This window comes from Leptonotus elevatus, chromosome 9 (assembly GCF_054856555.1).
Source record: "Leptonotus elevatus isolate MCC_2025b chromosome 9, RoL_Lele_1.0, whole genome shotgun sequence".
Classification (NCBI taxonomy): Eukaryota; Metazoa; Chordata; class Actinopteri; order Syngnathiformes; family Syngnathidae; genus Leptonotus; species Leptonotus elevatus.
In genome coordinates, this window is record NC_141247.1 from 18442078 (window position 1) to 18514166 (window position 72089).

A 72089-nucleotide genomic window follows, 5' to 3' on the forward strand; every position below is an offset into this window, starting at 1 on the left:
AGTAAAAAAAAACTAAAAAAAACAGCTGTCATTCTGTTAAACGGTGTCTTTGGCATCTGCTGAAAGTAATTAATAAAGTAACTAATTAAGTAACTGTAATCTAATTATTACTTTTTAAATCACGTAATCAATAAGTTACTTTTAAAATCAAGTTGAAAGATAAATTAAGTAAAAATGACAAAGTATTAATTGTAGTTGAAAGATAAATGAATAAAAAGAACACTTGAACTGCAATCTGTCTAAGGTGGGATTCGAACCATCGCCTCCTGTATACCGGTCAAAGCTCCGCTGCACTAACTGAAGAGTTGCCCAAGTGGGGTTTTGATAATAATAAGTATAATAATAATGAAGGTTAGAAACAAGTGAGGAAGTTATGTAACTAAGTTACCTTTTCAAGTTACTTGTGGCGACACTGCTAAGCACATTAAAGTGATTTAACAAAAAAATATATTTTAAGAATAAACAAAAGATGCCAAAAATCATTTCCTTAACAGCCATATGCCGCCTGCAGGATTGTAAATACTGTTAAACTGTGGGATGCAAGAAAGACATTCGGAGGACTCCATGGATTAAAACCTCCCGCGCAGCATATGTAATTTTATATAACAATAGCAATTCAAATGACCGCAGAGTGCAATTTTATGGAAAAAGCTATTCATACACCGGTGAAAAATAAGCCGCAGTGTTAGTAGTGTGTGTCTAATACAGTGAAGTGAACAGCTGACACACACAAAACAGAAGTCCTCCCAAACAGGAGCTCCGCCGGCCACAAAGGCATCATAAATTCACCGAGAACAATCACAGGTGTGACAAGATCTCCCTCGACAGGCTCGTCTCTATTTGTTGCGCATGTACACTGTATATTGGGAGATTGTCAATAAAAAGATATGACCGGAAGAGAAAAAAAAAAAAAAGACTATGGGTATTGAACAAATAATGCAGGTCGTAACCCTGATAAAAATCAAGGCAATGTTTACAAATGCAGTCGGAGCAGATTGCAACTAAATATATGGAATAATTTCTCACATAGGAAAACTTTGAAACGCAAGTCGGCTCTTGTCATCAGGACAAAAACTGTACGTGCAATATGCCTGAACCATGAAAGATATGAAATACAATTCTGATTCTTTGTAAATTGAGTTGCTCCTTTTGAACAAACAAACTTTTAACTCATTCACTGCCATTGAAGACTAGACGTCAAACATTCATGTGAATTTTTCTATTAGTAACTTTTTTTCATTTCATTAAATTTTTTATGAAAACCTTTTTATTGTACATTTATAACAGATATAAAATGTGCGATTAATCACGAGTCAACTATTAAGTCATGCGATTAATTGCGAATACAAATTTTAATCGTCTGACGCCCCTTATTTTTAATAAATGTTTTAATTATCAGGCGATAATTTTTTTATTTTTTTGGTAATTAATCACATGACTTCACTAGTTAACTAACGATTAATCACACATTTTATATCTGTTCTGAATGTACAATAAAAAAAAATCTAGGTTTTCATACTCTTGTTAGCAAAAGTGGAAAAAAAAATTCAACTAATAGAAATAGTTCAAATTAATTTTTAACGTCTATAGCCGTCAATGGCAGTGAATAAGTTAATCAACTTGTATATGACTTTTGGTGTGTCATATTTGATACATTCGGTCACAATGCTTTAAATTTGTACATTTATAACTGTCAAAAATATAATATAACATTTCCCCAAATTAATAAGTATCCGTGTCTCGATCTTGCAAAGTCGCTGGAAAAGCCATCAGCTGGCTGATAAAGGATTATCCATGTAATGCATATGTCAGAGTTTTAATGGGAAAAAAATATTATACTCATGAAATAGAGGGCTCAAAATGTCTTGTAATTAATACGATAGGAATTGGCGTTATAGAGTTAAGTAAGAGTTTCGTATTCTTTACTAACTGCCACATAAGCGCAAATAACCACTGTAAACCATTAAGTAAATAAAAATAATAATTCAAAAATTAAAACAAACCTACTCTAAAAACTAACGAAATAAAAACTAACTATAATGAAAAATCCAAAACTCCTACCGTGGTCCTCGGATTACGACAAAGGGTGCAAAGAAAAAAAAAATCTGTGCGACGCTTCTATTTCAAATCACAATGGATATTACTCTAGAAATGTATCTCCTATGTGGACACTCATTAGGAACAAGTAGACGCATTACATTTTAAATCAAGCAAATGAATACGAGTGGGATTAAATGGACCATTTTGGGAATCTAGTCCTGCACATTAATGCGAGCTACAAGCTGAAATAGCACTCCGACATGCACACAGCATGCTAATTAAGTCCGCCTTAACGCCAACACATACTGATTCTCTTCATGTACGAGACCCCTAAAGATGTCAGGTTCTAGATTAGTTTGAAAATCGTTTGACATGAATGGCATGCTCCGACAAAATTGTCGGATTAGAAGGGCTGGCTTTAAATCATTCCAACTCAGACGTGCAATCAGGCAGCTCTTGCTTGGTGATTACAAGAGCTGTCTGATTGTTGATATTCAGTGGAAACTTAGTGCAGGTAACATGTAAAAAAAAAAAAAGCAGAGACTCGAGTGAGGCAAAAAAAAACCTGAGATGAAAGAAGCGGTATGTGACAAATCTGGAAGGGGAAAAAAACAGACTGTCAAAGTGCACGGGGAGTAACAATAGAGGAAAATACTTATCTAACCAAGTGCTGGAGATGTGCTTTTTAAAACAAATCAAGTTTTTTCCCTCCTCGCTCCTCCACCTTCTCTCAATGAACCGCGTGCACTCATGGCTGACAACAAGGCGTTCTAAAGCGGCCATGCCAGCATGAAGTTGCGCCCAATCTGCCCATCTGTTTGCAGTTATGAGATTGTTTTGCGTTGTCTACTTGATCTTTCTTCAAACTACTAGGAGTGATTACTGGTAAAAAAATATTTTACTTCTTACGTCACAATTTATCAAGCAAGCACAATGAAGCCAGGAATCAATTGAGGGTAGGAAACATTTTAGGGAGGATTGTTTTATTCAGTTTATGCGTGCTAACAGGTCAGCTATAAAGACAAAAAAAAAAAAGCAATGCACAGCAAAGTTGTTTACTTATATCTATTCCAAAATCAAATACAGCAAAACACAAACCAAGGGGAAAATCAAAAACTGAGATTGGTTGTGCATGAAAGAAGACCCAAAAAAAAAAAAAAAAGAAGCTTCAAGTGAGCACATACATGCCCATCTGGGATTAGTTAACTAAAGCCAAACGGGCAAAACAGAATTTGAACGGGAAGCTAAACCAGACTTAAAGAAATTTCCAAAAAGCCTCACAATTAATGCCGTCAAAAAGTTGTGACATCTTAACTTAAAGCTTTAACAACTTGTGAGATGCTTCCAAGTTCACCATTTTGAATCTGGACCAGCGTTCACACTTTTAGCACAACAAATGGTCATATAAGGGAAGAAACCTGTGCTTTTCTTTCCATGCCTTCCTCCCTGACTGAGTCGAGCAAAAGTATTGATACCTCAATTTGGACCCATTCTCTCAACTCTGGAGGTTGGTCTCATTGACAGAAAACGAAGCTCTGCGAGAAAAAACGGCGTACTTCACTGATTGTTTGGCCCACTGGCTTTTAGAAGACTGCATCGATAAGTCTCAAATGCTCAGAGCTGAACTGAAGGAGCGGAGCCATTTGGCTTAAATGCGGCTCAGTTACATGGGAGGGAAACAACAAAAAGGAGAGAATGTGTCATGGAGTGTGAAGGGGTACAAATATATAGAACTGACTTTGGCTTGGTCTAGTTGGGCCATGACACATTCAAATCTCACAACAATTATTGCTCCAGTCGAAATTAGGCCAGTGGGAGTTTGCATAGTTGGAACTATAATCAAATAAGAGAAGGAAAAAAAAACACCAGAGAACCCCAGCATGGTAATAACACAACCGAAATGAGAATCGCCTTGTGGAATTAGGTCAGACATACACAACAGAAAACAAATGTGAAAATACAATGTCCAATTGATCCCTTACTATTTTCCACACAGCAGTCTTCTGGAATTGAGATGAGGCACATATACACCTATGGGAATATAACAATTTTCTCACACACACAAAAAAAAAAACGTTAAAAGCTCTTGAATAAAATGCCAAACTCGATCTTCTATACATCAACAAAACAGAGTTGGCTCTAAATACTATCCATGGCTTTAAACTCGCTGAGAGCCTGCACGGGGTTGACGTGCTTCTTGTGCGAGGATCTCTTGACGCGGTTGGTTTGGCCGTCATCTTGTTTCTCCCGCTTCACCAGCGGCTTCTTCTCGGGTGCCTTCATCCTCCAGGAAATGGCCGGCATGTTCAGGGCCTCCATGCCTTTGCTCTTCTGGTACTTGGTGGAGGCCACGTACGACGCCTTCACGGTGGACACCACCGTGTTCATCAGATTCTTCGCCGCCTGAATGAGGGACATGGCGCTGTCCAGCTGTTCATGTGAGAGCGAGAGAGAGAGAGAGAGAGAGAGAGAGAGAGAGAGAAAGGAAGGAGAAAAAAATAAATGTTACCCTCTGAGATGTTGCAAAACAAAGGGCGTCATTGTTTGGAGCCTGGAATCAACAACCTTTTCACGTTTTGACATATAAACATATGCGAGAATAGAAAAAAAGGTCAGACTCATTTAATCTCAACAATTTAAAAGCCTCCGAGACGTTGGTGACACTTTATGCTAAGTGTTGAAAGTGCAGTCGCCTGCCAGCCTTGCTGAAAGGAGACAAAGGGATTCATTATTTCATGCGCAGAGGCTCGTTATTAAAATCAGGTTGAATGGCAAGTGGCTAATTAATGCCTTAACAAGCCTGTAAACATCGCTCATCTCTTTCCTATCAAAACAAAGCGATTACCTTTCTGATGAGTCAATACAAACTAGCACTAATTCAACAAAAGCATATGCAAATAATAAATTAGTTCAAGTGGAATATGGCCATGAAAAAATACATAGCAACTTATTACAATGTGCCCATATCGTTAAATGTAAGAGCAAGTCAAACCATTATGTGCGAGACGTAAGGTTGCCTGTCGAGTCAAAACGGGTGATTCTTCAATCTTCAACGGATGATGATCTGTCACGGGAAGTGTTGTTTCGAACCGCTACTTCCCAAAATTAGCCGATGTTTTTACGGATTTCGCGTGACAGGAGCTGAAGCGCTCTCAACCGGCTGTTTTGTTGCCACGTGCGCCGCGGACAACACGAGCACGTGTAACGAGTGGCATTTGAAAAGCTCTTTTTTACCGAACGATTTGGAATCTTTTGTCGTCTTCCTCCTTCCCGGGATTCAGTCGCTTACCTTTGAGACGTTCCACACTCGACTCGGCTCTCCTCGCAGGGGTTGTCAAAACGTTTCAGTTAGGCTTATTTCATATGTCATTTAACATTATTATTTTTCACTGCTGCGCAACTCTTCGGTTACTTTGGTGGCTGAGCACATTGGAGAGAGTAAATTATGGATGGTTCCTTGGCGTCCGTGATTAAAAGGAGTGTGAACTTACCCCCGAGACGACCAGCTCTCCTCCCAGATTCTGAACCTCGGCCTTGACTTTGCTGCAGATGTTGAGCTGGTGGCAGTACAAGGCGATACGCTGCAGGTAGGCCAGCAGGTCCTGCTTACAGGTCGAGTCCGGGCACTGCAAGAGACACAAAGACGGTCTGTTAACAAATCTGCTACGGTCGTTTCAATGTAACAGTTGATCGCTTGTGTTTTTTACTAGAGCCCGACCGATTAATCAGCCGCGGATTATAATCGGACGATTAATTCCCTTCAGACATCTGCCAAAACAAATCGGCCAAATCACATTATTTTTCCCATCAAATGTTATGATTGAAACTGAAGTTTCCAATGCTGTGAATGCACCATTTTGCTTGCGTAGCATTAGCAACTAGCAAGTTTATAGCGCGTATGTTATTCTAGTTATTCTGTTGTCCCAAGGCATTTAATGACGCCCCAGTTAGTTACATCCACTGTAAATTTAAATACAAAACATGCTTCGTTTCTAAAACCTCACTAGCGCCTAGTGCTAATGCTAAAAGCCAAGGGAGGATCCCATTCAATTGACACAAATATGAATGAGGGGATAATTTTATGCATTTTTTAAAATATATATATATATATATATATATATATTTTTTTTTTTTTTTTTTAAATAATCAGCAGCTTAATCTGTAGTCACTTTTTTCTGCCAAAAATTGGTGTTGGCCTACAAAAAATTTATTATCAGTCAGGCCCTAATTTTTTAAATCTTGTGGAAGGTTGTAATGAATCAAATTTGTCACTTCAACCTTTTGCTAGCACTTCGCAAGCTTGATATTTATGTTACTCTACAGATGCCACACTTTAAAGATGACTTGGCGGCGGCATGACAGGTAAAGTAGACGCCCACATCGGGAACACGCTCGGAGCCAAAATGATCATCTCAAAACACTCACAAAAATAATACATTTTGTCATGGAGGGCTCAAATAACAGAATGCAAATTTTACTATAAACTATTTGGATGTAGGTGGCGTCAACAACCTTGTGTTAAGTGGATTTGAATACAAAAACACTACAATTTAAAATGTGGCACCGTGGACTGACAAACGAGTTGTGACGAGAGTCAACAGGCCGTTGCAAGAAAGTTTCGAACCCCAGCCACGCTCGCCGCTCAGCTCCGTTGGAGAAATAGTGAAATGCCCGGAAGCCTGGCCCCACTCCACCCTGCAGACCCCAGAGGCTACCTGCTTGATCCAGCCAGCATATCTGCATAATCTCAAAGATGAAGCCATGCACATCTAAGTACACACAGTGAAACCGCAAATGGCTCATTAAATCAATGGTTCCTTTGATCGCTCCGCTGTTACATGGCTAACTGTGGCAATTCTACAGCTACTACATAACACTTCATTAAAAAAGACCCGGTCTCACTTTTTAAAGGGAATTAAAGCAATGGTGTGCTCAGTTGGCCGACAAGTTTTATTTTACAACTCAAATGCCTTGTGTGCAGACTGCAAGTGTCTGTCAAAAGTTTTTGGAAAAACAATTGTTAAAACATCAGCGATGACAATATGTGTGACAAGAGGGACATTTTTTAGTCAACTTCTGATCATTCAAAGTTTGTGTTTTTGTAGTTTTTTTTAAACAGTATTTGATTAAAATAAAACATTTTCATAACAAATGCAAGACGTGATGCTTTAAATTTGTTAGTATTGATGAGTACTCAAAGTCTATAAAAAAAAAAAAAGTGGTATCAGTGTATCCCTAGTTAAAGTCCAAATGATTTGTTTTGGCCTGTCCAGAACATTTCTGGGAAGAGACACAACTGTGGTAAGTGGTGGCGATTTCTAATTATTTTAATCCATTCATACTAATTATAGTGGAACTGAATAGAAAAGCTAGAAATATATATATATTTTTTAAAAGGCCCAAAATTTCACAAAAAAGGTAATTATGCTTAGAGGGGGTAGATTTTGAAGCATATTGAAAAAAAGGAAAATGCACATTTTGGCTATAGAAACAGGTTTTGCGAATAAACGCTGCCAAGACCGGACACACGTCGCACCTTTTGACCAGATATTATGTCACACGTACGTTTGTCGTCTCAAAGCAGGGGCGGACGATAAAGTAAAGTATGTTTGGGGGGGAACGACGAAACAGAAATATTTTTGGAATTAATTAAAGAAGCGAATATTAAAGCTATTTTAGATGGAAAATAGCAAAGAAACGCTACGGTTTATCAAGAATTACAAAAGAAAACTCATATGACGTCATCGCACGGCGCAGTCGCTTCCTGGTCTTCTTCTTTTAAATTACCGGTGGATCACCTCTCTATGGTGTATACCGCCACCTACAGTCCCTTCTCAATATTCGCAAAAGAAGAACAGATGATGGAAAAGGCCATAAGTCGCATGTCTGTTTTGCGCATTTTCAGTAATTTCGCTTAAAAAATGTCAAAACATTTGGACTGAAACCTGTCTTATGTCGTGCAAAAAAATAAGTGGTCCTATGAATATGTGCAATATGAATTCACATGTATAACGGACGGTATGGTGTTCCGCAAGGTTCAATTCTGGGGCCTATGCCGTTTTCATTGTATTTGTTGCTTCTGGGTTCCATCTTAAGAAAGCAGCGGCGGTTTTAAAGTGCTCTATAAATATAGACTTGAGTGGAGCGCCCTTACTGCATGATTTGAAATGCCAAGTTGAATACGCGAGTAAAACTAAAGGAACACTTCCTGAAGTTGCATAGAGATGGGGAATACAAGACTTTCTGAATTAAAGGTAAAATAAGTCAGATTTGATGAAAAGGCTACTCTCCCTGTTCATTTTATTGACCTGTAAACACTATATTTATGTCTTGAATTTGAAAACAAATATTTTCAACAAGGAAGGGTTCGGTGAACGTGCATAGGAAAAATGGTGCAGTTCAGTACCTCCAACAAGGTTAAGAAAGACAGTTTTAATCTAAATAATATGCACATCATATTGCCAAAAGATGCAACGCTCAAAGTCCAATATAGCCATTATATTGAGCGTCATGTTGAGTGAGCCAATTTAAAACGTCAGACCCCAACTGTATATTCCTTTATTGAGCTCCTTTTCCTATAGATGCCCCAGTGACAGTATGAATCAAATGGGCTGAATCTCTTTCATCATCACTATCCATTCTTGATTAATAGAAATATGAGCCAAGCGGAGAGGAAGCCTATGCAATAGTTGGCGTTCCATTAAAGACAAGTATAAAAGAAGATGAGGGGGCAAGCGCGCTGCAGGGGATGATCATCTTACAGATGAGGACTAATACATAGAAGGTAGGGGGGAGAAAATGGGAACGAGAAAGGTTAAAAAGCAGAGCAAAACATCAAACTGAAAACAAGCACTTGGAGAAAGCATGCGGATGAAGAGTGAGCCAGAGGGGAAACCGTATGGAGAAGTAAATAAGAGCGATATCCAACTGGGGAGAAGGGAAACAGGAGGATTCAAATGCAGCTTGCACGAATACCCAGAGTGTGTATTTCCTTGCATGTGTGTGCGCACGCACACTTACACACATGCACGCACGCCAAGACCTGCGATGAGGCTGAGCGCAGCAGCCATGCTAATAAGGGCTTGGGGAAGAATTCAGACGGCGGAGAGCAGATCGCTGTGAAAGCATCACTTGTGCTTGTGCTCGCCTCAGCTGCTGGCTTCACTCTGCGAGGCTGCCCGCACTCTGACAAGTGCATACAGAAGTTGCGCACAAGCGACAAGATCCCCCAAGATTGTTTGGATAATGCAAATTCAAGGCTGGTGCGCTTACCTGCGAAGGGATTCGCAGGCTGCAGTTTGGCATTTCCACTGCATCGACTGACTCAGTGGATTTTTGTCATTTGAAATCATCCTAAGGAATTGCTGCTTTTTTTTTTGTTCTAAACAAATATTTGCTTTTGGAGATGGATATAAATTCTTAATTGAGACTAGTTCAGATAAAGGTGACTTGTTGCAGCCCTGGCCCACCTGCTGACCATGTGCGCCTGGATACTAGCTGGTTGACTCTACCAGTAGGCATAATCAATATAATCTCAAATCATGCAAGCCTAAAAACACGACACACGGATCTGTACAGTGAAGCTGCAAATGGCTTATTAAATCAATGATTCCTTTGATTGCTGAGATTAGGAATTTGATAACAGTGGCACCAAAAAAAAAAAAAAAAAAAAAAAAAAAAAAAGAACCTGTAGCTGACTTTATGAAAACAGTTCAGCAAGAGAAGAGAGAAGTAGTGTTGTCACTAGCCAATATTGTTAGAATTGATTAATCTAGCGATTAATTTGATTCTATTGTTGCTCAGATTTTAAATTTTGCATTTAAGTGCATTAACAAAAGCATTTTTTCCCGATTACTGTTTAACTCATTTGCTCCCCAAATCATATATATACATGTTCTATCTTAAACATTATCATGGTTCCAAAAACATTTATATGATTGTTTGTATGCTAGAACATACAGAAGGCTTTGATGCAGCCTTTAAACTGAAAAGAATGCTTGAAGCAATGGTAGTTATTACAAAAACGGCCAGCAGAGTATAAGAGATCAACCAGGGCCATGTTGCAAAAAGCCCCCCCCCCCCCCCCGTTTTAAAGAGATTTGTGAATAATATTGCAACTTAGCTATATTCTCATGCTAATTGCTGCAAAACCGAAACAGATAGAAATACACTTTTTTCCTGATGAAATTAGAGCACAGATGTTTGCAAATGTCTTTGAGTAAACATAATATAATCAGTCTTCTTTCATGAAGGAATAGAGAAATCAGTGAATAATTACTGTTTGATATGCTGAAATCAGAGGATTTTGACCATTTTAAATAAAAAAAATGGCTCCAAACGATTACGATTATTTAAATAGCTGTCAATGAATTTGATAAATTGATTACTTATCAATTAATTTTGACAAAATATGTTGTAGCCATTAAGTACTTTACAAAGACAACAAAACACTTAAGCATACTATACTATTGTATATTTATGTTTTATGCTCATGCGGTAATTTTTGTGAGATTGTATATTTAGTGTTAAAAGTTTGAAAACCACTTCAATAACAGTAAAACGACAGCCAATGTGGAGCTAATGTAAAAAGAATGACAAAGCAGTATGTTGAACAAAAAGATTCACTGTTCCACGCACTGGCTAATGTCCATGATATAAATGATGATCAGGAAGGTCAGGTCCAATCATTGGTAATGCCACGCCGTTTTGCGGAATTCTATTACACGCCGCAGAGAGAGGCAGTGCTGCTGACCTTTAAGATGCTTCACCCAGAGGAAATGCCAATTTCCAATATTTACTGACACAGCAGCATTCTAATGAGCCGCTGCCAACAACCTGTTGGTGAGTGCCACAGAGAATTGAACCGAGGGGTTTTCGGTTTCCGGTCGGATTTGTTCAAACGCTCTTTGTGCATCTCAAAGTAAAAATTGTTACGGTCTATTCTATGACATCAATCATGTCCAAAAACAAGTAATACTGATTCACTACTGCTCAGTTGAGCACAGTTTAGTGGACACACCAACAACAATAGAGGGATATAGGATAGATCGTTATCGCATCGATACCTAGATATGAACATTCAAGATATTAATATATAGAATTAAAACAACATAAGTCAACTATGTACTGCTCAGGCCAACAGTTTTTTGATTTGTTTTGTTTTACTTTAATGCTGCTACTTTCGGGCATTTTATTGACTACGTGGAAGCATGCAGCTGATGAAACAAATTTTTGTGCAAACAGTTTGTTGCACTTCGCTTTGTTTGCCATACAGCAAAACAGGGAGAACGCTGAGTGACATTTTATGGGGAGAACTATTTATTTCTTGGAATTAAAATCATTCTGTAGCTTCAAAGCAGCTTCTGGACAGACAATCATTTGGCTGTGTGATGACATGTTGACAGGCTCATATTCCTCAACAAGGGTTGTTGAGTTGATGATGAAGAGGTTTAGCCTGAGGGTAATTTGAATTTACATGCGCGTTTCCACCCTTGTTGAAACATCTCACTTGAAAAATACTGTAGTTTTTTTTCCCCCTCGGATTTTTTTTCTTCTAATTTTCAACCGTTAGAAATGTATTTATTTTCACATTTTGATTTGACTGAGATTTTGTCAAATACTCTCAACAGATTGAGAACAGACTGATGTATCATGTCATTTCACAGTATTGCATAGCTTCATAGGCAAAGTAATTGATTATATTGATAGTTTGTGGCCCGTTGAAGGATCAATGGAAGGAAGAAAAAAAAAACATCCAAAAAGAGTATTGACATGTGTGAACACCTTTCAAAACAATCAATTGTATATTGATGAATGTCTCAACCAACAAATGCGGTGACCTCTTAATTGGACTCAAGTCTTATTGGCTGAAAGATGACCCTTGAACTGCCGAGCTGAGAAATGATGGGCTTCACTGGGTGATTTTGCTTCTCCAATGCAGTAGGTAATTTACAACCCTGCCCGCCTGCTGTTGAGCGTCTCAAGCCAGAGCCAGGATTAGACTCTGTCCAGCGACATAGCCCATGGATCACTATAAATTTCCACTGATTGAATGCAAATTGGAATAGTACACTATGTATGTCAGCATACATTAAGAGGACAAAAACGTGTTTGCTTGTGCACATACTTATTTAAGTGGCAAACAGGCAAGAAACAGACATTTGATGGTGATTCAAAATCTCAATTACACCATATTATTTGTTTACCAGCAGACTTTGATGGAATTCCAAGATGCCCTGCAAAGGCTGGTGATAAATTCTTAATAAGCTGCAGTGCAGACCCTACACACGACACTGACCTAAATCCTACCGCTTAGGTCTACCCGTCTCACTTATTTCCACTGTAAATCAGGCTTCATTACACATTTTGCTTCTCAAAAACACAAAAATTCCCCCGCATGTCTACGATCACGGCAAGCACATGAAGAAATACAGCGCAACAAAGTCTTGTGAAGGAGAATGAGGGGTGAGATGCTGTGCCATCAATGTGAGACCATCTGCTGATGTTTTATATGAGGAGTAAAATCTCGTCGGCCCTCTCCGCCAGAAGCACGGAGTGCATGTGATTAATATGACTAGGTTAATGAGCATTGCCTTTGCTCTGCTGTCAGTATGTATGCATCTTAGTGGTGATTCACTTAACTATTGCTGCTGGAGTATGCAGACATCATACACGGCGCGCCTTTTGCTATTAGCAGGCCTGCGGCGTCGCTATGCTTTGTTGGAGAAATGTCCTAAATATACGTATACTGTGTGAGTAAATGCATGCAGTTTAGAAAGCGCCACCTGGCAATTATACTGCTAATTAAAAGGGCAAAGCACATTTAATGGATTCATCTCTCAGGAGGGATGTTCCCCTTTCTACAGAAATGCACTGTCCACTCTCTCTACCTTCCAATCTCTCTTTCTGGCATGTTATGCCAAAATATGACGGGCAGTGTTATGAGAGAGTGTCACGTAGTTGTTTGAGCTTTGTAAACTAGATGGGCTTTGTGCCCGAGGGTGCTCTGCACCAAACGGTTACATTTCTTTAAACAACATTCGGAAAAGCACCAATTGCGTTAATGTAAATGTACGAAAAACAAATAGCGGAAAAATAAAAATAAAATACTAAATTGTTGGGAGAATAAACTAGCCACTAGAGTCTAATACATGAGATGTACAGATACAGTATGTGCACAATCAGACCTGCACAGTAGCCCATCTGTTTTCTGTTGGGGATAGCACTGTTTTCATTAACGTGAATAAGCATCTTCAAAACAATGTCAGTGAGGCATAAAAAGAACACACTGAAACCACAATTCTTTCAAATTGAAATTATTCAATTGAAATCAAGTCAAAAACTGGTAAGACTGATATTGCAATGGATGTGGGCCAGTAATATGGATTTAAGAGCACTTGAGGCAAGCACCGGTTTTTTTTGTTGTTTTTTTTTGGGAAAAGGTTGTTAAAGTGTTTCTCACTCTTACATACGACAGCAAAGGTGGGGAAGGCCAATATGTAAAAAAAATATTTAATGGCCACTACCACATAAAACCCACTAATGGTGCAGTAGAAGTCCCTGATAAAGAATTTAAACTTGAAGATGGATCTTTTCTGCCATTATGATTTCAGTAGCGCAAAGAGGTCCAACACTTTCAATATTTTCAAAATTGAAATGCAGTGGTGGCTTTTTTGCGCCACTCTTCTTTCCCAAGTGGCGTCATGTTCTTGAAAAGAGACACTGGAAAGCCGGTGGGTGCATCTCAGCCACTCAAGCAGTCTCAGAAGATCAGTCAGACAAGTAGCAAACATCAAAACTGTGATTTTACAATAAATACATGTATGTACATTGCTGAAAAAGGAGATAAGTTTGCTGAAGACATAGGGCACATGAATAGTTCTGGGCATAAATCATGTACAGTGACTCCCTGAGGAGTAGTACAGTTCAAGTATATAAGTGAAACATGAAGCCATAGATAATTGAATGGCTGTTTCCCTATGTTGAGAGCCATCATCTCATGGGTAAGAAATATATGTTGAGATGTGATGGAATCAGGAGTTAAGGGGAGTAGGAAGGCGAAAGGCCAAGGAAAAGGGAGTGAGCACTACTCCTGAGAGAAAGTGGTTAATGTTAGTACGGGGGTCTTCATGAATAACAAATCATGGCAACTGTTAACATCAGCAGGACTCTATAGTGTGAGCCTTTTGTGAGATTTAGGCGGGATGGTGTAAAACAGGGCGAAAACTAACAAAATTGTTTCGTGAATTCAGCAATCAAAATTAAATGTCACGAGCAGGACAGCAGAGAGCTCCGACCCGAGTTGTAGAGTAATAACTTACATTGTCGGCAATGGTGCGACCCAACTTGTCCATTCTTGATCCCGCCTCTGCAATTTTCTTGGCAGCGCTGATCACATCAGATGTATTCTTCAACGGCCCTTTTCCCCTGGGGAAGAACATTTTAAAGATCAGTCGCAGTTTTGGTTCTTTTATACTAGCGGTCACGTGAATTTTATTTGTTATAGGGGAGAGCAAAACGCGTGTAGAAACTAGTAATGCACATTACATGTACCATAGGTCAAAGTCAATGTGGTATTTAGAAGTTTGGATCCTTCTTAACTGATTCAAGTCTCTGTGCCTGCAAGAAACCGGTAAATCAACATTCTAAAAGTTCAGCAACTGATCTCTGCATAATATCTGAGGAGCAAAAAAGCAACGTCTGAAAATACTTTTTTTTGGCACTATTTCTTCTGGGAAAATACAAAATATGCATATGCTACTGCTGCGACTCGCTTCATGCAGGTTTTGAGTTACACCTCATGCGTTAATTATTAAATTGAATCTGAATGCAGGAGATCATGAAATCAGCCGACTAACAAGACCACTTAAAAAAGGAGAACAGCAGTCTTTCAATCACAACCCTTTTATAGAAGGCGTAATTATTGTTGACATCAGAATTGGGAGCAGAGAATGCATATAAGATAATATTCATTAGTGCAGTTAAAAAAAAACACACACACACACACACACACACACACACAATGAACACGTAACAGACCTTAACGTAGAACAGAAATATGCTGTCTGGAATGTTGCCATATTGCAACCATTTTTTACCCTATACAGGTCAACTGAGCCGTGATAAAATTCAACATAGCGCTTCGCTATTTTTCCTCCCTTTTCACCACAAGGGAGTAAGGGACACATTTGGCAAGAGACACAAATTGGAAGTCAACACAAAACTTACAAGTTTAAAATAAATAAATAAAACCGAGGACAGATGGATATGGAAGTTAGCGACACGGTCATATCCCTTACCCTCTGATGCCCCGCTGCAAAGTAAATCAGTGTCCTAATGAAAGAAGCTACTGCGATAGCACAGCGGCTTATAATGGCTCCTGTGTATAACAAAAAAAAATAACAAATTGTTCCTTGAATAGTAGTGTACAAAAAAGAAACAAACTGACTGCTGCAGTATGGTGGAGACACAAGTAGTAACAGTGCAGCAATAATACACAGCAAAAAGGTTAAGATGTGTAGTATTCAGATATATACTTTAAGAAATTATAAAAGAAGAATTTGGTCAGGTCGGTGTGGGGGCCGACTGTTCACAATAGTCAGGGTTCGTCAGTGTGTGGTATTCCAAAGAAGCCGTCTTGCATTTCTTTTTTATACACATTACAGCATAGCAAACAGAGCAAACCCCCATCCAAATGTTTACTTGCATAAACCATCAACACAACTCTTATCTACATATTCCTTTTACATGGTGTCCCTTAGTGCCAACAGAGGCCACGGTCGGATAAACCAGAGCCTTCTCAACAAGCTGAAAAACTTGGGATCTTAAAACAATTCATTTTCTCGCACTTTTAGTAGTTAGCTGGCAGGCATGCTTGATTGTTACTTGAAGCCGTTTCTTTGCACTTTATTGCATTTCTTAAAAATTGGCAGTACTCCCAGATATTTTGAATGGCATTTATTTGTCCACTGTATAACTTGGTTTTATTTTATTCCATTTATATTGTATTCATTTTACTGCTTTCTATATCAAATGATGTTTTATAAATAAAGAGGAGTGAAAAGAAGAGAAAATTGCCATTTCATATAGTTTTAACCAAAATTACTATCAGGATATATTATAAATTGTGATTAGAATATAAAAATACATACTTTATCCATATTACAGAGCACTTAGTCACTCGCTGAAAAATTTGCTTGACCAATGAGCAACCAGCAGTAATTTAACGCATCCGCTCTGCACCCTCCAACTGCTATGCCCTGGTTTTGCCTAAATTATTTTTTGTTTTTTCTACATTGATCAAAAGAGTACTTAACTAGAGGTTTTCCGGCATGAGTGTTCAGGTCTCTCAATAACAGGCCCCTCTGACAAGAGGACACGGGAGATTTTCATGGCGGGCAAAAAGAGTTAAAGACCAAAGTTCTAGACACAGCTGCAGGCGTCAAGATGTTTGTCAGCCACATAGGATCGAGCCATACCCGGCTACCCTAACGCCACATCAGGTGGCCCCCAAATATATGGAATGTCTCCAAGCCACAAATGCTTTATTCATAAGGTCCAACAGACAGCCATAAGCAATGCAGGAAGTCAACAAGAATCACTCTCACTCTGCAGATTTGTCAGGAGAGGTCGAGATCAATTACCTCACAGAGCATTAACCTTGGCAAGGCATTGTGCCTGCTCAAGGTTGAGGGGGCAATAATTTGGGCGAAGGTGGAATTAGCTAGCTACTGACCTTCTGTGTGCTACTGTACAATGCAGGCGTGAGGGAATAATATCAACGTATATATTCAGCCACACAATCCTTCATCTGCCCCCGTCTGCCATGTGATTTCATTTCATCTTTGTTCTCTTATCAGACTTTGTTTTGCCAAGCACAATTGAGGTTGTTTTCAACTGCATTTGTATGCATGAATTGTTCTGTCCGATAAAATCCACGCATCTCTGCAGATTTGGACAATGTCAGTATAATGTCAATGACCGTGTTGTCTAAAATGTTCTGTCAAACACTGCATAACGCTGGCATTGGGCCAAGGCAGATTCACCAAATTTCCCTCACCCCCAGCCCCACACAGGTGTGGGTGTTATTTTCACAAATTCTACTCCAATCTTATGTCTTGAAAATGGCTCTCAATGCTAACAGTTGAACAAATGTGACATATTTGAGATCTCCTGAAAAGTGATGATTTTCAACTCTATGCCAGCGATATCCAAAAAGACTGTTTCATTGACTGCTTGAACCAAGATCAGGTTTTTATTATTCCTCTCCACTGGCCAGCTGACGTGTCCATAAAAAAACTGACCTTTTGACTTAGAATAGAAAAACAATAGAAGGTGGCTCGAGGTGGCTCATATGAATCAAACTCACCTGGTGAAGTCTGTCATCTCCATCATGATCATGCACATCTGCTTGGCCAAAACAATGATGTCATTGCCGCTGTCATCCCACTTGGATACCTCAGCATCCAGCTTGCTCTTTTCCTCTTGGAAGCTGGCGACATATTCTGCTATCTTTGCCTTCTGTTCCTGTGGCAGCTGAGCCATAATAGCCTAAAGTGGGGATAGTTGACAAATACTCAGTAAAAACAGAATAGTGTTGCTGTATTGTGAAGGTTTATAGAAACAACCAGCATTGTGCTATGGGCGACCACGGGTTAGAGCTAGTGTGCCGAGATGGTTCACACTACATTGGAGGACTTTTTCATACTATATTACTTGTCAGCTTAAACTTTAGACAGTATGTATGTGTGTTGATAATACTGTGTACAGGTATGTTCAATAAAAAAAAAAAAGGGCATTGATCAACATTAGTAGTACTGGTTGGCTTTTATGAGGTAAACAAAATGATGCTGCCCAAGGTAAATACATATTTATTTAGCTCAGTTTAATACCATGCACAATTCACAAATCCACCTACTACAGATCTAATCAGATGTAATATGAATGACATTTGAACAATGGGGCAAGGGCATACACATGGGCATTGTCCATCTAGCTTGACTATAAATAAAACCAATTGACAACAACAACAACAAAAAACTGTTGCAACTGCACAGTAAATGGGTTAGTGGTCTGCATCTGAATTTTCTGATAATATAATAAACTGGAAAAAGAAACTCTTGACTCACCCTAGCACTTTGGCCAGCAATCAGCTGATCATCTTCAGTCTGCACGCTGGTCCTGCTGCGAACATCAAAGTCTTCAGTCTCAAAGTCAGAGTCGTCTAACTCTTCTGGAGTCTGTAAAAGAACAAAAAGGTACAGATTTATTTTAGAAGAAGCAGAAAAATAAGTTATCCTTACACCTACGATTATTTGGCAAATTGTTACAAAACATGAATACAGTCTATTGTACCAAAAAAAAACAAAAAAACATGCATGTGCTGCTTGGGCATCTGTGAGGAAAATGAAAGAACAAGGTAGTATATAAAACAAGGAGCACAAAACTCAAGAATCCCATCTGGCATTCCTGAAATAGAGGAACACAGGGTTCTTGCAGGAATCAGTTAAATTTTAGACCCTTTTTAGACCATTATGAGAAAATGTTTAGACCAAATCAATTCAAGTCATAGCACGCTGGTGCTTTCCGGCTTTCGCGTGCGACTCGAGGGCTTTCACGCTCAAGGTCCCCAACTTTTTTTTTTTTTTTTTATACTTTGCAGCGAGCCGAGTGCCTATTGCCTGCTACTCCAACCAGCTGGAAAACTCAGTACTTTCAAGCCAATTCTTGTTAAACTGACATTTACCCATTTTACAGAAATACGTTCCCACTCCCCATTCTGACTAACTGCATAAACTCGGTGGAAATGAAAACTTGAAAGGTACGGTATGCGGTAGTGGACACCATTTTGAGCCACCTAAATATAATGCTACATTCACACCAAAAGCAAAGGGAAGTGTTTCGCCTCGCTTTACTCACTAGCGTTTCACTGCCAGAGTTTATCGCAGCCACTTCCACTACGGCAAAACTCTCAGGAAAAAAAAAGTTTAAACATTGAAATCAAGTGGCCAACACCGTGCTGTAATGCTTTAGCTAATGCAGGATTCTACGATAAGCCTTTGGGTGGTGGCCCAGTATATTGTTGGCCTTGGGCTGATACCACACATCGGTATTTGGTCAATTTAACATTTTTCAAATCAATACTATTAATTATCCACACGTGTGTATTTTTTTTTGTTTGTTTATTTATTTATTTTACAAATGATTCACCAAACTTGGGATGTTGAAAATTGCTTGCTTTCTTTGATGATGCAATGTCAATGATTGAACAAACATTCCGTTTTTAAGGATGACGGCAACACAGCACATCACCAGAACTCGCCACTTAATCACCGCAAACACAACACCACTTGGCAAAAAAAAAATATGTTTCATGAATGTTTTTCAGCACGCAGACTGTAGAAATAACGCAACACGCACATTTAAAAAAAAAAAAATATTTTTTACAGACAGTTCTCGGAATGGGCGGAGCGGATATAAGAATTTAAGACTTGGGTAAATTAATATTCAGAGATGGGGTGAAAATATGGTTGTTTTTAAAAGACATTTAATGCCTAAAATTTAAGTTTTTAAATTTTTAACTTTTAAGACTTTTTAAGACCCCGCGGGAACCCAGGGAAGATGTAAGAGTTGCATACCCCAAGTGTAGCTACTTCAAATTTGATCCACCACAATCTTTTAATATAAAACAGACCATATGCTTCTGTTTTTACACACACACATTCAAACACAGTATAACTCAATCATGTACTTTTGGGAAGCTACAAAACCAAAAGAATGAAAAGAAAAGGTGGTCAAAGAAGATTAGAATTATTATGTTGTGCTTATTAAGTCGTGCGATACCTCCCATCTTTAAAAACTTTGGAGTAGTTCCATCTAAAAAATAAGCAAATTGTTTCATGGAATGCAGTGATGTCATTGTTGTGGACGGAATATGGCTATGTGCTCAGGTAAAAAAATCTGTTCTGACTCACAGGCATCTCTTTCAAGTCAGACAATGATGTTCGTATGGGGCGCAGATATCACCTGCCGTGGCCTGAGCAACAGATGAACGTGGGAGGCTCACAAATGGGAACTCATGTTTGGCAGCAAAAAATAAAAAATAATAAAACGTTTCTTCTTTTTTGCAGCATCAATACAAGTTTGCACTGTTTTGTCAGGATAGCAATGTTTGTTCAATACAAGTGATCAAATAAATATATAATATGTGTCATCTTGCATGCAACAACCTTGCAATAGCTGATTGTCAACAATTCTGGCCTGACTACAAGGCCAGCAGTTAACATGTCTGAGTAACAGTCATGTCAGTTGGACCATACAGTTTTTGCTCTGATGCTCTCTTCGACATTTTGAACTAGACTTAAAGATGAGGGGGAATCACCTTGACCGCCAAACTATGAAGGAAAAAGGAGAAAAAAAGGTAGCAACAGCTGCCCCCCATTTCTCACTGTCAGCAGCTCTCATACTTATGACACTCTCATTTCATGTCTGGAGGGCATATTTTCTGATGTCACTGTCCAAACGGCAGACTCTTCATTCCTGCTTTACAAATACAGTCTGACCAACCCTTTTGTAAGGTAAATGTCTAGTGGCCGGCAATGGCTCAGTTCTGAAGGATCTTACTTCAAAATGTTGTTCTGGATGATGCATATTGTCAGCTTGTTGCCTAAACTGTGTGGGTTTAATTAGATTAAATGTATTTTCTTTACAATAAACTGTTCTATTCACCACCATTAGTATAAACACAATATTCAGATTATTGTATTTGAGGAATCTGCATTAAGCAGAAAAATCCACCTGTTTTAACCCATATCAGGGGGCAGCCATTTTGCCTTTTACTACCACTCCTCGTCAACTGAAAACAACATCACAGTGTCTAAGGGCTCAGCTTGTGAAGGTCATGTGACCAAACCCCAGGAAACTGGTGAGCCAAGAATGTTTGCAAGCAGTCCTGAGTGTAAAGAGCATTTATACATTTTGCACAGGCTATAACGACATAAAATATAAATTGTGTGAGGGAGGCAAGCAATGTGTGCAACCTACCCTAATCATGAGGACAGCCTTGCGAATGTCTCGAATGCCATCATACACAAGACGAGAAGCATCAATGAATTCATTCTCATCAACCGGCTGTGAGGGGTTTGCGCTCAAGGCCTCCACTGCAGACTCAATTTGCTCTGTGAACCGTGGCATCACTGAGGGAGGGTGAGATGAAAGGTGTGGGGGAAAAAAAAAACAATATTGAGGAAGATTTCTTTGAAGAACCACAGTGAGCATAGGCCAATGCAACCACAGTGTAACCACAGACAAATGAAAATTACTCGTTACTTCAAGATAACAGCCTAGACAGGACAAAAATATATTTTAGCAGAAGGAACAAGTTGTTATTCAACTTTGCACATATAAAGACTGTTTATGTATGAGTTAAATGTTTAAACAATCAATTCTTTGTTCTCTGATTCAAATGCAAAATGAGGCTTAATGCATCACCTCACATAGCACAAACATTAACAAACCTCATTTCATGCTGGGGCCCGACTGATTAATCAGTCAGCCGATTTAAAACGCGCTCTATAAAAAAAACGGCAAAAAAGGGGAAAATGTTTTCGGATATTTTTCTCTGTTGCGATGTTAAATATTAAAGGGTGAATCATTGTAAAGAGGTCAAATGTTGTGCCTGTAATTCACACCTTTGTTTTAAACATTATGGTTCTAAGAAATTATTTGATTCATTAGATTTTTATTTTTTATTCTGACAAATATAAAAAAAAAATTAATATGGGTCTTTGTCTACCAACCTCTCCCACCAGGAGCTGCCACAATGTTTTTCAAACTTGCATTTGTTTGCTTGTTCAATGCTTGTGCTCATTTGAATGTTGTAACCATATCGTCTGTGTTTGCAAAACTGCTGCTTTTATAACCAACCAATTTAAGATCCATCTAACATGATTACGACGCCTTTTGTCGAACTCCCTCAAGTCTCTTTCTACTGGTAGAACATTCTGGCGCTGGACTAAAAATGTTATCATCGTATCGGAGTTGCACCTGTGTCAGTCAGCAGCTTTGTGGCCTCCAACACCTTCTCTGTGTAGATTCCTGGTTCATAATTGTCCATTTCAGAAGTGACCACATGAACCACTCGGGCAGCACGGCCTCGAATAGCACCGGCAGTGCGATCCAAGCCATCCACATCTTTCTCTTGCAGAGCGATAACACACTTATTCACGTCCTCCAGGATGTGATTCTCTGGGGGACAATGCACAGTTGTACTGAGCAGAATTCCTTACACTATGATTTGCATCATGCTATGGTATTGGGTGTCATACAAGTACCACTTACCTGAGATACAAAGGAAGTCATCGATGGATGTTATGTCGTCAACAGCATCAGTGAGGACCCTGACCTGCTTCTCCCATTGCTCCTTGAACAAATCCATATTATCTTGTGCCACCTTACTGTTGGGCTTTGCAGCAAGGGCCAAAGCTGCATTAATCACCTGCAAATGCCCCATCACAAACATAATGACATCATTACGGTGATTGTAGGCATTAGGATGTACAAGTTGAGCTCTTAAAAAAAAAAAAAAAAAAAAGATGTGCAAGTTGATTGTGCCTTCAGAGATGCGTTAAGTCACAATTTTTTATATTTGAAATTTATACCTATTCAGTTCTCATATTTTTCAATGTCAGAAATCAAAAGTGAGCTAGATGGATGCGTGTCCAAAAAGCAACAGTACCTGAGGGCAAAGAGTTTCCAATTGCGATGCTGCCATCCGGACCAACTTCACTCCCTCCTCGTTGTTGGAGATGGAGCAGGCTAAGTTAGCCACCTTAAGCGATAAGATAAAAATGGCACACACGAGAAATAGCGTAAGGGAGAAAGTTCATATTTTTCTTGAAGATTACAAAACAAGTGAGGCATTCACAAAACTTAAATGTATTTTTACACCTTCCCAAGAAAGACTGTGCTTCTCCAGAAAAAATGTAGGTCAGAGGCTGCTGTTTAGATATGATGGCAACAATGCAAGGAGAGAACGTCTGGGATGAGAGGAACTGCGCCAAAGTGGGATTATCCAGACAATGATGTGCTGTAATGGAATCTATTACAAAGCGTGACTTGACTATAGCCAGAGAAAAAGTGTTTTCACAAGTCTGGTTCTTGTATTTGTAATTTTAAGTATTCACTAGTTCAATTCAAATAACCCATACTAAATCTGACATGGTTTTAACAAAGGTTGTGGTTTCGTTTAGATGGCATCCAAAGATGAATGTGGGTCAGTCATAATGTCATCAGGGCTTCAAACAAATGTGTATAAACTAATGGACCATTTGCCTTTAGGCCACTAACTCTTGTGCTCATATCATGTGAACAGAATAAGAGCAACACTGATACCGATTTGGTCAAAGGCCAATTTTAAGAGCACAGATTTCGGAATTTTGATCTAATGCAGCATCACTCCGTCTATTTTCTGCACATTGACAAAATTGTCCATATACATCTAATAAAAGAAAATCCCACAATTGTCAATGAAATCAAATGAAAATATAAATCAAAATAATCAATAAACATTGGATATTGCTTTTGAAATGTGGTTAAACTGAATCATTGAGATAAAAAAATTATAATAATGTAACAGGACAAAAATGATAGTACCCCTCAAAAATATGGAAAATGAATTCACCATATAGAAGTGTTAAACTAAGTGGTGTCCTCTAAATAATGTGACAGATGTCTTCAACCTTCTAACCAATTAGCCTGCCTTGTTAAAGTTGTCACTGCTGTTGGTGACACCGTGTACACCACAATGAACGTGGGCAACAGAAAGCAAAGGGGAGAGTTGTCTCAGGAGACTCAAAAATCTCTCTCGAACATGCTTGTCTATAAAGGCTATAACATAATCGTCCTTGCAGCTTCCCGTTCCTGTGACTACAGTTGCAGATATTTAGAAGTTTAAACTCCACAGGACTACAGCCAACTTTCCTGATGTGGCCGTAATGTGAAAATGAATGACAAATTGGAGACACATTATACACATGGTAACCAAAGCTATACGTTAAAAGGTACCCTCATTTGAGGAGGCTTATTTATTTGTTTTTTTGTTTAAAAAAAATCTGTTGAACCATGATCAAATGCAATTGATGTTTTTTTCATGAACAATTTTGCCAAGTGTGTACATTTACCCTCTGCATTCACACGAAGCTGGAGACTATCTAAGCACACACATTCACACCTACAGGAATTAGGGTTAGGGTTAGGGCAAGTTTTCAGTTATCCAAACATACTGTTCAATTTTGACATGACGGTGAGGCATCCGTGCTCTTTTCAATGCTAGCAAATTACACAAATCAACTTGCATGACGAATGTAGTGCACTTTGGTAAAATAGCAACGAGAAAGATAATGGTCGATGGAAAACGCAAGTAGCCACAGTTGAATGGGTCGATTATCATAAAGCGTGTGGTAACTGTGCAAACGATCTATCAAGATTTTTGCTATTACACAAAGTAAACAGCGTCTTAGTGTTAGCTGAATAACATTATCATGTTCCACAAAAAAATATATATATATATTTTAATATTTAAAATAAGATTAGCCTCCGCCCTCAACTACTACAAGCTAGTTTTCTATAGTTAATAAATTCCAAAAATTCAAAATAAATGAAATCTCCCATAAAGCTCAACAAATCTTGAATTGATCAATTATCAGCCGTTGGATCTTTTTTTTTTTTTAAGGCCGGTGCGTATTTGTCAAAATGCTGAATACTGGCGTCGCTAATCGGCCCTGCTGACAGTCTGTCCCTACAAGCAACATTCAGTTATATAAAGGTATTTTACACTTCAAGTAGCTTTATTACATATAAGCTACAGTATGAGCCTGCCAATGTCCTGAGGTCTGACAGTGAGGTGTTTCTTGGCAATTAAAGGTCTCCTCCCCGATGTGCTGCCCCATTCTGTCCAATTCACTAGCAGTGTGTTTGGCAAAAGCTTATGCTGCTCTGTTCTCACTGGACCAGCCAATAAAGTGGACTCGTGGTCAACCGCCCATGGGGAGATGTCCCATTTCAAATGTCAGCATTTGATGCTCGGACATGGGCATTCAAGGAATTGAGTGAAAGTACACTAATGAGGTCAGCTAGTGGTGCCTCTGGCTTGTTGATGCTCCTAAGTCATCATTTTGTGGTCTCTCATGTTCTAAGAAAAAGTAAAAATTTCATTAATTTGCATTCGTAGATTTGAGTGTGACTACAGCAGGGAATTGGGGCGCATTATCAAAGAGGAACAGGCTAAAATTCCTCAGGAATACTGCCAAAGCTGGTTAAGTCGGTACATTTTGTAAATCAAAATTTACAAGAGTTGAAACACATAGAGAACCTGAATAGTCAACCTGGAAGAAGTGTCTTGTAGGCCAGGTAAAATAAGTCAATCCGGAATGAAAACAAAACAGATAAATTCTTAGGTTGCGTTGAGTTTTGACAAAGAACACAGTTAACATTGTACATTACCTCAATCAGCTTGTTGGCATGCTCGCGGAACACCTGTGCATATTCCTTGACTTCTTTCTCATTGCCATTCTTTGCAGCTTCAATCAAAACCAAGAGGGGTACATTGGTTTCCAAAAATGAGTCAGAAACATGGTCCATTACAGCTTTACGCAGCTATGAGGGAGAGAAATAGAACAAAGTGGCAATATTTTAAGTTTTAAAAATTATTAGTCAATTATTCACTTTACATTGCATTACATTAACGGCTATTTTAAAAGGGGAGGGGTTGGAAAATGGGTGCGGGTGGTCCCCGGGGGCTGGGGGTCGGGGGTTGGGGGGCTGCCGGTTGGTCGGGGTGGGGTCGGGGGGGGCGGCTTTGTTGGGGGGGGGGCGGTGGTGGGGGGTTGCGGGGTGGGGGGGTGCTGGGGGTGGGGGGTGTCTGGGGGATTGGGGGCATGGGGGCGGCTGGGGCTGGGTTGGGGTGGGTGGCGGGGGGTGGATGGGGGGCGGGGGGTGGGGGGGGGCGGGGGTTGGGGGCCGGTGGGGTGCCTGGTGGGCCTGCAGTGCCCCGTCCTGCTGCGTTGGGCCGGGGGCGCGGGCCGTGTTGGGGCGGGGGGCGCTCCTGCTCCTGGGTTTGCTCTCCGGCCGGTGGCCCTGGTGGGGCCCGGGGGTCGTCCTTTGGCGCTGCCGCGGCCTGGGGGGCCCTGAGGTGTTGCGCTTGCTCTGTTCCGGCGGGGGTCGACGGCTCCCCTCTTTGGTGGAGATTTTCATGCATGCCAGATCCACCACACCAGCATCTACCGAAACTCAGACACAATCTGTTTCCTCCTCAGGTTATTGAATCGGTGGAGGCTGGTGTCTCGGATCTCACGCGGCTTCGTCTGTCCTTCCTTCCTTTTCTCGGTCTCTCCGTTGGTCTCTTGAGGCCTCCCTGACTTTATGTTTTTTGGATTTGTTGGGGTCTGGATGTTTCTTGGGCTGGGGAGGAGTTCTGGTGGGGGGTGTCTGGTCGGTGCTGGATTTCACCTTCCTTGGTTTTCTTCGGTCCCCTCGGGTCTCCTGGTGTTCGATTTAGGTGAACGGTATAAGATTTTTTTTTTCTAATAGGTTTTCTGGTGAGCTAACAAACACACGCACGCACGCACGCACACACACATACTCACCCACACACACAAAAAAAAAAAAAAAAAAGGTATGTATGTATGTATGTATATATGTATATATGTATGTATATATGTGTATATATATATATATTTAAAAAAAATAAAATAAAAAAAAAATAAAAAAAAAAAATAATAAAAAAAAAAAAGAGCAATGATGATGACATTTCCGAATGAACAATACTGAGCTCTAAAAAAAGAGGAAAAAAAAAGAAAAAAAAAAAAAAAAAAAAAAAAAAAAAAAAAAAAAAGGAAAATGACAGTTCAAAAGCCACATGGGGGAATTGATAAAAAATAAAACACCTGTCTGCGGAGGTCTCTGGTTTTCTTTGTCATCCTGTCGATGGCTGTATTCAGAGCATCACTCCTGTCCTTTCTGCCAGCCTGTGAAGAAATTAAAATATATTCATTGATTGGCTCACTCAAATTAATTTGAAATTAACCAGCACGATATGCTAATAGTTTCACCACTAACATCCACATGCCTATATAAAATTAGAAAGGAGATTACACTTGGACAACAATGAATGCATGACAATATTTTTAAACCTACAATTTAATAAAAGTGCTTAAATTATGTATAGAAACATTTCAACTCTTTTTGGCAAAATGTGAACACTAAGTGCTAAGCAGTACTGAATCTCTACCCACTGTTCCCCACAGAGCAGAGAGATGTTCAGCCTCATTCTGCAAACTGCTCAAGTGGAAGTTACCAGAACTTAAAATTTTCTAACAGACACACACACTGGTTGGCTCCAACAGATTCCCACAGCAAAGCAGAGAACATTAGTGTACAGGGACATGCAATTGACACAGAAGGGCAACAAGAAAGCAGTTAGGTTCTGGGCTTTTCACCCACAATGTGCAAATCTGATGCAGAAACAACTATGGACCTGCCTCATTCCCAAACACTCTTTGCCCATCAAGTGTGTGTAGGGGGTCCACTGGAGACACGAGATCTCCCATAGCAGTAATCCTGATTTTTGTTTTGTTGGGTTTTTTCCCGTCTGTTGCAGTTCTGTGGTTGGGCGTTAGTCAGTTCTGCCCCTTACTCTTGCAATCCCATTTCCTTTGTGCCTAAACTAAATGTAATTTCCACACCAGAGGATTCAAGGGCGCTTCTTCAGGTGTATATTATGGAAGCAGTTTCTCTGAGGCAGCTTTTCTGATTGCAAAGTAAGTCTATCCATCTTTTTAAGGACAGACTTTAAAAAAACATTAATTTTCCACAAAAACATTAATTGAATTGCATGAAAAGTGTACGTGTACGTGTACGTGTACCCCCCCCCCCCCCCAATGTAAAGCATAGCCCCCAAGCCTACTCTTCAATATTCCAGAGGCATCACAGTTGGTGGATATCGCATTACCTGAGGTTGTGTTGAGTTTGAATGTTCTATAGACATTTTATTAATGCTTTCTCTGGCAACTTGGATAGATAGAAATCTAGTTTACGATAATGAAACACTAAATACATTAATGAGAGAAAGTAAGATTTGCCAGCCATGTAATACAAGGCCTTGCTTCAGGTCCCTGCATTTAATGGGTGTTTGCTCATCAAAATGTGAAAATTGTTACTCAAATGAAGTAATTGATTAGCAAAACTGCTCCCCAAAGAAAAACAAATGGGCTTTTAAATTTGAGCCTTGTTCAATATATTGTTTTGAACATATAAACTATTTTCTTTCTTCCTATTCTTGTTTTTCTTTTTTTACGTCAACTTATATTTTATACTTGTAATGAGTTTTGCATTTTCTTTGTTTATATGTTCAATAAAACCGAACCAATAAAACGAAAAATACGTTTATTGAATCTACCTGATAAACAGCAAACAGTATTTTATTCTCACTTTGTGGTTCGGAGTCTAGTAAATTGTACTCAATGTTTTAAAATGACTAAGACATGTTCAACATTTGTAAAAAAAAATAATAATAAAAAAAATAATAATTAAATGAAAAATAAAAAATCTTTATCACCTCATGCTGGGGCTTAAACATAGCTACACTGCGGTGAGAATATGCACTGGAAAATTATCTTGACAAAGCTTGACATTCTGTTAATACACTCTAGCGACATGCAAATGCAGACCTTTATTTATTTTTTATAAATATGTGTTATGCTTTTAAGAGTATTCAGACCTGTGCATCAAGACCAACAAAGCAAGGCATCGCTTTACAGGTGTGACTAATTTCAATAGCATGGCCACCCCAACACCTTCAAGTTATCAATATTCTGATCGTGACAAGTCAGTGGGAAGAAGTGGGGGTGGAAAAACTGGAGGTACACAAGCAGTGGTATGAGGCAGGGAGCAAGTGACTGAGCAAGTGAGAGAGGCAGAACAAGCGAGAGAGTTGCTGCGTGAGTGGGAGAGAAAAAGAGAGAGAGAAAGTGTAGTGATGGTCGACGCCAGGCTGCCACCACTCTGTAGCAGTGAGTGGCTGCAACAAAAAGCACAGAATAACATCCCTGGCTCCCTGCTCGGCTTTTTTTCCCTCTCTTCTTGCGTCTCAGCAAGCAGATGAGGGCTCTGCTCACGGTTCTGCGGAGGCAATGTTGGGACTTAGCCGGCGTCAGAAGCAGATTCTTTGGATGCCATCAACAAGTTAGGGGTGGAGGACTTGAGCCATGAAAGGCGAAAGGCTTATTTTTGAAGCAACCGGCTGATGAGACATCATTGCAGTGGAAAGGAAAGAAAAGGGTAAAAAGAAAAAAAGGGAGGAGGACAACCTTAACCAAAATTGCAGGGACTGCTCAACTTAAAAAAATATATATATATATATATCAGCAACACTTCTAGGATTTGTTGGATAAAGACGACAATTAAACCACTATTGGATTTTATGGGACAGCAAAGAAAAACTGGAATAAACATCCTGGGACATGGAAATTTCTATTTTCTCTCCTTTGCGTGGGCTCAGTATTGCTTCATTTCAAAAGGGACTGGTTCATTTTGTGCTTTTCCAAAAAGGTTATTTCCCTTTGGATTTTTCTTCCATGTGGTTGCTCAAAAAGTCTGCAGAGAAGGACAGTTGAATGCAGCTTCCGATGTGCACAAAAGAATGGGTAAGTTTGCCTATTTTTATATGTAAGATCTGAATATGAATAGGGAAGGCAAGTAGGAGAAGCAAATAAGTGCATTCTCTGTGGCAACATTTATCTACTCATTCATTCTCCACCAATAGACGACATGTATACAGACACACAGACATTTGTCAATATATTTAATGAACAACTGTATAATCCAACTGCACCACACAATGTGCAGCCTTCATGACGCAAGGTTAACTGTTAATCTTGACACTGCACATTAAATCATTTCAAAATAAGTTAATTCAATGGATGTTTCAGAGGTTGTGTTTACTGGCACTCGTAATTGGTTATGATACATTATAATTACAGTCCCCCTGACAACACGTGATCAGTATTAAGGGACAACTTTATGCAGGGTAGTTGCATATTACTTTCTTATCTAAGATCTACCTTAAATATTATATATATATATATATATATATATATATATATATATATATATATATATATATATATATATATATATATAAATAAAAGCTTTAATCAAACCATACCACCAACCATTGTAGGAATCTAGCAAGCTGCGAAGAGTGGAATTGAAATTATTAGTTTAAAAAAAAAAGTTAAATTGTGTACTATTTAGAATTATAATAGAAACAAATTCAGTCAAACTGCTCAATTCTAATTAGCTAGAAGAGCTTCCCCCTTCGCCCACATCGCCCATGCTCATTTTCTTATCTTCAAATCCACTCAGGTTTTCATTCAAGGTGGCCATTGGTGGGACCTGCACCAGCGGCTCTTTGTCTGTGTATGATCAGCATGCTCCTTGTGTGCCTGCTGCCTTCTGCATCATGCACAACCTGCCCTCAAAAATGCCGCTGTGAGGACCTGCAGTTCTACTGCGACACCCAGGGACTTCAGGCACCCCCAGATGGCGTGGACAAAGGGGCTCTGGGGCTTTCACTACGGCACAACAGCATCACTGAACTCAGCCCTGATCAATTCTACGGCTTCAGTCAGCTTACCTGGTTACACCTAGACCACAACCAGATTACTAACGTTCAAGAAGATGCCTTCCAAGGGCTCTACAAGCTGAAGGACCTCAACCTGAGCTCCAATCGTATCACCAAGTTGCCCAATACAACCTTCATCCACCTCATTAATCTGCAGATTTTAGACCTGTCCTTCAATCAGATGACCGCGCTGGAACCAGAACTGTTTCATGGATTAAGAAAGCTCCAAATTCTCCACCTCCGTTCCAATTTACTTCGTACCACACCTGTTCGAGCATTCTGGGACTGCCGTAGCCTGGAATACCTTGGTCTGAGCAGTAACCGTCTACGGAGTCTAGCGCGAAATGGTTTTGCTGGCCTCATTAAACTCAAAGAACTCCACTTGGAGCACAATCAGTTGACAAAGATCAACTTGGCCCATTTCCCACGCCTGGTGGGTCTCCAGTTTCTGTATCTGCAGTGGAATAAGATCAACAACATAACATGCGGCATGGAGTGGACCTGGGCCACTTTAGAGAAGCTGGACCTTACAGGAAATGAGATCCGTGTCTTGACACCGGATGTCTTTCAAACGCTGCCAAATCTCAAGATTTTGCTGTTGGATAACAACAAATTAAGCAGTCTGGATGCCCAAGTAACGGATATGTGGCAGTCTCTAAGTACTATTGGATTGTCTAGCAACCTGTGGGAATGTACCAAAAGAATTTGTTCTCTTGCCACTTGGCTAAGCGCCTTCAAGGGAAGGTGGGAGCACTCCATTCTCTGCCATAGCCCTGAATATGCCCAAGGTGAGGAAATACTTGATGCAGTGTATGGATTCCAACTTTGCCAGAATTTTTCAGCGCCAGTTGTTCAAACCACTAGTACAACCACAGACGCTACCACAACTGCAGAGATGACGAGCTCCTTTTTTGGAATTATGCAGCCAACCCCTACGCAGGACTATGCAGAGGATAATTGGAGCTGCTCCACATTCACAACCACAACACAAACACCTATCATTTCTCAAGCAACCACCACTGCATTGGAAGAGGCAGCTGTAACAGATGACTTATCTATCATGGACAACACCGTTATGACTCATAGGGTTATCATGGGGACTATGGCTCTTCTGTTTTCATTCTTTTTCATCATTTTTGTTGTATATATCTCACGGAAGTGCTGCCCCCCCACCCTGCGCCGGATACGCCACTGTTCCGCTATTCAGAACCGTCGACAGATGAGGACCCAGCAGCGACAGCCTATGGCAGATCTCGCTACACAGGTGCCCTATAATGAATACGAGCCCAGCCACGAAGAAGGAGCACTTGTAATCATTAATGGCTATGGGCAGTGCAAGTGTCAGCAACTGCCTTACAAAGAGTGTGAAGTATGAACTCTTATTTATTTCTAGGACATATGGTTTGCCATTTGATGATACAGGGTTTGATTTTTGGATTTGTTTTTCCAATTCATGTATTAAAAAACAACAACACAATTTCTACTTTCTGGGATTTGAGAAAACATGGCAAATGCTTATTGATCCAATGACAGACATGACAGTGTTTGGGTGATGTAGAGATAGGCATACCTTTATTTTTCTATGAATGGAAGTTGTTCGTACAAGGCAGGGGCAATCATTTTGAACAAGAAAAGTGTCAATTGTGAAATTTGTCTCTTACGTCAATATTCCTCAGCACAGATCAAAGACCCTCTTGCAAACTACATTAAGTGCAAAACATTACAACCTTTTTTTTTATATATATATATTTGAAATCACAGTATTATCCACACCACAGGCACTGTAAACAAACTCTATACTATAAATCGGACAAATGTAATTCTTATGAGGTGTGAGACATTTGCATTCACAAATGACAAATCACCATTCCTGTGGGGAATCTATTCGATAGACAAATCATCCCATTTCTAAATTTTCCATGTTTGTAGTAATGTTGATATACTAGAGCGGAAAAAAAGTTGAACGCCTTCTACAAGCTGATTTTATATGAACATAACATACAGTAATCGCAGACACACTCAAAATACACTTCTATCTTGCTATCACACTAGGTGGATGATTAGCAAGGAAACGCTAATGAACAGCGCACATGCCAGACAGGGGACCATTTTATTGTGAAAAATCAAACCTTTCAGTACCCCAGGCTCTTTACAGCCAACACACTAATAAGGACTGACAGCCCCAAGATTAAACCAATTACGGCAAGGCAAAATAATCAAATATTCTGTCACCCACACCAGTGATCCGGCAACATTTTCCTTGTTGAGACGCAAATATAGTTCTTTTTTTAATCCATCTCTATGTCAAACAAAAGCTGAAGTGATTATTTTTATTAAATAGTTTTTATTCGGAGACAGACTATTTGTAGATTTCCATACTATGACAGTTGCCGGGTGTGTCAAACTAAAACGTGGACAATACCATGACAACAAATGGAGATCAAGTGATACGCAAACAGCAAGCCTGGGTCAGGAGACATTTGTATGCAGGAGGGAGAGGATGTGCATTAGCATCAGACTAAAGCTGCTGCCGCAGCTCCGCACTTCTTTGTACTCAGTTTGGTGATGGGGGCAGGGTGAAGGAGAGAACCTCAGAGGATATGATGCTGAGCATGAAAGGAGCAACTCGGGCTAAAGTATTTGTTTATTTAAACTAATATGCATATTTCTGACCTTTTAAAATATGTGAAACAATAAATAAATATTGAGTTACAATATTTGGTTTGCATTGAAAACTCTACAATTTGCTGCAACATTTTCACTAAATCTGGTCATCTTGTGAAAATGTTTCATTCACAAAACTGCCAAACAAACTCAAGTTACACTGGAGAGAGCCAGCAGGTGTCATTTGTGGCTTGGTCCTATCAAGTTGATTTGAAACCTCCAAATAAATGTTTGTGTCGGTGTGGCAGCACATTTTCATGTGTTTCTATACATCAAAAATTGTTTCATTTAAATGCAAAGGAAAAAATTATTTCCAAAATCAAGCAGGTCTGCTGTGTTTCTACTTTTGATTTCCTTCAGCTTAGCACTATTACAACAACACTTTTACCTGTCTTGCATGTTTGAAAGTGCCATCCAGGAGAAAGAGACATTCATTTATGGTACAGCAGAAGTGAGGAATATATGGCATTCCAATAAAGTTTGATCAGATATTTGACATTTCACTGTTAAAAACTATGGTTGTACCATGTTATGAAAAAGCCACAGCATTTGTAGAAATATGCATCCCTCTCTGCACTTTGGCTCTTTGTAAAATGTTTTTGTTTCCTCTTGTCATCCTCTAGCTCCCTATCCTGCCGCAAAAAAATAAAAGGAAAAAAAAACAAGGAAACAGACCCCTCCCTCTCTTACCCAGCATTTTCGTGCAAAATGAATGCTTTGCATATTTTGTATTGTAAATGTACAATTTCCTATCTGTATAGTGCATAAGATGTGCCATCATGATAAAAAAAAAATCATCCAAACATAACAGTATATTTTTTAAATAAAATGGTTCAAATAACAGTGTACCTTATTAATGCTCAAAATTTACTTTAGTTCATCACAATATGGCTTGATGGATGTGTCAGCATACTGAAGACCAAACAAAGATGACTGGAAAATAATTTTAATTTCTAACTGTAAAATGCACAAATATCTAATCTATGTGCTCCTGCAACTGATTGGCTGTGTCCAGGGTGTACACCGCCTCTCGTCCAAAGACAGATTAACTCACCTGCAATTCTCATGAAGACAAGTAGTTTACTGTATTTGAGTTTCATTCAAAACACTTCCACCTGTGAATTGTAACTAGCTCTTAATGGGAAGATCCGAAAAACACCTTATGTAACCAACCAATCAAACCTACCACCATATACAGGAACTAAGTTTTACTAGTCATCTGCCAAGTCCGAGGACCTGTGTTTGGGTGACAGTCAACGTCCACTGACATTTAACCAAAACTTATAAACACAAGTCCACAACCTTAATGGTAACTCATAACACCACCATAGATGAGAAAACAAAACTGGCATTGTCTACAAAGACAACTTGCGATGTTTGCTTTGTTCAGTGTGTTGAGAAGAGGTGGGCAGGACAACTCATAGCTGCTTTACCATGACAACACACCTGCTCACAATTCCCAGAGTATCCGGCTGAAATCCATTTATCCCACTGAAATTTATGAGAATGCCATTAATCAATTTCCGCACCGCATTCTGTCCTCAAGTGTGAGTGCCTTGGCCAGCAGGAGGCAGTACAATACAGATGGCGCGAAGCCTTAGAAAGCTGCAGTTAGATTAGCTAATTTCACATAGGATAAAACTGCATTATTTTCTGTCTACATGTGTTGCTCAACACAGCCTGACATTTTGACTGCGGTTTGATGTCACCGTTTTGCACGCTGGTTTACACCTACCCATCCAGACACCATTTAATTTATAATCAATTAATAAAAAATGTATGCAAAATCAGGCTTGCTGAACACCAGAAAGCAATTAAAAATGTTAAAGAATGTATATATACATGTAGAGTATAGATGAAAAAGCCACCGAGACGAACGAATAAGGAGGGTCAAACCACAACGACCAAGCTTGTGCATTAAAAGTTGAACAAGATTAGCAGCTATGTTTGTCGAATCAGGAAAGCCACGCTCCATTTAACAAAACTGAACATGCACTGAGATCGAGAGATGTATTTTTATTTATATATACAGTATATATAAAATAAGGTTACGCTCAACTCCATGCAACTGTCTTGACAATATTTCACAATTGAGGTTATAATATGTGGCACTGCTAGGACAACACTGCCTCTTTCTATTAGTGGTCTGAGGTAGATGGGGGAGTTTGCTGGTGGGTCGAGACTTCAATCTTGCTCTTCTACTAAACATCATTTAAAATATTCATCACTTCATCTAAATCTTCTACACAAGCGTAAATGTGTTTAATGTGCATTAGCTATAAAACATATTTTATATATATATATGATTTCTCCATATCAGATTTTAATCTATTGCAAGGTCTGGAATATATCCCTCGTAATAAATGGGTGTTGGTTTACCGTTTGAAACAGCTCCAAGAATCTTACAAAATACAGATTATCCAATACATCACAACAACAGGACATTTCCAAACCAATCCACATTTCATCTATGTTGGCATGTGTTCTGACAGGTAACGTGGAAAAAAAAATAGGGGTGACACGACTGAAACACAATTTCTCACCAGACAAAGGTTACTTGATTTGCCCTAACAGCATTCAGGTTACTTTCGGCCAGAAAATGATTGCCACTGTAGCTTGATAGGCCTCTCATGTTAAACAATCACCAGTCATAGGGAAAAAGTGATATGTCGAATGGTGAATGGAAAAGCATATTATTGTGGCTTGAGGCAAGTGTTCAAATTCAGACATGTAAGTTCGCTGCCTTCACTCTATTAAGGACGGTAAAGGTTTCCCTACTTATGAAAGCAACTCAAAGTGTGCTCCGCAATTTCTCATGCCACATCATCTATGTCAATTCTACGTTTACTTGCAAGGAACGGGCTTGACTGGCTCGCAAAAAAAAAAAAACTTAAAAATCAACCCCATCAATTATCTGTGGGGTGGCACTGAAGACCTCACAAATAAGTGAATCCTTAAGACCAAAATAATAAAAATAAAGGTACGTATGCACATAAAAACCTTAAGTCTTTCCAGTTCAGAAGAGTTTATTTTTAAGCTGTTGTTTCTACCAAAGGGGATTTTGGAGGGTCCTTATCTTGTTACATTTTCACTTCCTGTATAAGAAATGTCTCAGGTCCCACTACTTTAGTCTGTGCTCGACAGGAGAAAAAGCTTTATGAACTATTAAATGGCTCAACCTCTTACAACTGAAAGGCTGACATTAAATGCAAGTTACTGTAAATGTCATGTATACAGTGTTTGCAAAGAACAGAAGCACAAAGATTAGGGAGCCAAAAGCCAATTCAGAATTTCTGATTCACAGCCAGACTATAATTGTTATTGTGGGAAACTGCGTCTGCTGCATCAATACAGACACAGCAGTGCCTAGGTGTGTTTTGTGAGAAAGGCACAGGCAGATCATTCCTTCCTCTGGAATTATTCAAGAAGTTGCTAAAGGGGATTTCAAATGTCTACTCTTAACTTGCATAGGGTTTTCACTTGTTGCATTAGAAACCCAAAACGGGGAGGTGGGTGTATGAATTGAAATAAATTCTATCTAATTCATGCATTCAATACCAAGCATTACAAGAGGAACTTTAAAAAAAGATTTATTTAAAAAAATCATAATAATAAGTTGGTAGTGTATTGAAGAGTCTGGAGTCTAATAGTGGTGACAAAACTTAAGAAGAATGAAAAGCACTTACATTGCCCATGTACTCAGACAGCAGGTCCTGAAGAGCCTGGCGCACCGAATTGCATTCAGCCACAATTCGCTCCCTGCGGTCATCCCGAGTGCATGAAGAATCAGCCATGAGGGCAGCACCACTGATGATGCTCTCAAGACGTTCCTCCAGGGATGGACGAAAGCGCTCCTCACTAAACGCCAGGGGGTCCACAATGATTTGTTTCTGAGAAACGAAAAGGGAAAAAAAGAAAAAATGTCAGTGTATTATTCAGATGAAAGAAATGTGGTTCATTAAGCACCCACAATCAAAGCCCTATCCAGCCCCCTGCATTCCATCTAATCTGACCTCTGCTTCAGTGTCATATTGCCATGGCAACAAGTGCATCAGAGACAAAAAATAAATGAGGGGTGCAGTGCTGGTGATATGGGGCTGACTCATCTACTAAATTTTACCATGCTCATCCATATTAAATAATTTGACCCATCACATACCATGGGAGAGATAGACTTCAAAAGAAACTCGCATCCTGACCAGTTACCATAGACAGTAATGCAAACATATACTTAAGTGACACAAACAGCAGTGCAGCTGCGATCGATTCAATGTCCTAGAAAGAAATTACCTGGATGAACGAGAACAACCACAAGCAGAAATACACAGAGGCAAGTCAACACTAGATCTATTTTTGTATATTATTTAATTATTTGTAATTGTCTGATATCATCACATAATTAAATAATATACAAAAGTACATGCCGAAAAGGCCCACCCTACAATGAGTATCATGATCGATACTGAATGATTCAGGCCATTTTCAATTTAACGAAAACTGGAAAACAATTTTGAAAAAAAAAAATTCTACAAAAACTAACGCTTTAGTTGCAAAAAACAAACAAAAACTCTTTACTACCAATAGTAATTATTACTTTCCAATAAACACTACTGTGACGCCTGCTAAATTCTGTGATTAATGAAGTAGTGTGTCATATAGCACGAGATATACAAGTGCCAGCAATGCAGTTGGCATCAATCAAGAAGGTAAACAATGTCCCATTGAGAGAAACACAGCAAGTACTGCACAGCTATGCTAAATGGTTCAATAGCTAAATGACACGATAAGAGCTTGGAACTTGAAATGAAAATGTATTTTTAGAATTATGTGATGACTAGATCATTATCTGAACAATTATTTTGTAATCAAAATCATGTCTGATAATGGCTTAATTATGTGCATTTATCACCCCACACAACATTAAGATGATTAGCTCAGTGTCCCATCCTGCTATTAACTTTTTTTTTATGTCAACATATTGACGATTATGAATACGATGCAGGTTTTAAATTGTGTCAAACTTTGCTTAAAACAAACTTTATTTGCCTTCAGTACCTGTTTTCTGCTCAAATCAACTGTATTTGACATACAATATAAAACTAGATGTGACTGCAGATTATTTCACACTACTCAGACATTTCATTTCTGACAACTATCCTATTTTTTTTAATGGTTTTGGTTTACAATTCAGCCAGATACATACAAACACAGCAGCGCCCTAATCTAACATATGTGCTGAATCCACAAACAAATCATGGGACCCGAGTAAACAAGTTGTCATTCTGCAACCACTTGTACTCACGTCAAAATTGTTGAGGGCATATGCCAGCTCTCCACCACCCGCCGGTTGATTGAGTGCAGAGTCTTCTGTGGCAGTGGCCTGAGCAGCATTGGAGATGCCAGAAACCGCATGTTGCAGTTGCTTGTAGATCAGGTCACGGTTGGCCTTGTAGGCAGCGACGTCAGGATGCTGCAGGCAGGCACGGGATGCTGTGTACAGCATGGGGATGTTCTTCTGAAGAACACCACGGGCAGCAGCCATTTGGTCCTTGTGCTGGGCATCCTTTAACTCCTAAATGAAACGCAGAAGGCATAAAGGGACAGGGTTAAAGTACTTATATGGGATATACTGGTAAGGCACTTATAATATTAGACCATAAACAGGCCTGTCGTGCCCTTACATTAACTGTGACAGACTTTGTTCTGGGTGACCTCGATTTATTTCTGTCCCTGGCAGAACAACAGTCATAATCAGGCCATTAAAAGATGCCTTTGTAATATAATGTTTTTCCATTCAGACTTGAGCATTGCATTGTTTTATTGAACAAAAAACCTACACGAGGACTCACTTCCAACTGAGGCTTTTTTTTAAAAGAAAACGGACAAAAATACAAGTGCATCTTGCATATCGATGTCCAATGACAGTGAAGTATAACCCAAAAAAAAAACCCGCAATGTATACATTCTAATTTCTGACTGTAATGTACCTGTTGTCTCTTGGCTGCCATGATATTCAGCTTGTCAACCTCTGGCTTCAAGGCCTTATATTGGATCCCCAGTTCCTGTTCTGTTCCTGCATTCCGCACTTTAACGAGGCTGTCCTCCACCTGAAATTTGAGAGAAACAATGCTCCAATTAATTGTCCGTTCTAATAGACAAATAGTTTTAATGCTCCAACATGTATACATTTTCATTTGCATTTAAAGTATCAATGACAACTCAAAAATATACAACTGCAGTAATCATTTAGGTCCACATTACAGATACGCCCAAAATAGAATGTACAATGTGACAAACCGGGATATTTTTAGCTGACTCTGCATTTCATCAAACTTGCCTCATCTCGCAGCACTCCAAACTTTAATCCATTAATATCCTACATTTATCTGCTTTCAAACATACTCCACACTCAATAATGGGTCAAAAGGGAAATGTATGTCGTGGAGTCTTTCTCACCAGTTTAAGCTGGAGCAGAAGTTTGTAGACGTCGGACATGTCTGCCAGAACCAACAGATGTGTGACAGCCGACAAGAGGGCTCTGGCAGCACGAACCATATTGCCCCTCTTTACAGAAGAGCAGGGGTCTTCAGCAAATTCTCCAGAAGCCTGCCTCATTGAATCCCCTGGGAATGGAATATATCTGTGAGCATGTCGACTTTGGCAACATTTTAATTACAACTGCCTTGGCAATTGAAAAGCTTACGTTTGGCATTGATATATGCATACCGTCTTGACATGGCTATTGAATTCAACCTACATCATCAAGCAAAGCCAGACTCTGTAACTGACTGTGGACGGTACAGCATACATTCCTAAGTTTGTTTTTACCTTTTCACATCGAGTCAGCATATTGTGTGTTTTCGTTTTTTGTATTTCAGTTATGCGTTTGTGTGATAATATTAGGCAATTAAAATGCACACAAACAAGAAACAGCTCCACACATTTCATCTTATAAAGCATTCTTTCAATATTTCTAATACAATTTCCAAGAGCAGGTCAAAGTCCCAACAAAAGGCCTGCAATCTTGTTTGTCCAGCACCATGATTTGTCCTACATTGGCATATACGGTTGACTGAGCGCATATTGACTTTGTCGGCTCACATTATGAACATCAGTACATCTGTCGATAGGTTACATTAATGGAGTAAACTCAAAGGATGTACCAGTATGGGCCTAAAATACCTTAAAATCCATTATTTTATTAATTCAGAAACTGCTAGCAATAAAAACAAAAAAAAATGTAATGGACAAAAATAATACTTCCTTATGTCAAAAGCAAAGTAGATACGGATGGTAAAATGTTCACACAAAAATGGCACAATTTAAGAATTCAAGCTAACAATACGGTAAAAAGTAGGTGTGATATAATTTCAGAGGAAACATTTTCAAATAAATCACTCCAAAACTACCTACAGGGAGTCCTCGAGTTATGTCGTACACAACCTACGTCGTTTCGACTTTTACGGCGCGGCGCCCGTGCCTCGTACATAGCACTTTTTTTCTGATAATTTCCCACAGTAATCACGCCAATTTAAAGTTATTTATAGTTGTGTTGTTACCTCCAGTAACGAACGTCCATCGGCAGGTCAGCTTGTCACATCTCCGTGTTTAAGTTCCATTAGCTACGCTTTGTCGTCTGTCAGCAATGAATGTCGATGCGGAAACACAAAATATTGCTCTTACGGAACTCCGCCTTAACTTGAAGACTTCTTGTATTCAGACTTTTTTTTGTAAAATGTGTTCAAGTACAAGTTGAGTACTAGTCATAAATGGCAAATTAAATAATATTTTGACAAATCCACAATTTTTTTTTTGCTCACCCCAGTTTATTGAATCATTAAAAAAAAATAGTTTAAAAAATTGGAAGATAGTGGGAAAATGCATTACTTAAGAATTGTGCCATTTTACAATGAGACTTAAACTTGCAGGACTTAAATAACCACAAGTAAGATAACTTGACAGTTTATTGAAAATAAACATTCAACGAGAGAAATGCCATTTTTATTGACTAACCAAGTGCATTAGCTCACTTGGCAATGGGCTTGTTTTGAACTGAGGACCATTTTATGTACGCATATAAATCAACAACACAGCTTTAGGCTATCATTTCCTCCTGTGAACCAAATCAATAAGGCTATTTTCAGGGCGAAGATGGCAATCAAGTTGTACTTTCATAAACCTCTGCTTTGATAATGCTCACCTGCAGCCCATGAAAATGTACGAGTAGACCACTCAGTAGGCCACAATAACAGCAATGCAAGAAAGTATCACAGGGAGTGAAGGACAAGATAAATGGAACAAGGATATTAACTAACCAGAATGGCAAGCAGCCTTCAACGTGGAGGGAAAGTGCTACTTAACCTTTAGACAGATTTAAATTAAATCCAGTGGAAAAAAACATCCATTTCAACTTGAAATCTCTGGAAAACAAACATAAAGCCCCTGGAACAAGCACATATTACACGTGCACAGCCATCCTTGATAATGTCATCAATGGTTTCTTACATTCTAACAGCTGGCAGGTCACAGCTGGGTGGAAAAGGTTACATGAATCCAGGGGATGGCGGCTTTCTCAATGGTCACATTATCAGTCCAGTCACGCTCCACTGAGCAGCATAGCATAGCTGACGGCCAGCACGAGGCACCAGCAGAGTGGTTGCATTCCAGCCGTGTGACAGCTTACTGCAACTACAGTAACAACACTGCGGAGTGTGTGTCACAAAGGCTAACTGGCCACCTCCAACAAACTATTGTGGGGATAGCTAAAACAGGGGCACGTATAACTTGCTGGCTAACTTGAGGGAACAAAGACACACTAGCGCAGCTGTCACCTCAAATGGAGGTAACAGTTGGACTCATGTCTAAATGGTCTGGGAGTATGCAAAAACAGAACCAGAGTTAATTGGAACGTGCTGTAACGAGACTCAACTTCCATATGGTGGGACTTCCATCTTGTGTTCAGTTGAAAACTGATAAAAGAAACCCAGCAAGAAGACAGATCCAATCATCCATTCTTTGTACCGCTTATCCTCACGGGTCTGCTGGATCCTTTGGCCGGCAGACTGACAGTGCAGTGACACCACCCACCAAAAACAGGGCACAATTTTGAAAGCAGGCACTTAAAGAGGGACAAAACCTAAATAATTCCATGTACTGTAATTTGTACTTCACAAAGCAATACTAAACACTGTGCTATTAGTTCCCATTCAGAAAACAGTCTCCACACGTTTTTAAGATTTTATAACAGTGGATGAAATGTTAAGAGGTTTAACAGTGACCCCTTGCTGTCAACAAAAATGCAAGGATAATTGTTTCCCCCCTGAACAGGTACTTTAGAAGCGATTATTTTGCCCTTGAACATTCTGAGCGCAGTTTGGCAGATAGTGAGCAGTTCTCCAAGTAAGAGGCAAAATGAGCTAGCTACATGCTGTTTGCTTGTCACTCCCAGTTACAGTTTACTGTATAATTGAAAGAAAAAATGGAGAGAAAGCTACCTAGCTTAATGCTAACAATGTGAATCACCATAGACACATCGGGGGGGGGGTTCTACCTGCTAGACCAAGTATTTTTTACATTGGTCGGCCACTACACTTTATAGTTACTAGTGTTTTAGTATTTTGGGGGTTTACAAAGAAGTTCATTTATCCAAATGACACCTTCCGTCTTTGAAGTACCATTCATTATAATTAAGCACTCACTCTCTCTCTCTCTCTGTACATGCGCGTGTAGAGCAACATGACAATGACATTTGGAAAATTCACTGAGGAAAGTCAAAAGTCTCAAACCAGGTACTCAGAAATGCCAACACTCAAATTGGAAGAGACACCAGCGCTGTGTGTGTGTGTGTGTGTCTGTCTCAGTTCTCCGAAGCATTTCAGAGAGCTGAGACGCCCTGCGCGCTTTCAGTTGGGGGTAGCAGGGGTGGGGGTGCGAGTGTTGGGACACGGCCTGTGTGTCACAGCAGTGGCCGGAAACGACGTTGGTGTGTGACTTACGGAAGTCCGTGGAATCTACCCCATTCTGACTTGCCCAACAAAAGTCAACTCTGCAATACTTAACCACAATTTTTAAGATGGCTGTTCTACATATCAATGGTAAGTAAAAGTTTTAGTTTTAAAAGTTCATGTATTGTGGATCACCAATCAGTCACTCAACGAACCGTTAATGGCAAACCTATAGTTTACACCAAGCCTGTTAATAGGGGTGGGTATAATTGTTCAGTTGCTAAGACTATTAAACTGAGTTGAAATAAGTAACTAATCAGGGCGCTTTTGATTCAATCTGATCTTGTTTGTGGTTTGAAGAACGTAACATCATCTTCACAGACATCTACCACAATTTATTTTTCTCTAAAGTCTCCCCGCACACTTGAGCTATCTGCTGAGCAAAATGTCATTCAAGACGTTTGCTCAGCAAGCAAGTCCGATGTGTGTAATTCTCAGTATACCAACAATGCCAACATGTCGTTTGTTTTTTTGCCTCACGAGGTGAAAAACTGTGCACTTCATGAGCTATTTGCTTCAGGCATAAATTTAGGTGGCTAATTTAAAACGCATCCTAATTACATGATTTCAAGATGGCGGGCCACAGAACACCAGCGTAAACTGAAGAGTAACATTTTATCAATGTTTTCATTTCAATAATAAAACCATACAAGGAAAAGTTTGACAATACAGGCCAATTTACGTAGCGGCTAAGGTCATTGGGGGCTGCCATCTTGAAAACATGTGAATGGAGGATGCCTTTTTGTATAGACCACCTGAATTTCTGCCCAAAAGCTCAAGCAATGCGCCTACTTTAGGTTTTTCACCTCGCGAAGCTAAAAAAAACAACAACAAAAAACACGATAGACACTTGTCCAAGTCTCGTGTCGCAGAAAACGCACCAAATGTTATTCACACAGAACAAGATTTCTATTCCGCCAACGGTCTCAAATGACTTTTTGATGTTTGATTTTGGATTGATTTTGTTCCATCCTAGATAGTCAGAGATTTTGTCGTTCCCAATACGTTGGCCTCATAACTATAAACTAATATTGCACAAATATATTTAACAGTGGCCATCGTACTTTTCTGACTCACCAATTGCAACACGGACAACTCAGATGTGACGTTTTCTGAATTAGCATTGAATTTCTGTGGCAACCGGATTGCAACACATATGCTCGTAGGCACAATCCACATTTGCCACATAAAAAAAACATGGCTGCTTAACTAAACTGCTATTGGAGTAGTGCGCCGAAACTCCAAATCAGGCTCATCCTCTCTTTACAAAACACTGAGGTCATATGAACATTAATACTGTGCCAAGTGTCGACCAAGGTGTTAACAGTGCAGTTGTCACTCCACATGTGCCCATGACTGGTTTATTGAGCATACACATAGGAAACGCATGTCTATACCTTGCTTGCGGACATCTTCTACTGCAGCAGTCAGCTCATCCTTAAGGAATTGGCTCTCCTTTGCAATCTTCTCTCCTTTTTCCAGGAAGTTCTGGGTGGCATTCTCCACTGAAGCTGCCAGGACATGAGCCTTCTTGGAGCGTCCCTTCTTCTTGTTAGAGGGGCCTTTGTTACTCGAGTTTACCAGAGTGGTGACCTACGGTACGAAGACAGCAGGGTAAGAAAAGAAATGTTATGGTTTCTCCAAACTGATTTGATTGCGAGTACTTCCAGTAACAGGTATTCAAACCACAATTTGTCTTCAATTACATGACCAAGATTATTGGATGCAACCTCTGAAGGCAAATGCCCCAAAGGCATACAAATTGGAATTCTTTTTTTCCCCCCGTTGCCATTATGCAACAGTTGCTTAAAATGTTTGTTTGGCAATGCATCACATTGAGGTAACTGCTGCCTCAGCCATTTCAAATGCTTTGAATGTCTTTAAACTAAGGGGCACACGCTTGTTTTCCACACTAGCTCTGCTTCCCATAGCAGAAGCACACAGCCAGCTGGCACAAGCACTCGTTGTCGAGCGAGGCGGAAGGAGACGACCAAGAGATTTAGCCCACCGGTTGTTAATCTACTGAGTGTCCGGCTAGCCATTGGAACAGCAGTACAGTGGATATACTGGGTGGTGGTGGTGGTGGTGGTGGTGTGTGTGTGTGTGTGTGTGTGTGGGGGGGGGGGGGTTGTTTACTACACACCACTGTTCAAATCAATATTGTAGGGATGTTCAGTTCTTGTTAATGTCACTGTGGTCCATATTTTCTTCACTTGTTGATGACTGCATTGGAAATTCTTTTGTAACCTTATCCTGACTGATTCCTTTGAATAATGTGATGCATCAGATGCTGTGGAGGCTCAGTGCGGACTATTTCTTGTGCTGCAAGATGTGACTAAAAAATGTCAAAAAAACAAATCCTATGAGGAGAGCATCTAAACTTTAGATAAACTTCAGATATAAATTGATTTTGCACAGCAAAAAAAACAAACAATAAAGGTATATTGTTCAATTTTGGTCTCTATCTTCACTGACTACACTGTAGCATCTGTGACTTTGAATGTGTGTGGAATTAATAGGCGGATTCCTCCTGGTAGGATTTAAAAATGAACAGGGGGCGTAGACTTTTGTATCCACCGTATATGGTGTGGAATGACTTTATTTTTTGAAATAAATAAATAGGGCGACTAAAATGTGATATTTCATACCTGCGGGGTAATTTGACAATGCATGTCAGAGGCAGTGTTTTAAATTGTTAAACAAACAAAAAACAAAAACACTTGATTTAGTAATTAATTCAGATTACTTTCAACTATGTTGCCTTTAACTTCAAAGGGGTAAGCAAGATTGCACACAGGCGCTATTATTACCTGTGTGACCAGGGGTTCGAGCAGCCTCTCCACTGCCAGAGTCCTGATCTCCAGACTCTTCGGGTCCCATTTGAAATTGATGTTCGCAGTGTTGATGCTTGTCATGTCTGAAAGTCTAAGATGGGAGACAAAAGTCACATCAAAGAGCACAACATGAAACATAATTTATACTCCTCTCTTAACAACAAACAAGCTGTGAGTGATGAAAGAGATTTTCAAAATTTCAGAAAATGTCCTTTCCGCTTTCAATGACTGCTATTGCATCGATTTGGTATCTGACAGAGGCGCGGAACAGTCAGGGAAGTCTTGGGGCAAAATAGCATGGACATAAAAGTTGCTCACCTATAGCTTGAAAACAATGTCATTGCTACAAGCCCAGAAGGTTGTTATCTTTGTCTGCAGTTATGCATGATTGTAACTTACACTTTTGGTGGATAACTTGAAATGAGATGGCTTGAGCGGATGGCAACATTGAAAAATCTGAAAATGGCCTGTTTAAACGTCTCATTTCCATGCTTAAATATTCCTTTATTTTCACATATACTACTATTATAATAGATAGTTGAAACATATAAACTATTATTTATTTCAAACACTTCAAATTACATTAAGGTACGATAGTAGTATTAGTATTAGCGCTAGTACGATATGAGCATGTTCCCACCAATGAGTTTTGCAAGGATATTGACTTTTCAGCAACATACAAATAAATGCACGGATGAGATAAAAAATAAATAAAAAACTTTACCTTTAGGCCTAAACAATAACACCAGCAATGTTTCTGTTCAGCTGAACTTACACATCGGCTAAAAAAATACTTAAGATTAGTAAGCAACGCGTAAGTCAAACATCTACTGTAGTCAGCAATATGCTAACAATTAGCTCAACTTGCACCTTTGTAGCTATTTGAAATCTAAGTAAACGACACTCATTTTGAATCATTAGAATGGGTTTAAAATTGGGAAATAAGTCACGCGATCAAGATCGTAGTTTGAAGTATTACATGTTAATGTGTCATTCTTGCTCATTTAGCTTACCTGCTAGCAGTACTTTTGCCAAAGCCGACACCTTGCTAAAGCTAATGCTAATTGACAAACAAACGCAACGCAAGAGTTCCTTCCAAACGCTACTATTTCGACCTAAATGCCAGCTAAACTGTTACAAAGTGCTCTCGAGCGGTCCACATTCCATCCTTTCAACTCCAACTTTGCGACGCCAATGACTTCAAAGAATGACTTTTAACTCACTGATAACAATTCGTTAGGAAAGTTTCAAGATGGAGGAATGACAACGCTTCGAAGTTTTCCTCCCTTTTCGCTGCCCTCGCGGACACTTTTTTTTTCTCCACTCTACTGACGCACTTAACAAGAAATTTCTCTTCAAAACACTCAAATAAGTAGAAGTTAAAAGAGACTCTCGGCAAAACGTTACCGTGAAAGTTTCGTTAGAGCTGGTTTCGCTGGCGTAGACTTGTTTCCCAACAATGGTCGAGACGGAGGGGGGATTGGGATTGGGCGGTGACCGAGTTCCTGAACTTCCTGGCAGACAGACTAGCAGCGAACGTCCAACTAGCCCGCAAATGACGACTCGTTTCGGGCGTGGCAGTAGCGGTGCCTGTCCATATATGGATTAATTATTGCTTCCCTGTTTCCCAGGCTTGCACTCGGGGTCGACCAACCTGCGAAATACGTTTGGACTTGTTTGCTTTTAAAAAATAAAATACAAAGAATAGGTTAGCTGCGTGTTTAGGGAGGAACTTGTTATGTTATTGCGCGTTTAGGGAGGAACTTGTTATGTTATTGCGCGTTTAGGGAGGAACTTGTTATGTTATTGTCCCTCAACAAGGAAGTTAAAGTTAATACACAACGGATATACAAGTATTGAGAGAGAGAAAAACGACCTTTGTGTCAGTTTAAAACATGACAGAAGAGGTAGCTCTTTGCAAAATCTTTAAGTTTATGGATCAGAAAAATGCTCATGCTTTTGAAGTTTTTTTTAAATGACTTTGATTTATGTGTTTATGCGGTGCTTCAATTGTTTGTATTGTATTTGATGTGAGTTGAATAAAAAAAAAAGCCAGTTCAAAACATTTCTTCCTGTTCATTGGTTTACACTAGTTTGTTCGTTTATTTGTTTGCTTAGCTGTCACATATTACTCATATTTGATTCTGCAGTTTGAGGGCTCTCTCTCTCTCTCTCTCTCTCTCTCTCTCTCTCTCTCTCTCTCTCTCCCTCTCTCTCCCTCTCTCTCCTTTTTTCCCCCTATAGCTCATCTTTATTACCATGAGTCATCATCGATCTGTGGAGGTTGAAAAAAAGTAACAAGCCAACTATAAAAGTAAGGAGTAGATGATACAGACATGTTTAAAAAATAGTAAAGTAAAAAGTCATTAGAAAAATAAATACCTGTACCAGAGGCGTAGGTGGCTGTGGCCCCGGAAATCCATCCCGCCCATTGACAAAAATATTTTGGAGCATATCCCTTGCCGGTAGTGGATGAATGCGCATGTAAAAGGGACATCTGTTTGTGATCGAGGGGGCATAAACTGAAAAAGCTCCTTAGGGGGCAACCAAACTGGCCGTTTGCCCTTGGTAGATAGCCTACCTGAAAAATTGATGAAGTATAAGAAATACAATATTTGTTACTTTTCACCACGGAGCATACTGAAGCCTGTAAGAACGACTGGAATGAGATAATTGAGCTTTTTTTTTTTACTTGTCTATGGACAACTCTAATGTCATTGGTTATGTATGCTTAGCTCTAGTAGAACTCCACATTTCTGCCTAAAAGTAGTAAAAGTATAGCATGTATTTCTTTTTAACAATCTGATACTTCTTGTCTTCAAGAATAAAAGCTGATAAGCAACAGACCTTTTCCCAGAGGCAGCCATCTTGATTTTTGGTCCTGTCAGCTTCTTCTTTTTTTTTTATTATTTTCCAACTTAACTGAAACACTTACCATTCTGTTCGTGTAATCCTGAGCTGAACACACGCCGAAGGGGTTGTAGTTAAATATAGTATAAAAGTGGGAACCCATTTCCATTTGACTCATTTAATCGGGGTCAAAAAAAAGCCCATTTTCTTTTTCAGTGTCATAAATGCCACAGATTTCAGAGCTCATAGACTGACACTTTTATATGTGTTGCGACTGTGACCGATAGCGCTAGGACTTAAGATAAACGTGTTCTAAAATATATTGTAGTGGAAGTGGATGGATGAAGTGTGAAAGCTTTAAATAGACTATCTCAAGAGGCTGGATTCCCCTGCATCTCTCTACACACACACACACACACACACACACTGCTTTCTAAGTTTGTAACAAGTTGTTGAAACCTCATGATTTCCTTTTCTTGTTTTGCCACCTTTTCATTATTGTGCATGTTCAGCCAATTCAATCACATGTAGAGAGAGAGAGAAAATTACTTAACAACGAGAGGGCATAGCAATTGGCAATCACAGCAAAAGGCCAAAATGCAAATATGTGTTTGTTGTGCAAATGATACAACTCAAACACATTTTGTTGGCTGGATTGTTAATTCAGACAGACCACTAGTGCAGAAAGAATTTTAGTCCTGGAGAATATGTGCATTACATGCATTCATAAAAAACAAAAAAAATGTTTATCTGCAAACTGGGACATTTCTGGGAACGACCGACGTACATGACGACTCAATAGTTGGAGCGCAATGACGAGGGATTCGACGAGATGCGATTGTATGCTTAAATGTTTGCCCGAGTAACAGCTCTGTGCCAGACAAGTCCGGGTGTCCTTGAACTTCATCTTTTTGTACCTGCTGAATTCAACAAATGGTAGAGAGCACAGCATGATATAAATAATTCCTTCTAATTATGAGGAAGCGCACATGTTTGTCACACACTGCATGTATAATTGAGCACATGCAAATGAGTGTGTAGAGATGTGGGAGATCAAAACAATTAGAAAATGATGAATAGTTGTGGTTTATTGTATTTCTTCTACAATGATAACATTAGGGACTGATTGTCACAATCAGGGGGCTAATATGAAAATGTATTTAAATATGTATTTTCGCCTTAAATTACCTTATACCTGCACGGTAGTGGTTTTGGGGTTGCCAGGTTTACTTAGAAGGAAACTGCTCTTACATCACTAGAGGAATTGTGTCAGTCTCATCTAAACACACAAATAACAACAATGTGTGCCCCCCCCCCCCCCAATACACACACACAAAATGCATCATTATGCAAAATCTTCTACCGCTCCGCCTAAAAGTTGAGGCAACCACATCCAAAGCCTTTCACTGCAACAGACAGCAGAGCTGCGCACAACAACTCTTACTTTAACACCTTGAATCATATTTAAAAGCCTCTCATAAACATGACAACAAATCTGGCAGGTTGCAAGGAAGAAAAATGAGTGTTAAAAATAAACGTAAACAAGTATTGGTCCTCAAACTGCAGCCTGTGTAAAAGTAGGTTCTTTAAATATTCACTGCTTTACCAGTGTGAGATCTCGGGAGCTTGCTTGAATTTGTTGTTTGGCCTCAACGCTGGTTGCACTACTGTATTTGCTTCTCAGCATGTGGCTTATCGCCAAAGAAAGTGATGAGAGATTTTATTGAAGAGCTCGAGGGCAGCGAAAAAGGGACTGCCGCAGCAAAGTTGACTGGAGGATAGTAATGCTTCAATGTCCAGCTTAGACACACCAACGGGGTAAGGCAAGCTAATATGAGCTGAGTGTGTTTATTTATTAATTCCTAACCATATAGCCTCATAAAAATAAAAAAAAGTAATTGCGTGTCCAGTTGTAACGCGTGGTGGCTGATCAGTCATGAAAATATTGGAGAGCACGTCCACAGGTTCACTTTATTAATAGAAAAAACTTAAGTAGGCTTCTTGGCGCTACCATGCGTCACGATTAAGTCCACGGCATCAAATACACTGACGGCTAAACGAAAAAGTGCTGCTTAGGGAGAACAAAAACAAGGAGGCGCCACCATGTGGCGCGGTGCCATATTGCGGATTGTTACACAGTGCAGTGTTTTAATAGTTTTGGATTTTTAATTAAAGTTACATTTTATCAATTTGAATTAATTTGAATTAGTTTTTAGAGCAAGTTTGTTAGTTTTTATTAGAATTTAATTATATTTTTTCGAAAATAACGTTTTTTTTTTTGTTTGTTTTTTTTTTAAAGGTCACTAAGTGTTGTTCAATAAAGTACAATTCTCCAACGACTGTTTGACCTTCCCTCTTCTGGATGGACAATCAGTAACACTGAAATACATATATTTAAAATGAACTCCAAATTGAAATGACAAAAGATGAAAACAAATGACATTTTCGCTATAATTAGAGTTAGTTTTAGTTTGCTTTATTAACACATTAACATTAAGTTGTTGTTTTTAACATTTTTATTTTATTTTGTTAATAAAAAATATTTTCTCAATTTTAATTTGAGTTATTTCACGAATTTTTCGCAAGTATAATAACTGTAGCTCAACCAATCAGAGGACGGTGAAAAGTCGACGTCGCACTGATTACATTACATGGCAACACATAGAAGCTGAAATCTGATTGGACAGAAAAGAAATCTAGAGCCTGTTTTCCTTAAACGTCCAGGAGTTGGGCAGCCAAGAAATGAAGATAAGAGATTGTTGTAAATGGATAAATCCAATTCATCTATAAGTTGTAAATAATGTTTGTGCCAGCAGAGGCCTTGTACACCGCTGGCTGTGACAATGACAGATATGCTGCAGCTTGTCAATAAACGACCAACAGTATGCTTTGAACGCCAGTATTCGAAATTAAATGAACATCCTGTAAAGCAATTATCCAGATTATTATTGTTTTCTCAAATGTCAGTCCTGTGAGTGCCGAATGCTGAATCAGACGCAGGTGAACTATCCATAATCCACAATTGCACCGAACAATTATCACCTTGTGTTATGCAGACGAGGATGATATAGCACATTACAGCTGCCAACAAGGTTACGTTGACTGAATTTGAAGTGGCTCACTGTAGGAAGGTTTTGTTTGCGACTTTCTGTCTGCCCACATTTACTTGACTCATACTGACAGCCGTCCATGGAGCGGCATGATGTCATCGGCTGTCTCTCCCATTCCCAATGAGATCTTTCGTGGTCCTCCATGATAAGCAATTTTGTTGTCGGTCCAAAACAATAGCAAGTTGAGAGGGAAGTCAAAGGACCTGGAACATTAATGCTCTCCATTTGCGGTGACCTTCTGATATGGATGCAAATGCAATAATCTCACTGAATGGTCAACTAATCACTTTTGTCAACAGTACAGCCTTGATGGCCATTATAGCCAGGCTTAGGGAGTAACGGAATACATGTACCGCCGTTACGTAATCAGATTGCAAAAAAAAAAAAAAAGTAACTGCATTCCATTACAGTTACAGGAAAAAAAAAACATGTAATCAGGTAACAGGTACATGTGTCCTCCACACGCGGGCAGTTTGAAAAAGCTTCACGGCCGGGAGGAGGAAATGACGAGCGGTATTCACTGGAACTAACTCTGAGCGAAAGTTTGAGTTGAGAGTCCAGCGGCATGCTACGCGCTGTAGCTTCTTGCTAGCTAGCCCGCTAGCCTACAACCATAATGTGAGTTACACATTCCAAACAAATCTTCCTCCCACCAATTCACTATTTAAACATTCCACACAACATATACACGGCTAAACTTGTGACTGGGATAAAAGTTCATATTGCAGTTGGATGACTGACTATCTATCTATCTATCTATCTATCTATCTATCTATCTATCTATCTATCTATCTATCTATCTATCTATCTATCTATCTATCTATCTATCTATCTATCTATCTATCTATGAATGAGGTGTGGTTGCTTTCAGTGACAGTTCGAAAACAGCATATGGCCTTCAATCAATCAATCAATCAATCAATAGCCTACATGCTTTTTAATTACACAAAGATTTTTGCTATTTGTAGGCTGCCCGGGTCCCTATCACCCGCAAATCGCAGGGGCACATTGTATAGAATATATATTGTGGTGATATTTATTTTTATTTTGTCTTCATGAGCATTCTCAATATTGGAGTAATCCAAAAGTAATCCTTTAATTACTTTAATATTATGGTACTTGGATTACGTTACTAACAACATTTTTTAGCAGCTAACTTGTAACTGTAATGGATTACATTTTAAAAGTAACCCTCCCAACCCTGATTATAGCACCACAAAAAAAAAAGCTAATCTAATGCTAGCCTCATGTTCACTTCTGAATATGCTCCACTGGCATGCTGACTGAAACGGGTACAAAATCTCAATGATTACTCACTAAATTGCAATCACCAGCAAATCTTCTACTGACCTTGTTTCATTCCAAAATTCTCCTGGGAGCTAATGTCCTAATTTCTTGCTTTCCAAGTGGGATTCAGGCTAAAAGGAAGGTGAACTATGTGGAGGAAGCCACAAATTAAACGTGAGGCTGTAAATGAGTCACGGCTTTAGTCACTCTCTCATGTGCACAAACCAAATGTGCCAAATATGCGTACGCCCGGATGCTTCAAACATAGACCTGCATTTAATGTGTGTTCTTTCATGTGATTACCTCTACTTGAAAGAACACTTGACAAGGTGTTGCTGTTTTAAGATAAATAATCACTTGACATTCAGATATATGAGACATTCATTTAAAGGTGAAGTCAGTTTTATTCAGCCCCACTTGTCTAAACACGGTATTTTCATTAATATTGTGTTTGTGGGATATGACTAAAGCAGCAAAATCCACCCATTTTGTCAATGCTATTGTTTTGGTACCTACCGCAATTTGACATTTCGTTTCGATTTGTGTTTGATACCAAAAGGTTTGTAAAATGTTGTTATTTCATTAATTTAAAAAAAATGTATAAAAAAAAATATCAGGGGGCCATTTTGCCACTTGCTGTCGACTGAAAATTACATCATCTCAGGAAGCGGCCATTTTGCCACTTGATGTCGACTGAAAATGACATCATCTCCACACTCGGGCATTCTGGAAAGATAGTCGATTTGTTATTGGGCATCTTTACAGAGACTTTTCATTGAAATGGGGAAATATCTTCTTCTTTTTTTTTAAGAAGTACATTAATTAAGATATATATTTTTTTATTATTAATTTGTTAATACTTAGGGCGAAAAAAATACTCATAAAAGCAAGTATGGAAATCAAAAACCCAACTTCACACTTTCACATTGATACTATCACCTACATGAGACTTATAAACGACTCTCATAACAGAAAGGCTTTGAAAACTGTCAATATTTGTAAAAAAATAAAAAAATAATAAGTTATTTGAATTCATATTAAACCCCTGGCATTATCGTGTTTTTTGTGTGATGTTGATTTTTTTCTTTATGTTGTACACTACTATACTAATATATAATGTTTCATTGTTTTTATTTCGGGTATACTGTTCTGTACTTGGTGCAATAAAGCTGATTTAAAAAAAAAATTACATCATCTCAGGAGGCGGCCATTTTGCCACTTACTGTCGACTGACACAGTTGCTCAGGGCTCAGGTGACAGATCATGCCTCAGCTTGTGAAAGTCACATGACGAGACTCAGAAAACAGGTGACCCGTGATTGGTTGTCGCTAATGCTGCGTTCAAGGAAATCGGAAAGTCAGGCCGCCCCCTGAGATGGATAGAAACGAGTGGTTTTTGCAGTTCCATTCATATTGCACAAACCCAATATTAATCAGAATACTGTGTTAAGACAAGTGGGAGCGCATACAACATATTATTGTCATGAAAAATGTGGGGTTGACTTCCCTTTCAACAATATGTTTATGATTGTATTTGTGCTCCCCTACATTATACTGCTATCCACTACTCTAATCAGTGGATGCAGAGAAAAATGTTGACATCCCATGATGACAAACAGTAAAAAAAAATACAGCTTTCATTAGGATTTTGGCTGAGCAAGAGATGTGACTTCCAAGTGGGGGGAAATGACTCCCATCTGTAGGGAAAACTGCATAAGGATTTGATGGCGCCTGTGATCCAAAGGTGATGAATAGGCAGGAACTATATGAGGATGTCAGCTCACTTATCACCCCATTTACAACCTATTTACTTTCATAAAAATTGCTGAAGCTCCCTCGCTCATTATTGACTCTCGTATCGTGTAGTAGTAATTCAAAAGTGAACAATCTCTGAGTCATGCCGCAGCTAATGAGAAGCAGGAAACCTGATAACACCAATGATTGCTTTACTGGTTTAAAAAGATTGCGACTCACGCTGGTTGTAAATGCTCTTAAAATTTGACAAATATAATCTTGGAACCTCTAAGTTTGCTCTAAGATGCTGTTTGGATTTTTATCGAAATGACCATTTTGTAAACAACACAAGCCATACAAATACACCCCTCCACTTCTTCCTCGCATCACGACCCCTCCAACCTCTTCTGGTGTACTAGTCTGTTTCCCGATTTGTATTTTTTAAATGTATTATACTGATTTTAATCCCTCGAGGGCAATTTCAAATGATATGACTGTAAATTTTGTGTTGCATGACGCACAGAGAACCACATCACACATTTGCAGGCATGCAAGGCGAGACGTGAGGGTGCGTGAAAACAGTGCTACACGTCTTGGGCTGGGGGCGGGACTGTGCCTTGCTCAAGGTCACCTCTACAGTTAGACATCTTTCCAATAACTAGTACCCTTTTTCCCCTGCAGCATCATTAATTAATTATCAATTAATAATGTTAATATATAATTAATTAAAACATTCATAATAAAATTAAAAATTTTTTTTAAATAAAATTAATATTAATTTTAATAATGGTAATAATTAATTAAGAATTAACAGTGTTAATATTACAATGTCAAACAATAACAAAGTCAAATTCACTGTACATTTATTGTAATAAGTTATATTGGCACTGTATTCTTAGTCCATAACTTCCTGTGAATATCTTTTGTCTCTTGATCTTGATGACACACCCATACATCAAAAATAAATAAAAAAGAACAGGTACATTTAACTGTAACACTTTACACTCCCAGAAGTCTTTGTGGCAAAGCAGTTCTATTCTATCCAAGTGGGCGGAGCTTACTTTGATCCAGTCTGCAGAGTTGGTTTAACACTAAATAAATCAACTTGGTTAAATAACTCCAACACTGACTTCCATGTTAATCATACAGTGTTAAAAATACACGTTGGGGGTTGAAATCAACTCTGAAACATTTAACACCAAATTTTGAAGACTCCAATTTTTGCTGTGAATGTATAACAGTCTTTGATTCTCTTAAACACAAAATGTAATGAACATATACATGACTTTATTTGTCATTGTTAGTTTTGAGGGGGGGAAAAGACCCATTTCAGAATGTAATAAATCCCCATTAATGCAATATTATTATTTTTATTTTTTTTATTTTATTATATTATCAATTTACTATTATTAATTGTATTTTTATTTTATTATTTTTTTGTATTATTTTAATTATTTATTTATAATTTATTATTATCGGTATTACATTGCCGGTAAAAAATGTTATTTAATTATCAGTCAGATTTTTTTGTTACATTATTGGTGGAATTATTACATTAAAAGTTGTTTTTTTTAATTTACATTTTTAAAACGAGTTACGTGCAAATTTGATTACATGTTTAGGCGTTAGTACATTACTGTCTCCAGCCTCCACCGTCATTCTTTAAAGTCATCGAATGAAGTGAATGAATGAGGAGAAGCGACATGCTCTCTGCTTGGTCGACCACGCCTTGTTCATTAAGTGCTAAACATGTCGCCGGTGTCGTCGTTTGTTTACAGTCTCCACCCCAAGCTGTTAATCACTTTCACTTGATGTGCTGCCATCATCTGAATGCATAATTGCATGTTGCGAGTGAGTGAAACATCTCAAGCAGCACCTGAAAACTCGCAATGACTTCAACATTCAAGGACCATTTCCTGCCGAAATAGCTGCATTTGGAATAATGAGGAGGTATTTAAGGAAAACTACATCCGTTGATATGCAAAAATGACTCCAATTCCAAATTCAACCGCAATCAGCCATTGAGCATTTAATGAGGATATCATCTCCAAAACACCACCAGGTTAAGGAGCAGTTTTTTTTTTTATCTCAGTGACTGCACAGCTGAAGATGAATCAATGAAAATGTTGAAAGTGGAAACAGCGAGGCATGATTACCAAAACAATGACCGAGACTATGTTCCGCTCTCTCTGTAAATTGAAAATACCTGCCGGCGAAAACATCATTTTGAGGAGGTGAAACAAAAAAACAAACCAGTCATGTTTACTCGGACGTGTTGTATCGCGCCGTGGCTGATCAGCCATAGACGGCGCTGCTGGAAGGTAAAAAAAAGAAAAAAGAAAAAAAGAAAGAATTGGAGAGCAAAACAAGGGAGTGAAAGTCCACAGGTGTACTTTATTAATAGGGAAAATTAGGCTTCAGCATACAAACAGGATTAAGCGTACAAGTCCACGGCATCAAATACACTGGCTGTGTCCGAATGTCCACCTAACCCCTCATTCGCTACATAGCCCCGCTAAATCTATTGTGAATGAAAATGTTTTAAATAGGCAGATTAAATTTTTTTATCGTAATTAATCGCATGACTTCATTAGTTAACTCGCGATTAATCACACATTTTATATCTGTTCTAAATGTACAATACAATATTTTCATTTAAGTTTTCATACTCTTGTTAACAAAAAAAATGGAACAAAATCGTTAAATTAATAGAAATATAGCTGCATATTTTAGTCATTGATAAAGTAATTTCACAATACATAAAATGTAGTTAAAAATAAAAACTATATACTGCACTGTAAAAAATGAGTGTGATATTGGTTTTGTGTTGATGTCATTTTTCTGCCACTAGATGGCATAATTGCATTTGTAAGACATTGGTGACAGCTCGGTGCATTTTTCTTTTCATATTAAGAGCTCTCTAATCTTTAACATGAAGTAAGTTGTGAAATTCTGCACATTTTTAAAATTGTGAAATACAACTTGACCCCAGTCTCCACAAGTACATGCATTATTTGTAAATTTATTACTGCAAAATTTTGACATGAACGTGTCTGCCGTGATGCAACTAAAATCCCCCCAGTAGGCTTCCAAGCTTTCCAAGTAAAGGGTGGTCATTAATTGCGCGTAAAAAAAAAAAAACTTTAAATGAGCTAAAAATTAACGCACTAATTTTGACACCCCTAGTTTTAAAACTGTACTCTAGTTCCTTTGTTGTACATATTTTCAACCAAAACAAATGAATTATTTCCGTAGTATATATTTAGTTCATTGCTTGCGCCATTTTTTTTTCCCATACTCGCAATGCATTGTGGTCTATATCAACTGCTGTCGAGTGACTCAGTGAGCATCGATGTTCACTACTTTTCAGAGTCCATTGTGGATAATTTTGAGTGCCCTACATTTTTGCTCCCTGGACATTCGGACCCCCTAAAAAAATGACCTGACCCCTCAGTAGGGCACGATACAGCAAAATGAAAAAAGTGCTGCACAGGCGTCACAAAAACAACGAGGCGCCACCTTGTGGTGCAGTGCCATACTGCGGATTGTACAGCGTGCGCTCGCAGTGAATGCGCTCGGCCAGCCAAGGAGTGAAGTTGAAGTTTGAAATACTGCCACAGCAGACAGCAATAAACGTCCAGCCATTGCCAGAGTCCACCACAGTAAACAATCGCAGGGTATCTGTCAAGTGGATGTCTAATCAATCAGGATGTGTCTACTTTAATACTCAAGTCAAGAGCGGCTTATAGATTTTTGTTTTGACATGTCAGTGTTGCCAATAACAAGAGAATCCCCTTGCGTGTGCTATGAAAATTTCCTAACATTTTCCAACATTCGTGACTGTTCTGACATCCTTTGTACAAATTCGTTTTTTTTGGACTACACTCTAAACGTGGTGATTTTTATCATCAGGTAGCTTGCTTAACTAAATTAGAGACTGGAGTGTAGCAGATATAAATCCCTTCCCCCCACTAAAAAAATTAATACATGTATTTTTGCACCACTTGGAGGCACGCTGAGCTCACTCTGAGAATACACTGATGTGACTTTACATTGGCTGTGACGGAGCAGATAAATGCTCTCAAACAACCTGTTCACGTACACGGCAGCCAAAACTAATCCCGGGGTTAAAACTCCAGGTGACTGCAGCAACGACTTGTCATTGAGAGCAATGACAAGATTGGAGTGATAATAATAATAAATAAAAAAAAGACTATCTCACTGCAGTTTCATTGGAAAGAGCTAGCGTCACTCCACTGGGCATAGAAAGGTAAAAAAAGAAAAGAAAAAAAGTTTATCTGTATCTGTGTGGGAATGTTTTACATTATCTAAGAATGAAGAGAAAACGGGAAGGAACAAAGAATGAGGAATATTTTTTTTTAATCTGGGAGAATAATGAATTTGAATAGTGTGGTTGAAAATATAAAGCAAGGAAAGGACTAAGCTTAGAATATATATATTTTTAATTATTATAATTTTATTTTTTATAATCTTTTTTTTTCTATAATCTTTTTTTTCTTTTAAAGAAAAGATTATTAAAAATTAGTGACGTCCGGCGATAATTTGTTTTATTGTAATTAATCGCATGACTTCACTAGTTAACTCACGATTAATCACAAATTTTATGTCTGTTCTAATACAATTAAAAAAATCTAGGTTTTCATACTCGTGTTAACAAAAGTAGGAAAAAAATAAAAATAAATTAGAAATAGTTCAAATACATTTTTGACGTCTATAGCCGTCAATGGCAGAGAAAGAGTTAATGAAATCTGAGGAATATATTTTAAAAAATAAAATAAAATGCAACCTCGTTCTCCATCACATGCATGCCAAAAATCTTCAATTTGCCCTTTCCCCCTAAACTGGACCATAAGTGTGCCCCTTCGACTGCTAGGCTTCATTTGACTGATTATGGTAAATGTTTCATACACTATTTGAAAGAGGGTCTTCCCACAAAGATGGCTTCTTTATGAAAAATTCATCCCGACAGATGTCTGGGTCGGCCCTCCCCCCTGCCACGTTAGCGCTCATTTTGGGCCGACCGAGAATTGATTAGAAAGCTATCTAAGCCGACTTTGAAGATACTGCAGCATCATCCAATGCTGCCTTGCACTGGCTTGCATTTGAACAATTTAACACGGACTTTCGAAGAAAAAAAAAAGTCATTGCTGGCAAAGTGAACTCATTAATGTCCTACATATTGAGCAAATTGAGCTTTAAACATGAGCGGTGTTCTATAAATGAAACACGTTTTGCTTTATCAAACTTAAATTTGTTTTAATGTTGCTTAAATAAATAAATACCTGGCTAGCTTCAAAAGCTAATCTTCCTTAAAACGGAAGTCAACGTTAATCATTTCTTGACAATAATATGTTATATGTGACTTCACTAGTCTAAACATGACATTCTGATTAATATGACATTTTTGGAATATGAGTTATGCAGCAAAATCCAGCCATTTTTATTCATCTTAGGGTGCGGCCATTTTGCCACTTGCTGTCGAGTGAACATCACAGTTGCTCAGGTCTCAAGTAACAACCAATCACAGCTCAGTTTTAGAAAACAGATGAGCTGTGATTGGTTGTTACATGAACAACTGCGATGTCAGTTTCACTCGACAGCAAGTGGCAAAATGGCCGCCTTCTGATATCACAGCTCAGCTTCAGAAAACAGGTGAGCTGTGATTGGTCGTTGCCTGAGCCCTGAGCAACTGTGATGTCATCTTCAGTCGACAGAGAGTGGCAAAATGGCCGCCCCCTGAGATGGATAAAAACGGCTGGATTTTGCTTCATAACTCATATTCCAAAAATGTAATATTAATCAGAATGTCATGTTTCGACTAGTGAGATCACATATAACATATTATTGTTTTAAAAAAAAAAATTGGCTTGAATTCCCCTTTAAATCGTATCAAGTTAACTGTATGCTGCTATTTTCAATTTTTTTTAATGGTTATTCTTTCAATATCCACTAATCACTTTAGGGGCGAACAGTGGAAGTGGACTGTCATGATTTCAAATTTATAAACATGCACGTGTGCTTGTTTTATGTGTTTGTACACTGAGTCAACTCATTTGTCACGTTAAGTGCCCTTCACGTGTCGGCAGATGCCATTCCGTGTAGAAAGATGAGACATGTCCTAATCTCTTAATGCAAAAAATGGAAGGACAGTCTACGCTTGACAGGTCCCTCTCTTAATCATCCCAGTGTTTGTCTGTCCTTTATGTGGGTCGGAAATGTTATGGACGAATGTAGCGCTGGCAGCGTTCCAAGGGGATTGATTTGATGAGCTAACGAGCTATGTAGTAACTTGGGAGACATCTGTAAACGTGCTAGCAAGGTCCCAATATTTTCTTATGACATATTATTTGGTTTACCATCGTCCACATCAATCTGTTGTTTTACCTATGCATAATATCTTAGTGTTGTAACTAGTGGAAATGTTTAATTTTTAATCGTAATTAATCGCATGGCGTCAAAAATTCATTTGAGCTATTTCTATTAGTTGAACATTTTTTCCCACTTTTGTTAACAAGAGTATGAAAACCTTGAATTTTTTTTATTGTATTAGAACAGATTTAAAATATTTGATTAACTAGTGAAGTCATGCGATTAATTACGATTACAAATTGTAATTGCCTGACGCCACAATTTTTTCTTAAAAAATATATATATTTATATAAAAAATATATATAGTTATATTTTTTTTTTAAAGATTAAAATTTAGGGCAGCAGGCGATTACAATTTGTAATTGTGAAAATTTACATAACTTCACTAGTTAACTCACAATTAATAACAAATTTTATATCTGTTCTAAATGTAAAAAAAAAATTCTATGCTTTCATACTTTTGTTGACAAAAATGGGGGAAAAAAGTTAAACTAATAGAAATAGTTCAAATGAATTTTTTTACGTCTATTGCTGTCAATGGCAGAGAATGAGTTCATCACAAAATCTGTTCTAAATGTACAATAAAATGTAAAAAATGTTCCCTAAAATTTTATACTCTTGTTAACATAGAAGTGGAAAAAAAATGTTAAACTAATAGAAATATGGCTGGATCATTTAGGCATTGATACAGTCATTTCATAATAATTCATAAAATTTAGTAAAAAAAAAAAAAAATCCTGTACTGTAAAAAATTAGTGTGCTATTGTTTTGTGTTGAGGTCATTTTTTCTACCACTAGATGGCGTAATTGCATTTGTAAGACATTGGGGACAGCTCCGTGCATATTTTTTTCATATTAAGAGCTATCTAATCTTTAACATGAAGTAACTTATGAAATTCTGCACATTTTTAAAATTGTAAAATACAACTTGACCCCAGTCTCCACAAATATATGCATTATTATTACATTTATTACTGCTAAATTTTGACATGGATGTTTCTGCTGTGTTGCGAGTGGAATTTCCCCAGTACAGGCTTTCCAGGTAAGGGGCGGTCATTAATCGCGCATTGAAAAAATGAGTGGTGTTAAAGGAACTTTAAATGAACTCAAATTTAACACACTCATTTTGACACCCCTAGTTGCAACAATATACAAAAATCCTTTTATGCCTCTTTTTTAAATGCTATAAAGACTGTTGGGCTGCTTATTTCTGAGTCGTGCCTGAGTGTCTCACGGCGAATGTTAGGACAGGTTCTTATTGATTGAAATTGATTTCGCCATCTCTGTTTTCCAAATCTTTGTGTTTCCGTTGATTAAAGGCTGTTAGTGAGAGCGAATGTTCGGCGAAAGCCGTGTGCGGAGTTGTCGGTGAAGTCATTATTTCATAATTGTGTTGCCGCTCAAGTAACTTGCTAAGTATAATAAGAAATTTGAAATAAATGTTGAAATGAGCCACATCACTAAGCAGTCAGTTGTGAGATTCAACCTTGAACATAATAAGCTGTGCGCCAAATTGTAAACATCGATTTAGGCAATTCTGTGAAAATTATTCTGTAAAATTATTAATGCCAGAGTGGTCAGGAATGTTGAGAAGCAGATGAGCAAAATTGGAATGCAGATATGATAATGAAAGTCGAACTTTTTTGTCAATTGTGTTTACGACATGTCCAGTAAAACCTCAAATGTGAAAATCGACACCAAATGCATTTTTGCTTCTGTGACGCCTTTGATGCAAACCGGAAAAGGGTGATGTTGACCAAAGAACAAGAAATGTAAGAGTTTTTCCAGCAACCCAGAAAGGATTTTGTGGAAACTTGCAACTCAGATTATATATATGGATGTTGTGTTCTTTTGAACTTTATTCTGTGGTAGAAAAATGTCATGTTGACATATTATGCATTATTTACAATACATGAAAGGGAATCCATTTAGTCAAATACTATGTTGTGGAATGTGTTTAAAAACTGACATGACAGTTTTATATAACTTGAATTAATGAAAGTTAAGAATTGTGATTGTTTATCTCTACATTTGCCAGAAGGTAATGGACAGAACCCCCCCCCCCCCCTCCCATTTCACCATTCAATCCTATTTATTCTTCCTCGAGTATTAAACGCTCTTAATCAATCTGAATCTATTATCCAAAATGTCTCATTGGAGATTCACTCCTCATCATTCAATCAAGAATGTGTTACGTTCTTTAAAAAAAAGAGTGGGTTCATGCATATGAGTTGAATTTCCTCTCTGACCATGTTTATAACTCAAAATGCGGTACATTACCCCCCCCCCCCCCCCTTCCCCCAAAACAAAAAAAAACATATTTTTTTGTTGAACATGTATTTTAATATGAAAAATTATCACTCCATAATATTGTACTTCATAAAAATAATAATAATACTGTAATGGAGCAATTAGAGCAGACATTTTTTGTCATACTGCTTAAATTGAATGCTGCTCTTTCTCATCTGCCTGCCTTGGCCACTAGGGGCACTATAAGACAGACAGTATGTATAATTAAAAAGTAAAGCACATATTATATACATATATATAAAAGTGCATATTATGTATACATATAGAACGTTCCAGCCATTGTTGTTGTTTTTTTTTTTTTTTTGTAAAATGGAGATTAAACAGCCGTGTCCAACTTCTATGTCATTAACTACAAAAGATCCATAGTCAGATTTTTTTTTCAAATTACTTCAAAATAAAAAGAAAAAAAAAGAAATAATTTCCCCTTCATTTTCTGCCACCTGGTAGCAAAAAGGGAAATGATTTGCTGATTATTATTGGATGGGGAAGCAAATGGAAAATGGATGGAACAAATACAATTTTAATAGCGAATCTACCTCCAGGGACATTGCAGAAAGATAGAGGCCTGCTGATCCGTTTCTCTGCAGCCTTTTGGACAGCACTAATTCCCAACACTGTGCTAAATGAATAGCGGCGGCTAATTCGGCTGACAACGCTAACAGAGGAAGGTTATGGCTACGCTGAGACCCATGAAGCAAAATAGCTGGGGAGAATTTTCATTTACAAGCAGAAAAAAACTAATGACTTTGCAATTGGATGCTGGCCGTAGTCATGCTTGAAAGTCTTTCACAAAGCTTTCATCACAACGCTCCGCTGCCTGCGATATATATGTCTCTCCACGTAAGTCAGAACGTAAACATGCAAAGCGCAAGAAGGAAGAGAGAAAATAAGATGAATTCTCGCAGTATTTGTTCACAAACACTACGGGGATACAACTTGTACTGCTCCCTGGACCAATCAGGCGATGTTTAGGGCGGGACATGCAGCTGGGACCAAAATGCCGGAAACAAACAAACCTAACATAGACGATAAAATATATTTATAAAATCACCCCAGCAACAGTATCCTTTTTATTTGACCATTTACGACTGAAATATATTCTAATTAGTAGATTAACACATTAACTGTTCACAATGGGCGCTCTGTCTGCGGATGTGACATCGTGTGACGAAAAGAATGTGCAGTTTCATTTTTCGTCAGCAGGTGGCAGTAGTGATTCGAAATTGAATATTCTATGTTCATTAGCTTTTAAGGCATCTATCCATTATTGGTATTGATTTTTGTAATGACAAATGCAAATTTATTAGAAGCCAGTTACTATATAATTGCTTATTTAGTTTATTAAAATGAGATGATATTCTTAAAGGATTAAAAGATAGAAAAGCGATTACATGTAAATATTTGAAATTTCCGGTCCAGGCAAACATTTTGGAACTTCAATTTAAAATTATTAATAATATTTAGCCTACCCGACGAAATAATCTTTGAAGGAGAAATTTAAGATGGATGTGGGCAATTGTGTTTTTTGTGAAAGTGTAAAGGAATATTTGGATCATCTTTTCTTTTTATGCGATCATGTTAAAAAAGTGTCTTGATTTTCAACATTGGACTTGTTCTAAAGATAAATAAAATATTTAAAAAATAATAATAATAATAATATTGACAATATTATTTTACTAGGCAAACAATAAATACACAGATGTTTCTTTAGAACAAAACCAAATATTGCTCAATGGAAAAAGGAATCAAAATCTTAGAATAATTAATAATAATAATGTTACTTATTAACACCAAGAATGCAACAAGACTGACAGCATTGATTGAAAGATTATGCTTGTGATTTTTTCCCCCCATTATCCTTTTTTTTATTACTTTTATTTAAAATGGAAATTGTTCTATTGTAGTTTGTTTGATTGTGCTTCTTTATGTGCGTTTTGAAAATAATTGAGATGTGATTGTATCTATTTTGTTTGTACTTGAAATAAGAAAAATAAAAAAAGTCTTACAGATGAATGGACGCTGCAATTCATTCTGTTCTTGCAGAATTACTCACCGTTTCCAATTGTTGAATGTTGAACAGCGAGAGGCGCTTTGTGCATCTTTACCCGGTAAAGAAGTCCTGTGCTTTTCATTGTCATCCGTTGCCGCGATTGATTAAAAACAAACGTGCACAAGATGCCGCATCGTCCAATCAGCTCCAAGTATTGTACATAATGTCCCGCCCCTCCCGAGCAAATCACCGCGGAGCAGTCCCGGATTGATTTTTGCCAAGAACTCCCTTGAGTGACTCACAATTATCAATCTGGCTATTGCGAGGTTAGAGAGAGAGAAAAGAAAAGAGAAATCAAGCCCCCAGGGATCGACGCTGTCTGCCCTACATCTGCTCAATTCTGATAATTCTCCTAATTCGCCGCAATATGTTACAGATTCACCGTGAGCGTTTGAAAAATGCCGACAGCCTTCCTGAAGAGGCGTAACTCGCACAGCCAGCCAAGCGGGAGCTTCCTTGCAGGAGATTACAGCAGGGAATTGTGAAACATTTGCAGATGAAACCACCGTGCATGTGTTTTCATGTCAAATGAGAACACAGTGGGCAGAAAACAACTGCTTGCCAAAGCAAACAATGGAAAATCACATTATCTACCCGTGCAGCTCTATACTCACAACTTGATTTTTTTTTTTGTGGGGACCGAGGACGGTTTTGCCGGACCGAAGGGACACGGGCCTCCTGAATGAAATCCAGCCTGTTTGAGAACGCGGCTATTTTTAACCCGCATCCTGAGATGGGGAGTCAATCCAAGATGAGGCTGCCTATAAAGAGGAGAAGCAATCTTGGTCCTGAACGGCTGTGAACATTCAATCAGCAATGCGTTGCCCTCCAAAGGAAATAAGGCAACCACTTCAATCCCTGTATTGATTTTTTTTTTGTAATTTTTTTTTTTGCTTTCCTCGCCGACATTGTCCTCGCGAGGCAGTTGCGCCGCGCAAACAATATTCCAAAGATTTCCTGGGCATCAAAGAAACATCTGCTGCCAATTTTGATGCGCATCTCGAGCACACGTTTTAGCATATTGTTAGTGAAATCCGACGAGTGCGTTATTCAAGTAACACTGCATTAAGGCTCAAGGGGAGGGAGGCATCAATTAGTTCAATCTCAACAAGGCGGCATCAAAGCATGGCGTGGATGCCGTAAAGTGGATGGCAACAACGGCGTTTACATGATGTGCTGCAGTATGAGGGGAATTAAGCAACACAAAGGATGTGCGAGACAAATTGCATGCAACAGCATCTGAGATCACAGGCACGAATCAGGAGACGTCAGAACCAGCCTGTTTTATTTTTATTTATTATTTATTTTTTAACAACTATAAACACAGAGGCATCCGGTGACTGCGTTTTTTACACGCACGTCGTCTGTCAATCCGGTTTTGCTGATCATGAAGGAGGGCGAGAGTCACGCGCAGTTACACCACTTGCCCAGTAGGGGGAAATACATGCATATTAAGGGGATGAGTCACAACCAAACAAGTTTGACTGCAGGGCCAGAGGGCACAAAAAAAGAAGAAGAAGTGAATAGATGTGTTACATCTCTAACCATCTGAGCAGACATTGAGCTAAAATTACATAACAGGCTAACTAGCTATTTATGAAATCAATTTACTGCACAATCATTTATATGAATGTGATGTTGTTGAAGTTGACTGCTCTTCTGCATTCCACTTAAAAAAAACAGCATTCACAGTAATAGTGTAAATAAATCATCACTTTGCTGCAACTGGATTTAGATTCAATAAACATATAAAAGCAATTTAATTTAATTTATTTATGCTAGAGGCATGATTCATTGTCTAGTCCAGGGCTGGACTGGCCATCTTCCATTAGGGCAGATGCCCGGTGGGCAAGTGGCCTTAGGGGCCGATGTGGTGCTATTCAATGATTATTTTTCCTCCATTTTACCCTGAGAGACCAGCCCACAATTTAGAAGGAGCCGCCCATTCTTCCAACACGGTTAAGAACTACTGATTTGAGTTTGTCCTATGTGGCTTTCAACAAAAAAAAATCCTTAAAGGTCATATTAAAGCTTTTTTTTTTCTTTTTCTTTTTACATCATGCATGCTCCACCAATGCCCAGATGAGTACGAAGAGCCCTGACTGTTTTACTCTGACTGCATCTATCAGCTTTTATCTTCCCTTTATGGCAGATTATTTGAGGAGGGGCGGGGCGGAGTTTTTCTTACCTCATTTGAAGTCATGTCTTTGTTTGTCAACTTTGGCTTTAAGATTGTGTACGCACCATGAACGAGCCTGACACAGATGCTGCGGTTACGTTTTTGGGCCAGAGGTGGCAGTCACGAGTAAAAAAAAAAAAAAAGTAAAAAAAAAGACAAACTGCACAAAGAGAGATTTTAAATTTGGCTGCAGTATATGTCACATAAACGTGATGCTGTTGTCGCGTGTTGTGCGTATCGCTTATACAGACAGTAAAACTAACGATCCCAAAGTGGCCGCGTTGGTCTTAAAGTCGAGCGAGAGTTCTTTTAATGATCACTTATTGGGCATAAAACATTCCCTTTGCTCTTCCGTGCTGTAGGGAATCTATTATTGATCCTCCTGCTTTACAGGCTTGACTATATCTCTGAGGTGAACGTACTAAACTCCACAGAAGATTATGTTTTAGGTTATATAACTACAGGTCAACGCACTCAAGACCATTAGCTTAGCAAGAACACGTTTTGGGTTGAAAGCCTCGAAGGTGCGGGTACATTGAAAGACTAATCAGATAAAACCGCTTCGACCATCTGCGCTGCCACTTCTTGATATGATTCATTTCCTTTTAGTAGATAAAAAATAAAAAAAATAAAAAGAGGACGCGAGTTCTGGTTGAGTGGAAAGAATCATAAGTAAAAGTGTGCATCAAGGGTGAGGTATGTGCACGTTGGGCACGCCCGCCGCGGAGATATTTGCAGACCCGAAGGCGTGCTTGCAGCATACTGATAGAGAAAGCGTAGCAGACGCAACAGAGAGGTGAGAGCTCCAGCTGTGGAAATTTGCGCTCTAATTCGTACCCCCCGCCGGAATGCGGCCAGATCAATGTGTAGCGATTTCTTCTCTTTTTTTTAGGGGGGGGGGGGGAATAAGCAGCTAGACACTTTCTACTGAAATGCACTTTGAACCCCTTAGAGGTATTGTGTATTTTAAATTTCAAACACTTTGATGATTGAGAGGTGGGATGGCGGGGGTGTAAGTGCTGCATTTAAAGATCGACTTAATAAAACAGTGATGAGCACATCTCGGGATATGATCCATCCATCCAGCATGACAATGGCTCTCTCTTATTTTTATATTTTTTTAAGTCTGTCTGCGGAAATCAATGTTTGGATGGGTTAATCAATTGTGAACACTTTTCTGACACAGTAATCACGTTTTTCTTTCTTTCTTTTTCTTTTTCCAATCAATCTGTCGATAAATATGAATGCTAATTCTACAGCACCCAATAAGTCATTCTCAATTATTTTTATGAGAATTATGAAAAAGCAATAAACAAAGAAGTTGGTAAGACTGTATGAGCAAAAGTATTTGGACACCTGGCCATTATTGCAAACCAAATATATAAAAATGGGAAGAAGTAATCCCTTTCTAGAGCATCTAAAAGTGTTTGATGGAGTTGAGGTCAGGGTTGTAAAATGATTCCACACTCTAAAAACAGTTGGGTCAAAAATAACCCATCTATGGGTCAAAAATGGACCGATCCTCAACTTTGAGTCAAGAAATGGGTCTTTCAGCATAAAACAACTACTAAATCTTGGGCAGATCCTTTACTTGGGTCAAAAAATTGGGTCGTTTTGTATAAAACAACCCAGAAAGTTGGGTCAAATTAACCCATAAAGTGTATCGGTCCATTTTTGATCCACAATTGCGTTACTTTTGACCCAACTGTTTTTAGAGTGCAGGGTCTTTTCAAAAATGTTCCTGCAGAGTTGGAAGCATGAACTTGTCTAAAACAGCGGTGTCAAAACTACGGCACGGCGGCCATTTGCAGCCGGCAAGCATATACTCAAAAGAACATTTGGCATGACCGGCACTTTTTTTATAAGTGTGAGTGTCAAAAAGTTGGTAGGTTGCGACACTCAATCCCCAATTCAACACTACCGTAATACAAGTCCATAACTTTACACTCTAAAAACAGTTGGGTCAAAAATAACCCAACTATGGGTCAAAAAGGGACTTGGGTCAATTAGGCCCAATTTTTTTTCCGTTCCAAACACGATCTGTTCTGTAACGTGGATTGAATCCCAACTCATTCTTATTTCAAAACTTTTCCCATGGGAAATAATGTAAAGTAAATTAACTCATTCACTGCCATTGACGGCTATAGACGTAAAAAAAAAAAAATCATTTGAACTATTTCGATTAGCTTCACATTTTTTTCCCCACTTTTGTTAACAAGAGTATGAAAACCTAGAAAAAAATATTGTACGTTTAGAACAGATATAAAATGTGTGATTAATCGTGAGTTAACTAAGTTATGTGATTAATTACAATTTAAAAAGTTAATCGCCTGATGCCCCTAATTAAAAAAAAGAAAAGAAAAGAGAAAAGATTATTAAAAGTTAGGGGCGTCAGATGATTACATTTTTAAATAGAAATTGATCGCATGACTTCAATAGTTAACTAATCACAAATTTTATATCTGTTCTAAATGTACAATAAAAAAAAATAGGTTTTCATACTCTTGTTAATAAAAATGGGATTTTTTTTTTGCAACTAATAGAAATAGTTCAAATTAATTTTTGACGTCTATAGCCGTCATTGGCAGTGAATGAGCTAATTAGTTCCAGACTCAAACTTTCCTGTCACAAAGCCTTTGTTAATGGCACAATTATTTTTTTTCATGTATTATTTTTTTATACTCATAATAATCCCTTCAAAAGGATATTCAATTTACACTTTGCTAAGTAGCATTCTAACATTCCTAAATGTCATACAAGTATAAAGGCAAGTTAACCACGGTATAAAAGTAGTAAAATAAAGTAAAATGCTATTTGAAGGCGCCTGATCGATGCTTACAAACATTTACCTAATGGTGTTTTAAAGAGGTATGTTCCCATATAATTAGTTGAAACCCAACAAAACACTTTAATTGGATTTCATATTCATCTTCCCTGAAAAATAGCTTATAATCCAATTGTTATTTATTCAATTTATTTATTTATTTATTTACTATGCAGCATGTGAAAAGTACTGTAGCTATATTGTTCGCCCTTGCGCGCTTTGGCGACTTCCTCGGACCATGTGATTAGCCCATTTGAAAGACGACTGGCAATGCTGGATTGCGAGGCAGGGATCACACAAAAGCGGGCGGGGGTATGAGATCAGACCCGATGACTGCTCCAGAGTCTTCCCCTTTCTTCAAACCACTGCCAGTGCAAGTATCACAAGACAGGGCGAGTCACGCTGCACCTCCCCATCTGCTCCAAAGTGGACAGCAGAGGACACTGTGTGCCCTCGGCATGGATGTGCGGGAGAGCGCACCTGTGCAAATGCCCAACGCTGGTTCGATGTGAAGAATAAACAGGGTGAAGTCATAGCTATGAAAACATTACACTTAAATCAAGGTTTTGACAGTGATGTCCTTAACTGGCTGAGTTGTATTGATTATGTAATGAGATAACTGACACAAAGCGTCACCATGAGGCTGTGAAAAAAACACACAAAAAGATTATTTATGCCCTCAATAGAGTAAAATAAGTGATAAAACACAATGAAAATACTTTTTTTTACTCTGATATAAAAAATAACAAAAGATTGGTATTTTACAAATGGGAGCCTATTGCACTGGTTGAATTGAATATTTTGTGGACAAAACTTTGTGTTGGCCCATAGAATGTGTGATTATTTAAAGAATCGAAGAATTCGGTTGGTGGATGATGTTGATTACTGCAACATATCCGTAAGGCTCTGACTGCGTGACCAATAACGGGGACATTTTGTCTGTGAACTTTTCAATTGCCTGGGTCTGACGCTTAAGAGAGAGATTCTTTAAATGCATTTAAAAAAAAAATTTTTTATTTAATGCTAGTTATATTCAAATTCATTTGTACCACAATCCAAAACTTTGACAGCGTCTAATCTTTATACATGCACGTCAGAAGTCGTTACAAGGGTGCCGTACCGTGTAGGCTATAATG

At 38.6% G+C, this 72089-nt stretch overlaps 2 protein-coding genes across 2 annotated transcripts; one reads left to right on the forward strand and one right to left on the reverse strand.

Annotated features, from left to right (window-relative positions):
* Window positions 1–3006: 3006 nt before the first annotated feature.
* Window positions 3007–47859, reverse strand: ctnna1 (catenin (cadherin-associated protein), alpha 1). Its single transcript, XM_086085504.1, has 18 exons — window positions 47628–47859; window positions 46197–46311; window positions 44784–44979; window positions 39839–40005; window positions 39370–39489; window positions 38685–38954; window positions 37069–37272; window positions 26982–27062; window positions 25540–25692; window positions 22775–22867; window positions 22378–22534; window positions 22084–22284; window positions 21082–21233; window positions 18168–18278; window positions 17408–17589; window positions 14361–14466; window positions 5532–5666; window positions 3007–4470 (listed from the first exon to the last, which is right to left on the reverse strand). The coding sequence occupies exons 2-18, from the start codon at window positions 46299–46301 to the stop codon at window positions 4180–4182; spliced, it is 2724 nt and encodes a 907-aa protein (XP_085941630.1). The 5' UTR covers window positions 46302–46311; window positions 47628–47859; the 3' UTR covers window positions 3007–4179.
* Window positions 29111–34091, forward strand: lrrtm2 (leucine rich repeat transmembrane neuronal 2). The gene is made up of 2 exons (XM_086085570.1): window positions 29111–29738; window positions 30460–34091. The coding sequence occupies exons 1-2, from the start codon at window positions 29516–29518 to the stop codon at window positions 32091–32093; spliced, it is 1857 nt and encodes a 618-aa protein (XP_085941696.1). The 5' UTR covers window positions 29111–29515; the 3' UTR covers window positions 32094–34091.
* Window positions 47860–72089: the final 24230 nt, after the last annotated feature.

Excerpts from the sequence above, each read along its gene's own strand:
- ctnna1 (XM_086085504.1), bottom strand. The coding sequence starts at position 46,301 with ATGACAAGCATCAACACTGCGAACATCAATTTCAAATGGGACCCGAAG. Across the intron at positions 44,980-46,196 it reads TCGAACCCCTGGTCACACAG|GTCACCACTCTGGTAAACTC; the intron begins GTAATAATAGCG and ends TTCGTACCGTAG. Across the intron at positions 38,955-39,369 it reads TGGCAGCCAAGAGACAACAG|GAGTTAAAGGATGCCCAGCA; the intron begins GTACATTACAGT and ends CGTTTCATTTAG.
- lrrtm2 (XM_086085570.1), top strand. The coding sequence starts at position 29,516 with ATGGGACAGCAAAGAAAAACTGGAATAAACATCCTGGGACATGGAAAT. Across the intron at positions 29,739-30,459 it reads CGATGTGCACAAAAGAATGG|GTTTTCATTCAAGGTGGCCA; the intron begins GTAAGTTTGCCT and ends AAATCCACTCAG.